General features: G+C 36.5%; 1 protein-coding gene across 4 annotated transcripts; it reads left to right on the plus strand.

Annotated features, from left to right (window-relative positions):
• Positions 1 to 15775: 15775 nt before the first annotated feature.
• On the plus strand, positions 15776 to 54747 carry ITPRID2 (ITPR interacting domain containing 2). Of its 4 annotated transcripts, XM_079924490.1 has the most exons (18): positions 15776 to 16280; positions 16635 to 16680; positions 19638 to 19687; positions 20538 to 20594; positions 23229 to 23268; positions 23354 to 23452; positions 24687 to 24895; positions 25774 to 26474; positions 32150 to 32222; positions 35862 to 35950; positions 37293 to 38501; positions 40930 to 41007; positions 41086 to 41213; positions 41603 to 41753; positions 42828 to 42893; positions 43798 to 44259; positions 52902 to 53019; positions 53607 to 54747. In XM_079924490.1, the coding sequence occupies exons 1-17, from the start codon at positions 16070 to 16072 to the stop codon at positions 53004 to 53006; spliced, it is 3774 nt and encodes a 1257-aa protein (XP_079780616.1). In that variant the 5' UTR covers positions 15776 to 16069; the 3' UTR covers positions 53007 to 53019; positions 53607 to 54747. The 4 variants fall into 4 exon arrangements, with proteins under 4 accessions (XP_079780616.1, XP_079780617.1, XP_079780614.1 ...); XM_079924491.1 differs by lacking the exon at positions 52902 to 53019 and having other exon boundaries at positions 15937 to 16280; XM_079924488.1 differs by lacking the exon at positions 42828 to 42893 and having other exon boundaries at positions 15937 to 16280.
• The last annotated feature ends 17342 nt before the right edge of the window (positions 54748 to 72089 follow it).

The following is a 72089-nucleotide window of genomic DNA, read 5'->3' on the forward strand; positions in this document are numbered from 1 at the left end:
CTTTAATAAGGGTTATTCTGCTGCACCTCTTTTACATATTTGAAATTCTAGGTAAGAATGAGTTTGAAGAAAAAACTCTGTCCCTAAAAAACAAATCTGAAAACCACTGTATTACCTTGTGCACCATAAGGAAGAGGGGGAATATCAGACCCAAATTTGAAATGACGTCCCTGTTAGTAGCCAGCATGAGAAACACTTAGAAATTGCATTCCAAAATAAGGGAAAAGGGATCCTGAATGTAGTTTTTTTGTACAAGTAAAGCCCTATTTTATTATTTTTTTTCTTGTACATCGGTTGTTGACTTAGTGTTTCTAGAAATTTGAATTGTACAAAAATGAACAATGAATAAACAAAGTTTGGTAGAGAAACTTCCAATGTGTTTCAGAATGCAAGAAAAAGTGAGGCTTACAGAAAAGCATAAGAATAAACTAGTTAACAGAAATCAGAACAATGGAAAGTTAAATGACAGTAAGAGCACCATATGGACTAAAAGACTCAGGAAGAGCTTTCTGGAAAAGAGGCACTCAAGTAAGAGTAGAAGATAAGGGAGATGGCATTCCTGGTGGCAAGAACAACAGAGATGAAGGGGGGGAAAATCATGTTTATTGAAGAGAAAGAAGATACAACCAAACGGAGAGGACTGTTTGTGTCAGTGGGATATGAGCTTGAATTGGTAAAATGGGGTTTTATTGAAGAAGCCCCTGGAAGGTAATTGAGGACTGTACATTTAAAGTATGCATAAGGGCAATATGGTACTACCTTTGGTACTCAACAGAAGATGTGCTTTGGTGCTAGCAGGCTGGCAGTGCATTTTGAACATTCAAGGAAGTTTCTTTTATTGTGTTAAATTACAGGTGGTGGAAAAAATGTAGGTGGTACTTCAAAAGATGCTAGATTGTTTTTAGAGATTTAAAATCACATACGCAATAGGAGACACACATGGACATTTTATACTGCTCTCACAACTCTGTTGTCTGGGAAAAAAAAGCTTAGGAAGTGTACACCATGACCTAATCCATATCTTTCATGTCATATTTATGTAATATGCATAATTTAAAATTTTTGTCATCCCTTTTAAATAATTTGTAAAATAAATTAAGAAATTTTGCTTAATGGTAAGCGCTATGTGTTTGAGAAATGATATTCGAAATAAACTTGTTTCTCGTAGAGTAGAAATACTATTGGATATAGTAGAAAAACAAGATAATTACTATTAGTAGATAATTAAAACTGAAGATAATTAAAACTGAAGAAACAACTTCCCTTAAAAAGATTTGAATTAAATGACCCTGGAGAAGTGTTCTTTTCCATTTATAGCTTTTATTTCTGTTTCTTCATTATGCAAGACATGGAGACAAAATTTTACCTAGCATAAATGAATAATATAAAGGAAGAATCAATGGACTAGAAATATCCTTCCAAGGTCAATCCAATGAATGGTCCCTATATTGTATGACTATTAATTTTTAGGCAGAAGCAGATAAACCATCATTTTTTATAAGCAACACATCTGTTATATAGGTTAAAATCAATCTCAAATGAAAATTATCCTACAAAAATATTTTTAACTTCTAAATATATTTCTTCAATCTCCAGTGTCTTTGGACCACCCAACTGAATGTTAAATGTTTCCATTCTTCTTTTCTTTTTCTTTTACCAAGTCCACTATGGAGGTGTGTGGCTATGCATGCATGTGCCATGGTTCTCCTTTGCTAAAGTCTGATATGGAGAAAATTATTTTTCTAAGGAGAAAAAAATTTTCCTTCTTGGGAATTACCTGGTTTTGCTGGATACTTTGATATTCTTATTGAGGGGTGTGCATGGGAAGTCCATCAAAGGGTATGTTTGAGTGAGAATAGTGGTAACTGGACAGTTTTCTAAAATGAGTGGCTTCTATAATGCAGTGTTTTAGTTTTTCTTAGAAGGCAAGCTTGGAAAGAGAGCGGAATTGCATTTAAATAAAACCGTGTTAAGAAAGGGAGGGGAGAAGAGTGATGAGATGGCTAGTTTCAGATAAGAGCATAATTTTGAAGAGTACTGATACGCCAGATAACAATGTTGATTATAATCTTCTCCTTGGTAGTCCTCCTCCATTTTCCAGACTTGTAAATCTTAGTAAAATTGACTTCACCCGCTCTGGTATTGTGTGGGTGGACCTGCCTTGAGGATGGGTGTTGGGGAAAGAGCAGAGGCTTCTTGATGTAATAACCTCTGGATGGCTCACAAGCATAAGGACACATACACATTCACAGACATGCACACACGCAGACCTGTGCATACATGCACACAAATGTATATCGCCATGTAAAAAGCACCTGTCAGCTTAAGCCATTTCCACACTGACCGGGCAAGGTTGGTTCAGGTAAAACTTACACTGGTTTTGAATCACTGTGATTGTACTCATGGTAGAAAATAGAACTTTAAGAGCATTCATAAACTAATTTGGCCCTTTGATAAATCTTTGGAAATGGATAGAAAATTCAGAACTTTTGGTACTTCCAGGGCCACACAGCCTGTGATTATAATCATTCAGAAATTTTCCATCATTTATCTTGTTTTCTTTTGCTGGAGGTTATTTTGTACTTTGGGGATATTAAGAATCAAAACTATGCATTTATATGGATAAAGGACTTCATTCTAATTCGTATTCATAACTCAAGAAACTCCATGTCAGAGTTGTTGAATTATTGCTTTTCACCATGTCTCCCTCTGCACAGTTTAGTGGATTGGATGTTCTCTAAGACCTATTCTAGTTCAGAAAATATTAGTTATTATAGGACCTCTTAGTATTATGTGTAGATGCTAATATCCAGTGGCATAAAAAGGATTCTGCTGGTAAGGAAGAAGATGGAGCAGTGATGGTTTGGCAGGTAACCAACAGTATAGGTTACCAAGGCAAATCTGAATTTTTGTTGACTAAAACATAATTTCCTCTAATATTAAGTAGTTAGTTCTATAACAGTATGTAATTTAGCCTGCCTTCTGATTCAGGGATAGGATTTTTTTCTATAAACATTTATTTTTTGTTTCTGAGGCTCTTAACATTGTTAGAACAGGGAAAGCACACATCAATGCATATGAAATTATTAACATAATTTTTACTAAGTATTCTGAACTAAGAGAAGGAGATAGCTCGTTTGCACATTTCCCCTTTTCTACATCATTCTTAGGGCACATGTTAGAGGTTCTCCATGTACATGGTTGCTGGCTCCTTCTCCTTTATATTAGCTGTTCACATTACCCATGGCCAAAACCTCAATTTCCTGTGTTCCCTTCCTCCTTCCAGTTTCCCACCTTTTAAAACATATCCATATCCTTGGAGCCCTATTTGTACTTATGTGATAATGGTTTTATATGGGCTAGATTAACTGTGCTAATATTTACTTTGCTAATGTGTTGGACCTCTAAGGTAATTTAAGGCTTTAATTGTTTCAAAAGTTCAACCCCTTTAAAAATCTCTTCAGGAATGCTGCCAGTTTACACATCTTGATGGAATGGCCATTTTGGCTTCCCTATCACACTCACAGAAGCAGGTGGCTACAAGAAACGTTGGTTGGCCTGTATGACTCCACTGTCTGGAGTCTGTTCATTATGTCAGCCTGATCTCTCATCTTACGCCATCTCTCATTCCCTCATCAAACTCACATTGCAAATTGCTGGTTTCTGCAGCCATTTTCTCCACCCTGTTTCCTGTGTCATCTTGAGTGATTCATATGTGACTTCAATATTTATAGAGATGCCCCACCCAACACCCTGAACTCATTATTTCTTGACCTCCTCTGCTGCTCAGGCCTTTTAACTCCTTTGGATCTCAGTGATCTACTACCAGTGCTATACCCCAGTGCTACCTTGTCTTCCCCAGAAACTCATCTCTCTTAATTACATTTCATAATCATACTGTCTTAATCTGTGTTCCTGCTTCTTCCAACTATCCCTATTCTTTACTTCTAGCAAACTAACTCTTTGGCTCATAAAGAATCTAAAACCTTAGGAAAACAGCAAAGATTCAAGTCTCTGAGCCCCTCTATGACCCTGCTTCTTTATCCTCTGCCCTACCTCTTCCATCCAGTCTGCATTCTGTGGTTTATCTCACCAACTAATGTCTCTACTATCATCACACTCAAGCTCTGAGCTCCTCTCCTGGAGGAATCTAAACTTTTGTCTCTTGAAATTCCACACCTACGTACCTAAGCCTGCCAAATAAAGTTATATCATTGCCATCAGCATTGTAAAGTGGTTAAGAGCATGGACTCTGGAGCCTGACCACCAAAGCTCAGTTCCTGGCTCCTCCACTTACTAGCTGGGTGCCCTTAGCAAAACAGCGTGACCACTTTGTGCCTCATTTTCTTCATCTGTAAGAAGGTAATAATAACTGAACACATCTCATAGAGATGCTATGATGAATAAATGAGCTAATATTTATAAGGTGCTTAGAGAGGTATGTAACTGTTAAATAAACAAGTATTCTACTTCTCCCTTGTAGTTTTTATTCCATTTTTAATAACAGCTATTTCAAAACTTCACTCTCTTTAATTCTCCTAAAAGCTCACTCTCCATCACTTCAACAGATGATCTGTCCTCATTCTCAGAGTACATATAGGACAGTAGGTGTGAATTCCTTTAAATTATCTTACCCTAGAAATTTAACTACATTGGTGCATTTATATCTCTTTCCAATCTAAAAGAAAGAAATCACCTGCTAAAATTAAGTTTCCTCCCTTCAAATACCTAACCTTTTCTGTGTATATTTAACCTTTCTCTGTCTACTTGTTCCTTTCTTTAACCAGTAAACATGTTTTAATTCCCATGCATTCCCCTCAAAAAATAACCAAAAATCCTTCTTCAACTCTACATTTCCTTTTAGCTATTTTCCTATCTTCGTCTTTCTCTTCATCAGATGCCTACATTTCCTGTTTCTACCTTTACCTCTTTCATGACTATGTTACTCAGAAATGATAGTAATTGTAAGAAGGTCTAATATTAAAATCAAGTGGGAATAAACTTCAAGGGATCAAAACTTTAGAACTTGGCTTTTTCCCAACCTTAACCAGACATAGATATTCATGATCTTGAATGCTCGTATATTTATATAACGGCTTTCCTGCTCTTTTGTTCTACCATAACGAATTAATTGTTATCATTTGACTACCCCTGCTATTTCCTGTTTCCCTCTTCTAAAAAGAATTAGCCCTACAGACTCCCACTACAATCAAGGCTTCACTCTTCACCATTCCACCACAATTACTGTCAAGGTCGGCAATAACATCTCGATTTCCAAATCCAGAGGTCAATTCTCAGTGTTCATCTTAATCAACTTCTCAGGAAGTTGGTAGAATTTACCATTTCCTCTTCTTTAAAACCTTTTTTTTTCAGTTGCCTTCTGGATACCACTTTCAGTTCTCTTCCTACCTTGCTAGTTGATCTTTCTTAGCCTCCTCTGATGGATGCTTCTCAATTATCTGCCTCTAAAATGTGAAGTACCCCCAAGACACTATCCTTAGATAGCTCTTCTTAACATTCTTCACCAATTCCCCCATGGTGGCCCCAGCTAATTTCTGAGCTTTAGATACCACCTATATGCTGATGACTCCTAAACTTATGTGCTAGTCCACATTTTCCCCTTGAACTCTATACTCGTATCTCCAAATGCTTACTCAATATATCCACTTAGATGTCTAACAGGCTTTTCAAACTTAACACACTGAACAAACTTTTATTTCTCCCAGAACTCCTCCACCTTTAATCTTCTTCATTTCAGTCAGAGAGAGTGTATGAACTTAATAGTTTATACTGGTAAAAGAACGAAAGCCGGTGAAGGAGACTGGGAAGTAGTAAAATGTAAGATCAAGAAAGAAATGTGAGGCATAATCAATCCTGACAAGAGCTATAAAGATACCTATAAAATTAGGGCTGAAAGGATCCACTAGACTTGACATTTTATAAGTCATGATGACTACTGCCTTAATAGGCTTAGAATAGCTTACTTGGGAAATAGGAAGAAAGCTGACCAGAATCATATAGAAAAAATGGCTGTCTGATATTAATGATGCCAAACACACACACACACACGCACACACACTCACCCTTACAATATTTAAGCCAAACTTTCATTCAGAGTTCCACACCTTTGTACTGTAATTTTTTTTTTTTTTTTTTTTTGATGTGGACCATTTTAAAAGTCTTTTTTGAATTTGTTACAATATTGCTTCTGTTTTACGTTTTGGTTTTTCAGCCATGAGGCACGTGGGATCTTAGCTCCCCGACCGGGGATTGAACCCATACCCCCTGCACTGGAAGGCAAAGTCTTAACCACTGGACCGCCAGGGAAGTCCCTGTATTGTATTTCTGACTGCTTGGGGCTACATCTCTTATATGTATTATAAGTACCTCATATCTAATATGTCCAATAATGAACTCATTTCCTTTCTTCTCTGTTCTCCTTACTCTCAAACAAATTAATGCCTAATCATTCTAAATTCTCTATCATGTTGAATGACACCAATACCTATCCATTACCTAAAGTACAAAGCAAACCTGGGGATCATTCTATTTCTTCCTCCCCACCCACTTCTAATCTGTCAAATCTGATTGCAGCCCTTATCTCCACTGGTCTAACTCAAGTCTTTATAAACCTCCGTCCTCCAACCCCTGCCACCAAACTAATAAGCCTCCTACCTGGTTCCCTTGCCTGAGGCTTTCCCATGCCCTATTCTTTCAACTGTATAGTTACAGTTATCTTTCAGTAAAGCACTTTAGTTAAAAACCGAAAGCTGCTTCTAACTTCACACTGGCAGTAATACACTCCCTTAAAATAGCACACCAAGGCCTTTAAAATTTGGCTCTCACCTACCATTTCAACCTCAGTCTATGACAGTTCCTCACTTGCCTTAACGTAATCAAACTGAAAAATACACTGCATGGGGTCAGACACATACTTCCCACACTTCTATCTCTGGAATACCTAGAGCTTTCAAAGTTCAAATAAGTTTTTATCCTTAAATTGTAAATACAATTTTTAAAAGTTTGAAAAATAAAAGAAAAAAATTTAGCCATAATATTGTCATTTAACAGAACATGTTTGTTTCCCTCCTAACGTTCCTCTCTGAAAGTACATATTTGTAAACATATAATTTTGCTTAAGATTCTCACATATTTTATTTAGCTATTCCTTGTTATGTTGCAGAAAAGAAATATCAAAAATTATAAAATTTATTTTGATAAAAAGAAATAAATGGGGCTTCCCTGGTGGCGCAGTGGTTGAGAGTCCGCCTGCCGATGCAGGGGACACGGGTTTGTGCCCCGATCCGCGAAGATCCCACATGCCGCGGAGCGGCTAGTCCCGTGAGCCATGGCCGCTGAGCCTGCGCGTTTAGAGCCTGTGCTCCGCAACGGGAGAGGCCACAACAGTGAGAGGCCCGCATACCACACACACAAAAAAGAAATGAAAGAAAAAAGAGGAAAAAAAACAAGGATGGGGACAGAATCGAGCCATGAATAAAGTTTAAGATGCATTCCATGATGACCTACTCATCTACCATGAGTGAGCCACACATTTGGCTTTCAATTTTCTAGCTGCCAATGTGAAAAGAGAAACTCTGTCAGTTATCTAACTCCCAGTGCCCGTGAGATTAACCAAAAATGTCCTGGTAATTTTAACTCTTCTTGGAACAAATATTGTGAAAAGATATTTCTCCTGAAGGGAATACAGGGTGATATACTTAACAGCCTGTGGGAAGATTCTTTATTGGAGATGGTACATCTCATTTCATGTCACTGCTCAAATCAAGAATCAGTATAGGCAGATGCCATTGCACAAATCATAGAGTAATTCTGTAAAAACCATCTTCTTGGAAATCATTTGATACTATCAAGGCACCCAGCTCTTTGCTGGTCTGCTTTAAATCATGAGTAAATATAATATATTGAAATACTCACATATCATATATGTTAGTCACAGTAGTGACTGACATTTATCCTTTAGAAAAACTTTCTGAATATTGTTTCTCTTCAAGATAGAGTTTAAAATAGTTCTTAGGTGAAATCTTAAAACGTCATGTCCCATACCGGGCAGTTGAAGCTTGCTTGGAAGATCAGATTTTAGGTTGAGAAGCAAAAACTCCCTCTTTTTGATCAGGAACGTTGTTCCCTTTGAGAAAGTCCTCTGAGTGCAAGAATGTGGCTGGGCCAGGGATGTTACAGTCTTGGGCTTTTGCATCTAATAAAGAACAGAATGTTATCCTAGAAGGACTCAAACATAACCTGAATAACATACTTGTTTGCAGAGATTCTCACTGTCTCCAACCTTGAGTCCTCTCCAGAAATATGCATAGGTGGAGCTACAGATTTTGGGCCAGAAGTATCAACTTTACTTCTGTAATATTACATGCTAGTAAGAAACCTGAATACTCAAATCTTTGTTTTTACATTCTCTGAGTTTTTCAGAAGATTTGGTGAGATAAAAACAATTTTTCTACCTTTGCCTTTGTGTTTGCAGGATTGTTGAGTTATGGATTCTCGTCCCTCAATAATTCTGTCACTAAGATGGCCGACCTTAGGCAGGCTTCTTAAAATTTCTGAGCTTAGTTCTCCTCCCTTGTGAAATGAGGGAGTCTTAGTAGGTAATCGCCTCCCTTGAATTCCCTCTGCCCATCAGCTGTAAGTGAAGAATCCCCTCAGTTTGATAACAGTAAGTGGTTGCTAATGTTTCCCTAACAGCGGACCTGGAGTATCTAAGACAGTCACACATCTTGGCTAAGAGCATGGGCTTTGCAGGGGAAAAGTCCTGGTTCCACTCTGCCCCTTACTAGTATGTGGCCTGGGGCAAGTATTAACCTCTCTGAAGCTCAGTTTCCCTTCTGTAAAGTGAAAGTAATATAAGCTCTTATAGAGTTGTACTAAATGAGACAGTATAAATCCAGGTATAAATACTGTGTCTGGAACAAAGCAAGTGCTCAATCGAAACTATCCATTTTTATTATTACCCTGGGTCCACTGAAATAATCGCTCTTCTAACAGCATTTCTCCAAGTTGAATATCAGCACTAGTGTAATTACAGTGTTTAAAGGTTTTAATTACAGTGTTTAAAGGTTTTAAGGTGCCAACTTGAGTTGACTTGTTTTAGAAAAAAATTGGAAAGACGTAGGCTCAGGGAAATTTTTAAAAATTAAGCAAAACAACCTGTGTGCTGACCTTTACCCTGTAGTTCTTTTATTTAATAACCGTCTGTTAGCAAAATCACTTTAAGCTGTTTGATTAGTCCTAATGTAATCCAGGCCAAATATGCTACCTAACAGCAATAATAAACTTTTTCGCCTCAAAGAAATTTTAATGGCATTTGCTTTACTTTTCTGTTTGTTTTGAAACAAGATTGTGAAGAAGTTCTTAGTTTGGGGTTCCCATCAATAGATGTTTAGTCCTTTTAACTTTTGATCATATGTAGATTATATTTCAATACAACTAAGTACAATAAAATCATTCTTAGATAGCAGAGATAAGCTTTGAAGGCTAAGTATTTATTTTATAATTTTAAAGCAATTGTTTACCCACAAAAGAAAAGGAAAAAAATTCCCCCAAATGTGGGAAACCAGAGTTCTTTGCTGTGCTCTTAACTACAGCAGGAAATACGTGTTTGTTTATTATGACCCTAGTGCTTCCATAGCCAGATTAACATTCAAACACAGAGTTTTTATTCCTCTTAACCAACAATTGTCACCCTGACTGTGGAAACTGATAATTTGCAGGGAGTTCGAGAAGAATACTTGTATAATTACATCCACTAGAGCCTGGCTTGTACCCACAACTTGGCGATAAATTCTTTGTGAACAGAGAACACTTCTAAGAGTAGGTCCCCCTACAGGGTGTATTAATTAACACGCGGTAATGTGCTGGGTCAACCTTTGTCAAACATGACTTTCAAGGACTATCAAATTTTATAGCAAAAGAGTTCAGAATTGCCATTATATGTTAAGGAAGTCTCCTTGTTGATTCTAGGTTTTTCCTCATTCATGAGATGTGAGCCTCAACTGATTTGTAACCGGTTGTGAAAGAGTAATCACTTGTATTGCTGCTAGAAAGTTCTCTGCAGGATAAAAGGTGAGTAATATATTTTATAGATAGATAAATAAGACTCTACACTGATGCTTAAGTCCTGAATACCTGCATGTTAAAACCCCAAATTTATCAAGCCATTGTAGAGACATATTAATTCAATTTTAAAAGTTCTTAGGGGGCTTCCCTGGTGGCGCAGTGGTTGAGAGTCCGCCTGCCGATGCAGGGGACAAGGGTTCGTGCCCCAGTCTGGGAGGATCCCACATGCCGTGGAGCGGCTGGGCCCGTGAGCCATGGCCGCTGGGCCTGCGCGTCCGGAGTCTATGCCCCGCAACAGGAGAGGCCACAACAGTGAGAGGCCCGTGTACCGCAAAAAAAAAAAAAAAAAAGTTCTTAGGAACTAGCTTATTATTTTCTGTCTCTATAGCTGTTATTTCCTTCAATATTTTATTATTGGATTAACTCTCATAGAACTTCACTTATTTTAAAAGCAATTTTAAAGGATTGCTTACTGAATTTATACACAACTTTATTTTCTTAATACACAACTTTCTAAAAATTGCTTATAATCATTATTTGTTTGCCAAAATGATTTAATCAGAGGAAAGAGATTATTAAGTGGATACATCTTATAGCTTCTGAATTAAGGGAGACACAAAGGGGGATTTAAAACTGTCACTAAGCTCTAAGGGATCTACTGGCCCTGCCCACCAATACAGTGCTGGTGGAAATTGAGTGTCCTTGTTTTGACGGCCTACCTGCTCAATCTTGTACTTTTTGGTTAGTGATGGTAAGGAAAGTTGGTGGAGCTGAATGTAAAGAATAGCCAAAAATGGTTTAGCAGAATCCTGTCTGAATCTGGCAGAAACCCTGCTTTCTCCCCATTTTGTCCACCCTCAAACTTGCCAAGCCTTGTTCACTTTGGCTTTATTTTAAAAATGCATTTCTGGTGAGTGAGGAAAGGTTTTGTACTGTGTTTTCAATGACTCACCCAAAATAACTCCATTGAACTTTTAAACGGTCCTGTTCTGAATGCAGATTGTGTTTGTTCTGAGATGGGCATGAAGGGGCTGCAGAATGGAGATTAGAGAGGGGAAATGTGGTGGGATAGGCCAGTGCAGTTTATATTTATTCAGGTTCAGGAACACATCAGAATTACTTTTTAAAAAGACATTGTGTGTGTGTGTGTGTGTGTGTGTGTGTGTGTGTGTGTGTGTGTGGTGTGTTTTAAAAAAACATTTATGAGGTCTGTACCCTTTAAAGCTTTTAAAGATACATCGTATTACATAGATACGTGGTTCATCTAGTTACCAACCTTTTTTCTGATCCTCATAAAATGTGGAAGGGGAGATTTACATGTAAATATATAATTCCAAATATATGCATAGTGAAATCATTTTTTTACAGTTCTAAATGCCTTCAAATAGGAAGAATCATATAGGCAACATAAGAGCTAGAAATTAATCTTAAATTAGGAAAAAAAAGTGTATCAATAAATTGATCATATGAAAGTAGTGTTAAAACTCGAAAATGCAATAATGACTCCCTCTTGTTTTGTTGTGTACCGCAGAAAAACGTTTTATATCAAGTGGCATAGATTGAGCATCTGATATCAATAAATATACCTTTTCCAAAGCTTTTATGATTCAAAATATCAGAGACCTTTAAAAACAATATTTTAGGGCAGGACTGAAAAGAAAATGAAGAAAAGGACTGATCTAAACATGAGCATTAAAGCTTCACAGATGAATTAAAAACATTTTGGCTTCCCCATGTGTTACTATGTCCAGTTATAAGGATTTCAAAACCTCCTTTGAGTTGTTTCATGAATTTATGAAACAGACCAAATAAAGCTTATTCTGTTATATAATCTTGCTTCACCCATTGTTGATGAAGAATAGATGAGCCATTCTCACCTGTTGCTCAGAAACACCAGAGAATTGAGCCACTGAAAAGAAAACAAGCAGTCTAACAACGTTTTACCATGGAGAGGGTAAATTTAGCACTATGTGGCAAACTGAAGAAATTGTGATCTGGGAACGGTGAAATGAATGATAAACGACAAATTTTAGCATGCACAAAATCAGAAAGTATATAAACTTACCCAGATTATGTAAATAATTTGCAAGGCAAAGTTCCAGTGGTATTAACACCTGCTTCTTCCCATGTGTACCTGGGAGAATGAAGGAGATCAAAATAGATGGTTTTGCTATGTTAATGCTTACTTATGAGGACAATGAACTAGTATAATAAGAGTTTTTGCTAATGTGGAAAAACCCAAAAGTATAGGTAATAGGTTTATAGACCTTAAATATTTAATTTTATTACTTTAAAATATACACAATAACCAGAAATATTTTAATGGTTAATAATGACAAAGAAATATATCAAAAAATCAGTCTAAGTCAGACTAACCACCTTTCCTCATAGTTCAATTACATGATTTGTAAATAAACCTTTGAAAGTTTTTGAAGAATTCATTCATTCAGTAACATTTCCCTTTTATCATCTTTTATCCTATTGTAAATCATCCCACTGGTATCCCTGGAAATGTTAACAGTTATGTTGAGGGGGCCCAAAACATTACATGTCGAAATGAATTTTAGAAATGCTGGGTTAAGCAAAGTTAAACAGTTTTATTTTAAAAAAATAAATCTTGAAAACTTCGCAAGTCTTTAACATTCACTGCGACTGGGATGGGCTTGGGGGAGGTGAAAATATGCAGAGTTTACCAAACTTACTTTATACAGAATTCTTTCCTCCAGGCAATTCTATTATTAAGACAAAAGGGATCTGGGAGGTGTAAGGTAAATAGAATGGCAGATTAAATAAAAAGTGTAGCATTTTATATTTCAATTTGGTAAACTGCAGCACTATACCACTCTCTGATCAGATTCCTAATTACTAAGATTTTGATGCACAAAATAAAATTTTTAATTATGTAAAGACTAAAGAAACAATACCTTAACTAGAACCAAAATGCCTTAGCTTACCTAGTAGTAAATCTTGTTTTGTAATTTGGAGGCATGTGTTAAGGCCTAGAAAAGCAAAAAATAAGTAATTAATTAAACTGAGCATAATGTTTCACTTTTGATATATGCTTTTACCATTTAAAATTGCCTAATTTAACTAGTCTGTTTTCTGTCCTAGCCTGAATTTATGCCATTTAAAAAATTCAGCTGCATAAGCATGAAGACAGATGCCATTTACTATAAGAATAATCCCCCCATATAAAATTAACTGATTTTTGTCTGCTGCGATATAATAATGCCTAGAGCTATACTGAGCAACCACTTTATTTCATATAATCCTCACATCACCTTGGGAAGGTAGTTATCATGATTGCAACTTCACAGATGAGGAATGTGATATCCAGAGATATTAGCTGTCTTACCCTAGGCCATACAACTAGAAAGAGACAGAAACTGATTTCAAACTTCAGTCTGACACCAAAGACCCTACTGTTCCCACTACATCATGCTGGATGGGATTATCCACGTCTAACATAAATGTATTTCTTCCTCCACCTTGTAGGCTTTAGTAACTCAGACATTATTCTTTATGTAGAACTTCTGCAACGTTGATTGGCAGTAGGTCTACAATACAGTACTTGTTTAGAAAAATAATCCTTGCAGAAGCAAGCAAACAACTAGACTCTCCTCAGGTGTAGTATGGCATTCACTTCTGAATAAATTAAATACCTTGGGCAGTTTTCTAAAATCTCAAAGTTGAGAATACAATTAAAACCCCTTACTTTTCAAAATAGCTTACTGTTTCAAGGATTTCCTTCTTTATTAGTTCTGTATCCTCAACATTTTACATTAAAATTATCATGTAGAAGAAAACATATGATTGTGCTATTGGTGATTCAAGAATTGCTGTACTCTATTCTAATGTTACCTGCTGGCAATTTTTCCCACTTTCTTTATCATTTGACTTGGTGGTTTGGTTTTTAAATATAAAATGTGGTTCATTATTCTCAAAAATTCTTTATTGTCTTAAAGTATTTAAACAACAAAACTAAGTAAAAGGTTAATAGGCCATAGAGAAACAACATAAAGCAAGTAAATATTTTATCCATTTGACAGTCCATTCTGAAGAATGTAAAGCATAGAAAATTTACCTCAAGAGAACTCAATGTTCCTTGTGGGATTAGCACTGTACTAAAAGTGTAAGGTGTGCAAGAAGAATATAGAATAACATTCTTTAGTCTCCATTTACAGTCTGCCTAGGAAGTCAAACATACCCTCAGAAGCCAGTCATATTATTTACTGCACAGTTCAGTCCCAAAATAAATGAGACAGACATTCAGTTATATACCAGGGAATTGTGGAAAAGATGTGACCAGAGGTGGTGGAAAGATGTAGTCCAGGAAAAGTTCTGGATCAGCTGGATCTTGAAGATCATTAAGGTATTGGACAGAAAGAACAGGAATGAAATGAGAGGCTAGGATAGAGAGTTAGCAACAGCATGTGGAAATGATGGAACTGGGTAGGGTGGGGTCCATCAGGGCCCTGAATGAAACTGAAGACAGCATACTTTGTTCTGTGTGGCTTCTGACCAGCCCTTTCAGTGCCTTCTCTCCAGGTATCTACCTCACTTGCTTTCCTGCTCATCTTTCCTACAGGCAGCTAGACACTGGCCTATTTTGAAGGACCATTAAACTGTTAGCTGCATTTTGCTATTGGACTCTTGAAGGCTGGAAAGCTTTTCAGATTCAAAGAAAAAATTTTTTAAGATTCAAAGAAAAAATAGTGAAATGGCAAGGCAATGAGATACCAGTATCCCTGTTCTAGCTCCCCCTCATATTTCACAGTATAAGGCCCAGAATGATATTATGATGGTTCTGGGAAGTTTGTCTGGATCTTGGATATGATGTTGAATAGGATTTTATAGTCTTTCTGCTAATAAGATTTTAAAAATAACAAAAGGGACTGCTCAAACTCATTTTTAAAATGTTCTAAACCTTTACATCATTTGTATCTTGTAGCACCAAAATCCAAGCAAGTATTTCTACTTTTTCCCAGCTGTTCTTGCTCTATTTTCCTTCACCTCTCTATGTCTAATTTCAATGTGGAATTTCCAAATTAAATCTTTCATACATAACATGACCACAATAAATAACTTTCTTAAGCGTGAAAGGAGCACTCCACGAAGCTTAGTCTTTTCCAGTTTTGATATTTTGACAAGAAATACCAATTACGCGCCTCTTTCTCCCATCTTTCTCCACCATTTCTTGGACAGAATTCTTTGGACTCCTCGAAGAATAACTTCCAGCGAGCCCAAGCAGACACTCAGTTTGGACGCAGTGAAGAAGGGCGTTGAGTGAAACTTGGCCTTTCCACATTCCTTCTGTTTTTGGGGTGAGAGGAGAAGTTAATAAGCAAAGATTACTAACCAACAAGGAACCAAATTTCGCCTGCTCCGCCGGCCGCGGCGGGGTACCGGGGATAGGGGACAGAGGGCGGGTGGCAGGGGACAGAGGGCGGGGGACAGGGGTCGGGCCTTTCCACTCTGCGCTCGCCGCGCCCCGCCCCGCGCGCCCCCGGCCGGAAGGGGGCGTGGAACGCCGCTGAGGGAGGGGCGCGCTGACGCGCGGCGGCCGGCCAGGCCCCTGGCGCGTCAGGCTGAGGCGGGAGGAGGGGCGGGGGCCGAGGGGAGGGCGGGGCGGGGCGGGGGCCGAGGGGAGGGCGGGGCGGGGGCCGAGGGGAGGGCGGGGCGGGGAACCGGGACTGGGGCTGTCCGGCGCTCGGCTCCCAGCCGCGCTAGCTCGAGCCGCTCGCGCTCCCGCGCCGACGCCCGGCCGGCTTCATGTGAAACGCTGGCCCTCCGCCCCCTCCCTCCCCTTCCTTCCCTCCCTTCCTCCCTCCCGTCCCCTCCTCCTCCTCCTCCTCCCCCCGCGCCTGCTCCAGCTCCCCGGGGCCCCCAGCCCGGCCGGGCGCTGACCGCAGGGGCTGGGGTCCCAACCGCCGCCTTGTCTCTCACAGGCTCCGGTTGGGGTTGCGGAGCCCCCGGTGCAGCCATGGACCGGCCCCTGGTGGCGTCGGCGGAGGCGGAGGAGGAACTGGAGTGGCAAGTGGCGAGTCGCAGGAGGAAGGCCTGGGCCAAGTGCCGCGGCTCCTGGCAGGCGTCGGAGACGGAGGACCTGTCCACAGAAGCTACGACGCAGGACGAGGACGAGGACGACGAGGAAGACCTCTCTGGAGCGAAGCTGCCGGCGGCCGCGGGGAGAGGTCCGTGCGCCCCGCGGGGCAGCGGCGGGCGGGGAGCTCGGGGAAGTTCGGGCGGGCGGGGAAAAGTCTCGTGCGCTTTGGGCGACTGCTGTGAGTTCTGGAAGATCGTCCTGGGCTCGAGAGGCCGAGGGGAGAGGGGACACTTCCGACCTTTAAACGTGCGTGCTTGGTAAGGCGTCTCCAGCGTCGAGACACCCAGGTGCTATCATTTCCCTTCAGATGGTCTCTAAGCCGCGTTGCTTAGGCTGCATTTTGCCCCCAGTAGATTTTCCTACCTGGGGGTATCCAGGGTGACCCCACGGTCGGAGTCCTCCTGGGGTCGGTAACGAGCTGTCCCCTCGCTCTGCCCCGCAGGAAACGTGCCCAACGAGAAGATCGCGATATGGCTCAAGGACTGCCGGTGAGTCCTCGGTTGCGCCGCTCGCGTCCCGGGGAAAGATCAGCGCTGATGGGACGCCTGGGCGGAGTGTCTCGGGCCGCCGTCCTTGCGGGTCCCTTGGACCTCGTAAGCCATAAACCGGAAAGTGAGCCGGCGGATAGCTTCCTCCTTTAAGCGATTAGAAATGGAAGTGCTGTGACCGCCGATTATTTGGTGACCATGTTGACTTCACAGTTATTAGGACTTCAGCTCCGGTGCGTGATGTTAGCATCAGAGATCAGAAACCTGAAACAGATAATCATGCCATGTTATTATGCTTGCCCTGTTTCTATTTGAAAGGATTGTCACATTTCACACAGTATTTTATTTTGCTTTTGTTTTGACATGTGTATATCTGGCAGAAGAGTCATTTCCCTTTCAAATGTGTTTTAGATGAATATAATTTACTTAACTACACTAACCGGGCTTTAACTTTATGTTGGTGCCTTAATTCTGTTTGGAGAGCTGTTAAAACTAGCTAACTACTTTGTTCTAGCTTACTTCTTGGACATGCATTTGTCAGATGGCCCTGGAATTCACAGAAGGGAAATAGAGCTTTGAAGACATTCAGGCTGCATAAATCTGTTTAATTACATGCTTTGGTAGCTGGTACAGAAATGTTTGATAAAGTACAGAGGAGATTAATCGTATCTTACTACAGTAAAATGTACTTATTTCATATTTTAATGATTTTTTTCCAACTTATTTGCTACTTATAAAATCTCACATGAAGAATGTTGGCTTTTTAACTTTTGTTAAGGTGTTTGCTTCTGTACATATTTTTTGCCATCTCAGTTTGGGCTTTTCTTAATCTTTTGTCCAAGTACCAGAGTTTGAGAAGTCTTTTCTGGTGGGGAGAGAGAAATGATTCTTATATATGCCAGTTTATTTTTCTTTCTTAAAGACATAAAATATTGGCCATTACTCTGTTGCTATCCTGTTTTGGTGAATTGCCTGGAGCCTTACTGAACACTCTTTATTATAGAGCTCTTTAACCTTTATTGAGGATGTCATAGACCCTTCTGAGATATGATGAAATATATGGACCTTTTCTCTAAAGATGCACAAAAAAATGTTTAAGAGTAAGAGAAGAATCATGTTATGTTTATTTTATGGTGTACGGGAGTTAAGATTATATAAGAGTTATATCAAGTTATCAGTAAATAAGTGCATCTTTTAAGATAAATGCAGTGGGCAAATGTTAACATTCACCAAGACACAAGATCTCTGAAAATTCCAGGAGTTTTGTTGCTAATCTTGATTTATGTAGGCAGATTCTATAGTCTGTTGCGGATTTCCTACATAGGTTTCTTTCTTGTTCCCTACAGCTTCACCTATTCTGTACGAAAGGGACATTCATTTGTACTCTGGAGAGCTAGAACAAAGTCTTTTATTGTTAGCTTTATTATCACAGATTTGACTGCTAGGATATATGCAAGTTTTTTTTTTTCTATAACAATTTAGGGTCCTTCCCAGAGTCAGGCATCTGTCTACTTTGTATATTATGTACAAATGATCTGAAGACAGCATCCGCCCCCAACCCCCCGATAAGTTCTCAAATATTCTTTGTTTTCTTATTGCTTTCCATATCCTGAATAAAGATACCATGTTGTTTTTCCTTAAAGGGAGTCTTTATTTTGGCAATTTTTTTTTTTTTTTTTTGTGGCTAAGCTGAAACAAATTGCTTGAATAAGTAGCATCTAAGAAGGGATAGAGTTTTTGATAAGATTTGTAAGAGGGCAATTATAAGAGTGAGAGACTTGTTTTTGAAGGAGAATGCCAGTTATATTCTGCTCATTTGCCATTTTCTGTTGGTGCCCAGGCCAGTTGAGACATTTACAGAAGGAGTAATGCAATGTTTTGTCCTACGAAAGTAACCGCCAGGGAAGAGGAATGACTTTTTTGAGGGCATAAAGTATAGTTTTATTAAAATATATGCAAAAACTTCGAGGTTTTATTATCTTTATGGTCATGGCTTATTCTTTTTCATTTCAAAAGCACTTTTAAAGAACTGCCATTGCTTGTATATTTGTTTAAACATTTAACATTTAAGTGGCATTTCAGTAATATTTCTTTGAAACTGATATTTTTATGATTGATCCCATTTCTGATGTGAATTTATAACAGGTATAAATTGTTGCTGACGAAAGGCTTATAACACAAAGTAGAACTTTCATAATGAAACAACCTGTTTCTTTCTTAACTTAGTTTTGAGAAAGAAATGAAAAACATTTTGCATTAAAAAGATTTCTAAGTTATCTGTGTTTGAACAACAAGAACGTGAAAGAATTTTAGTAATGGCTAGTTCTTAAGGTTGATTCTCAAGCCAACTTTTTAGTAATTTTCTTTTCAGAGTTAAATGAAGAATACATGTATTTGTTTTAGTTTAAAAGCCTAAAATTCCAAACTTCTCCATTGTATCAGAAAAGATAATAGTTGGGGTAAGGGAGGCATTGAGTGGTGCTCTAAAATGCTTGATGGGATTTGAGAAAACTGTTGAGCCTTATTTCTAACTATACTCTGACTTTTTAATTTTATTGAGATAAAGATTTGTTTTTTCTTAATTCTCTTTCCTGTTTCTAGGGAAGGGATTGAGGGGAGCAGACATTTTCTTAAGGCCTGTTGTCATTCTCTTTTCTTTTTCTGTTTTTGTAAAGAAAATGCCAATTCATATCATTTGTAATTGCCATTCTTGCTCTTAATTGCTGGCAGATCAGACGTGTGATTAAATCATTCCTGGTGATCTGACTTGATGATAGGTATTTGCTTAGTAGGATATTACTTATGTAATTCACTTGCATTCCATGTGCATTTGGGAGGAAAATTCAACTGTGATTAGAAGCTTGCTTAGCTATAACCCTTTAAAGTGTAAGGCTGTGCAGTGACAGCTTTCCAGACAGCTTTTCAAGACTAAGGTTTATATGTTTGTGTGGTTTCAGTACCCCTTTGGGAGCCTCACTGGATGAGCAAAGCAGTAGTACACTCAAGGGTAAGAGAAAGTTGCCTTTCTAAATCTGTTCTTTATGAGGGTCCTACTTTATATGTCCTCTGAGTGAAAGAGTGTGTGTGTGTATAAATTACAAAAGTGATGTTCATGTTTATAAAGTATGGTGTTTTAAGATAAAAGCCTAAAGGGAGAAACCTTGTCATGAACCATAAAACAGTGATGAGTTTAAACAAATTACCAAACCTTTCCACAATATGAAACTCGTTTCTTTTTATTGTCCAATTAGATATTATAAAGACTAATTAAATACATAAATATGATATGTAAACATAGGGAAGATATATGTTGAGTGAATCAGGTGAGCTTTAGTGTAGCATTTAGTGTAGCATTTCTTTGCTTACATTAACCGAGATTGCCACACCTGTGCAAGGCAAAATTCTGAAGTTCAAAGTACAACAAGAATGTGCAGGTAGTGGCAAGGCATATGAAAAACATTTATAGTATCAGGAAAATCTAGCTTGGGCTCCTGACTTAATATAAGGGGGTAAAAGGAATGATTGTGCTGGGATCTGGTTTTCCATGAAACTGTTGGGTAAGATACATTATCTAACTGAACATCTTAGAGGCTTATTAAGTATAAAGTAGCCTGTAGATTGGGGCTTCTAATAACTTTACCTGGCTGCAAATCATGGTTTCCTTTACGATAAAGTGAAAACTTATATTTCCTTCCTGAAATTATATAATCAGAATAACCTGTGAGTACATTCAGGTCTGAAATGCTTTACTGTGTCTTATATTTTGCTTGGTCAGTTTGTTTTAATTAAAACAGTGATTTTCTGTGGGGGTCAGAAAGAACAGAATACCAGCATGAATCTTCTAATGTTTCTTTCAGGTGTGCTTGTGAGAAATGGAGGAAGTTTTGAGGATGATTTGTCCTTGGGAGCTGAAGGTATGTTTGGAAGAACTGTACCTTCATATAGTTTTAAAATTAAAAAAAATAAAAGAGAGAGAGAGAAAGTCATGTGTTTTCATGTTTATGATCCTCAAAGCTAAATTTAAAGTTCTTGAAAGTGGCTCAGACACATTTTACAGAACCTTTTATGTGTTAATAATCTAGTAAGAGCCTATAGGAGACCTGTAGGAATGGCTCTGGAAAACCATTGTGCAATGTCCAAAGGTCTTCCTTGGACTCTGTAGCTTACAGGAACTATTTGGGGGCAAACAATGGTCATATAACTGAGGGAAGAATTGTCTCTCAAAAGGAAGGAAACTTAAATATTTATACGTGAGAAAACTAAAGTGAAGCTTATTTTAGTGTGAGGTAGCCTTATGTCAGACTTAACAGCTGCAGCTTGTCTTTCTCTTTGCATTCAAGTGTCTCCTGTCTTTCCTGCTTCCTCTTTTTCCAGATTTTTAGAAGGACAAAGGACAAAGACAAAATAGAGTTACGAGAAGTTAATTAGAAAGCATTATGCTGATGTCTGTTCAAGGCTGCGTTAGGATTTTAAGTGTATTGTGCAATGTTTAAATTTTCACAGATTATATAATCTTTTCCTGTGGATTCATAATAAAGCTTTCCACAACATAAAATTAAGAATTTTTTTATTGTTTTACTGGTATTTTAAAATTATTGGTAACTGTATAGCTGGGTTATTAATGTGTGCTTTTTTAAAAAAATTAATTAATTTATTTTTGGCTGCGTTGGGTCTTCATTGCTGTGCGTGGGCTTTCTCTAGTTGCAGCAAGTAGGGGGTACCCTTCGTTGCGGAGCGCGGGCTTCTCATCGCGGTGGCTTCTCTTGTTGCAGAGCACAGGCTCTAGGCGCGTCGGCTTCAGTAGTTGTGCACACGGGCTCAGTAGTTGTGGCTCACAGGCTTTAGAGCACAGTCTCCGTAGTTGTGGCACACAGGCTTAGTTGCTTCACGGCATGTGGAATTTTCCTGGACCAGGGCTCAAACCCATGTCGCCTACAGTGGCAGGCAGATTCTTAACCACTGTGCCACCAGGGAAGTCCCAATGTGTGCTTTTTATTAAAAAAAAGAATTAAGGATTTTATTAAATCTTTTTGAATTGTAAGTTGATGAATAGTGAATTTATCCACTGAATTTAATATCCTTGGTCTTTTGCAGTTTGAAGTCAATCTGTATGATAAGAATACTTATTTAGAGCCTTCTAACATTGAAAACTCTAGAATGTGTATATGTTAGTTTTTTTATTTCTGTTAATATGCTTTTAAGGATTAAACTCTATAAAATAAACTCAAACTTACTGCTTCCCAATCAGGATAGTTGAACATACTGTTAACCCCTTATTAAAATTCATTTTATTGTTATTGTAAATAGCACTTTTGATATCTGCCTTAGTAGTTTCACAATATAGAATTCTTTTTAAAAACTTCATTTTTTTAGAGCAGTTTTGTTCACAGAAAAATTGAGGGGAAGGTACAGAGATTTCCAACATACTTTCTGCCCCACACGTGCACAGCCTCCCCCATTGTCAACATCCCTCACCAGAATAGTACATTTGTTACAATTGATGAAACTAGGATAAGGCATCATAGTTACCCAAAGTCCATAGTGTATGCTAGGGTTTACTCTTGGTCTTATACATTCTATGGGTTTAGACAAATGTGTAATGACACGTATCCATCATTATGCTATCATATAGCGTATTTTCACTGCCCTAAAAATCCTCCGTGCTCTGCCTGTTCATCCATAGTGAATGATTTTATTGGAAGCCAGACCCAAAAAGGAAGTCTCGGAGAAGAGTGGAGCTATTATGTTGTTTTACTGAAAATTGTTTCAAGATTATTTTCATTCATTCATTATTTTCATTTCATTCATTCATCAACCTTTCTGGTTGATAAGAAATTGCCATGACTCTGCAGATCAGAAATGAAAAAAGAAAAAAGTCTGTTGTGCTGAAAAAGATGTTTTTAATTGATTTCATTCTTTATGTTTGTCTATAAAATTTAAATGCAGTAAATTTAACCCACTGTAAACTTAACAACATTTATTTGTTTAGAACTTGTAAGTCTAGGATAAACTTGAAAGGCAACTTTTAAAAGAAAACTTATGTGAAATGAGTAGGAATTTTCAAAGTAGGTGCATGAAAAATTGGTTGTAACTGGAGTGAATTATCAGCCTTAAAAAAACCACGTTAGGAATAGATATTGCCAAACTTAAGTAATGCTAAATCATGTTTTTGCTTTTGAGGTATTCTTTATTAACAGTTTTTAAATTTAGTAATTAGAAGTACATATACCACGTATCTTCTTACTACTTATTTCAAACTGTTAAATTTAATTGGTTATTTATATATCTTTTTATATTAAACGTTCAGTGGAGGTAGTTTTACATTGCTAACAAACAAAACCTAAAACACCCTCCAAAAGCTGCTGAGTCTGTTCTTATCTATCTGTATATTACCTTTAATGGTGCAGATTTAATGAACCAGGACAAGAGTCTGGCATATTAGGCATTTAGCTATAATAATGTGGTTAATTTGCTTTCTTGTTGATTGTATCATAGTAGTTATTGTCCTACTAACAGTTGTGCTTTGCATATATTCTTTTTACCTTTAGCCAACCACCTCCATGAAACTGATGCTCAAATTGAAAACTGGTACGTAGCTGTTTGTTTTTTTCCTTTCTAAAAATGAAGAACAGTTATGGAAATAGAGTTTTATATAATCTAATTTTGTTTATAGCAATAATATCTTGGCCAAAGAGAGAAGACTACAGTTTCATCAGAAGGGGAGAAGTATGAATTCCACTGGATCCGGGAAAAGTAGTGGAACAGTCTCAAGGTAACTTATTCTGGATTTATACTGCAACTACATTGTGTTGTAGATGACCTACTCTTAACCCTTTTCAGCCTTGGATTTGGCTTGGTAGTATGAAGTCAAAAGGAATCCACAGTGTTTTGTGGGTCAACATAACTGAGAGAAGAGAAGCGTCTTCTTTTTTTTTTTTTTAATTAAGATTAAATAAAAATTAACAGATATGTTAAAAATGCTGCTGGAATCCATTAATGAGTATTTTGAGTCCTATCAACAGCTTGAAAGAGGAAATCCATAGTGGAATAATTTCTACTTCCCAAATTCTCCATTCTGCTAGGGTCTTGAGTTACTCTGATATAAAAATCAGAATAAACCTTTATAATTTAAAGCTTGATATTTAAGTGAGATTTATCTTCATATAAAACCAAAGATCTTTAAACTATATATTAAAATAAGCAAACACGTGTGCATAATGAACCAGTTTAAACTATTATCCAAATTATTGTTTTGGAATTTGAACATTTTCTCTGAAACAAATTGAAATTTCCTTCTGCTCAAATTCTATTTCTAACATTCCTATTTTCCCTGGTGAGTCTCAGCTTGGATTATCACTGGTATGAGAGATAAGGGTTAATAAATGTTCAATTCACAATAGAATTAGAGCAAGAATTTACCTTTGTGTAACCCATACTCTCATTACTTTACTCCTCCTACTTCCTGAGTGCAAGTGGTTCGAGAGAAGTTGAAAGTAAGCTCCTCCTTCACTTTTCTGAGATCAGTTGTTACCTATATTGCCTCTTCTAGGACAGCCAAAGAGCAGAAAAACTCAAGCTCTGCAGAATGTCCCTTGGTACCAAAGTTGTACCAACTTCCTAGTGCATTTTCCCTTTTCATTTTTTCCTAATCTGTTTACTCCTTATTCTCCCTTATCTGTCCTCAGATTGTTTAGCTGCTTTACTGGAAATCTCTTTAAAATGACAAAAAAAATAAGGTGAGGAATCAGAGCTTCTTACTGAGGATGTTCTTAGGGCTTAGCTCTTTTTCCCAAAACTAACAGCTTGAGAGAATGGACCCTTTTTAAGGGTTATTTATTGCATTTGGTACCCAATGTATAAAGATGCTGAAATAAATAATGGATTAAACAGCAGAAGCTGTAGAAGACTTTTTCACAGGAAAGCAGGAATATGAATTCATTTATATTGTGATATGTACTATTATAAACTTACATCTTGCTGTTTCTTTTTTTTTTTTTTCTTTTTAGTGTTTCAGAATTGTTGGAACTTTATGAGGAAGATCCTGAAGAAATCCTTTATAATCTTGGATTTGGACGAGATGAACCAGATATTGCTTCTAAAATTCCTTCCAGATTTTTTAATTCATCATCATTTGCCAGAGGAATAGATATTAAAGTATTTTTGAGTGCGCAAATGCAGCGGATGGAAGTAGAAAATCCAAATTATGCTTTAACAAGTAAGGTTTTTAAATGTTAGCATATTATTTTTAAAATTATGGCATCTACAGCAAGATGATCTTGTTTTTAAAGCCTTATTAATTTCTAGAAATAGCAGTGGCAATTTAATTATTGAGGTTAACACAACAGCTGTTTTGCATATTATAAATTTTTATTATTCTATTTATAGAAGTTAATTTACCTATTCCCCCACCCCCCCACCCCATTCTCCACATACTTAAGTGTTACATCCGTAGAATGTAACTTGTAGACCCTTATACTTATCGCCAAATTGCTTTTGTTCCAAAAGGAAAGAAGTAGAGGAGGGGCCTTGTTACTATTAGTTGAAGTCAGTCAATTTCAGATGCTTTCATGTAAATCTACAATGGCAAGGCTAATTTGATGATTTTTCAAGTTAAATCTTGCTTATTTTTCTCTGCTGACCAGAAATCCCCAAAATGGGATCCCTAGGTGGTCCTTGGATTAGCTTTAAGAGATCTATAAATCCAACCTCCCTCCCATTAGGTATAAAATATATACTTACATATACTTCACATTTGGAAGAGTTCAAGACCTAAAAACAGGGTCACAACTATAGATCAATAGCTAGTCCTTTCTGTTTTATTCAGTGTTGTCATTATGCTTTGTCCTTTTGATTTTTTAAAATGTAAATTCTAGTGCTTAAGAGTGAAAAATCTTTCTCCCTCTCCACAGTAAATGTAGAGAAGTTTTAAGTGATAGGAAAAAAATCTGGTTTCATAATCTTTGTGATTTAAGTAGTTCAGTTATTGAAATTCTGAACAGTAGTGATGGTTTAAGTAATATATGTGTGTGTATATGTGTGTATATACACATATAAATATAAATATATATAATTATTGTTTTTTTCCTTTTATAGGCCGTTTTCGTCAAATTGAAGTGCTTACTACTGTGGCCAATGCATTTTCTTCTTTATATTCCCAAGTCTCTGGGACTCCCCTGCAGAGAATTGGGAGTCTGTCCTCGGTGACCTCTAACAAGGAGACAGACTCGCCTCCACCTTTAACCCGAAGTAACACTGCAAATCGTTTAATGAAAACACTATCAAAACTAAATTTATGTGTTGATAAAACAGAGAAAGGAGAAGGTAGTACCCTTTCCCCAGCAGTTGACAAAGGAAAGACTCTAAATCTTTCAGTGATGGAAGAAATTGGCAATAAAAGTGATCAAAAGTCTCAAAAAATTGTGAAGAAGAAAGATTCATCTTCTATGTTGGCTACAGTTAAAGAAGAAGTATCAGGTAGTTCAGCAGCTGTTATGGAGAATGCTGACATTGATAGACTTTCTGATGAAGCAAACAGTAATTTTAACCAAGAAGCTGAAAGTGGACAAAGTAAAGAAACTCAAAGTCATGAGAATAAACTAGGTGAGGAAGCTGGTATTATAAAAACTCATTTAGATAGCGATTTCAACATGTCCAGCCACAGTGAGCTGGAAAATAGCAGGGAGCTGAAAAATGTCCCTTTGTCCACACCTGAAAAAGAGCCATGTGCACCGTTGACGATCCCATCCATAAGAAGTATAATGGCACAGCAGAAGGACTCCTTTGAAATGGAAGAGGTAGGTAAAAAATTACTGAGAACTGTTTTAAACAGTGAGTTAGGGAAAAAAGTGCCAAAAAATGTTTTTAAAATGAAAGGTGGTGAATAGATTTATACTAGAAAAAAGTCATCCTGATTTTGACTTTCCAGGTTTTTTGTTTTATGTTTCACAAACCAAGAAGTCCCAGGACTATGTGATGTCAAGATAATGGCCCCTCTAGATCTTCTGTAATCCATTGCTCATACTTGAACTTTAACCCCTTTTCTCTCTCAATTTAAGATTTTGATTCTCTGAGAAAGCCCTGAGAGAATATATCCAAACTCAGATCAATATTGCATAATAGTTAAAAATACAGGCTTTGAAATCAAACAGGTTTGAGTTCTGTTTGGGCCACTGAATTGCTGTGTGCCTTTGGGCAAGCTTTTCTTAATGTATCTCAGTGGAAGGTTAGGTGTGAAGAAGGCTTTGAGGGTAGGTCTGGGAACATGAACGTGAAGACATTTCCTGAAGGGGAGGATAGGGAATCTTGAGGAAGAAGGTTTGAAAGGCCACTGAAAGGATTTCTGCAACCCCAGAAGACCAGCGTTTGGCTACTTTTTTTTTTAACCTAGTGATATTCTTACTATTTTACATAAATTTCAAATTGGACAAGGTAAAAATATTTGTTTTGATGAGGTTCACCTAAAACTGCTTTTGAATAGTCAGAGGATAACTTATGCATTGGAGCTGTATACCTTGGGGCAGGAAACTGAACATTATCAAGCACCTACCTTGTGGCAGTCACTGTACTAGGCCCTTGAAGTACTTTTCTCTCTTCAATGTGTGAGGCCAGCAGTGCTGGTCTTATTTTACATATGAGGAAACAGGCACATATGTACTGCTAACGATTTGTGGCTATAAATTATACAATGTGCAATTTTTCTTTTTAAAATTTATTACAGAATAGTTTTAGTAATAGCTCACAGCTGTTTTAGAATCACTTGCCATTGTTTTAGGGAACTAGGAAACAGGATAATTGATTCTGCCCATAAAATGTCCTCTTAGGTGAGTGTGTCTCTCTCACATCAGTTAAGATTTTTCATTTATTGCAAAATTTCAATTGCTGATACAGCTTTTTTTGTGGTCTTTGAATGCACCTCTTAATACTTTAATTCTGACTAAAAAGTGAAATAAAAAGGGAGCAAGAGCAGCCCTTTGAAATATTTTACATTTTTTGTAAGCTTCTTTATTTCTCATTATAATGAGTTCAGAAAATGACAACTCTAATTAGAACCGTTTTGTTCCATTTCACTGTTCGATTCTTTTTTTGGCTTTGTTTTGGTCTAAACTTGTCCTAGCATTCATAATTGAAGTGTAACCTCTTGCCTTCCTTTAGGGCCCCTCTTCTGACAATTGGATAGAGTGCAGATACTTGTTAGATACTTGCAGACCTGATTTGGTGACTCAGATGAGGAGACACTCGTATTTTGCTTTTTAATTTCTAGAATTCCTGAAATCTAAGCCAGAGTTGTGTTTTTGTTTTTTAAATTACTGATGCCATACACGAAAGTTCTTTACAACATTTATAAAGTGCTAGACAGATGTACTTTGGCAGCAAGTGAACATTTAATAATAGGCTGGTGTTTTGGGTTTTTTTTTTCTTTTTTTTTTTTTTGCTCCCTCTGCTGGCAAAAGCAGTTAGTGAAGAAAGTAACAACATTGAAGTGAATATTTTTTTGAAGTACAAAATTATAGGCATTGGTGGCTTAAGGATAATGGAAGATTTTTGTTTTCAAAAAAATATATGGTCAACCATAGCTACATTGTAAATAACAGGGAATTTTAAGGATAATCCTTATTTTTCAGACATATTTCAAACATGGATAAAAACCTCCTAGAATTGTGTTTTTAATCCCTTTGGGAACTTTAAAGAAAGCTTGTAGAACAATGGATAAAGAAAGGAAATAATGTGTTTCTTTAATTTCCTCTTCTCCCAAGCTTGTTGAATCATACTGACAAATGAAGAGAACAATCTTATTAAAGCAGACTTTTAGATCCCATTCAAAGTAGGTCATTACTATTTTTCTTTTGCACTCCTTTCCCTTGAGGTTTGATTCCTATTGGGAACTTTCTTCCTTTTGTAAAAATAGCAAATAAATATAAGCTAGAGCACGCACACGCTGTCAGTAAGCCAGTTTTTAAACAGATTAACTGAATGCCCACTGCTTTGGGTGACTAGGTAGGAGAAAATGTTGCAGATGCGGCTCTGCGCATGAAGCTGCCTAGTCCCTCTGAAGCAGAAGGTAAGATCTGACAGTCACCAGGAGCAGAGAGAACTATTTAAATGTAGAAAGAGTTAAATAGATGACAAGACTGACCTAGGCCTTGGAGAGTGAAAGTGACTATCTCTTATGATAAGCAAAAAAGGCCAGACACTATTTTCAATTAAAAGTCAGTTTGCCATATAAAAAATATCTTGCAGACTGTTGTGGTGTATCTAAAAGTTGTAAAACCCCACTCTTGAGTTTTCTGATTCTTAGTGACTTGCTTGGATAATTCTTGTGTTCTTCTTGAAATGATTTATTTTGAATAAATACATCATGGTAACTCTCTAGAGCCATAAATTAGTAGCATGAATGATTCACAGTTAAACCAGAATGATTTTACTCAGTAAACAATTGTTCATCTTTTAGGCATAAAGGAAAATTTTCTCATGCTTAAACGCTAGAGGAAGGAGAACTTTTATCTGTGTGTTTCTGTAGATAGATTGTCCTGTGTCTCTTACTCTATAAATAAACATTTAAATAAAGATATTATTGGCAGCATATACAATTTTTTAAGCTACTGAAGTTTTAGTAAATGTTTCTAATCCTGTCTTCACACTGATTGTTGATTTAACTAATATACCTTATTACTTAGTTTTAGCCATTAAGTTTCAGGATTCTTTTTATTCTATTTACTGGCCTGAGTTAAAGTAATCCCAAATCAGTCAAATACCTGACAGGTAGTTAAGTTGTTCTGTTGGCCTTTCAGAATGAGACGTGAATTTGAGTCTTTGTACAAACCTGCTCCTTTTGAGTACACCGTAAAGCTTACTATGGTCCGGATGGTTGATAGGGTCAGACATAGGACAAGAACTCACGTCATCCCATGCCCAGCCCCCTGCCCCTTTTTGGAAAAATAATGCTTTCCTTTGAATTTTTTTGAGGTATCATTAAAAATTAGACAGAATTGTAATTTTTGAAGTTCCAGTTTTGGATTTCTGCTGTATAGGTCTCTTTAAACCTTAGAGGAAGGGTGATTTGAGTTAGAACATTCTACGGTGTTACTGCTCTATAAAACATAGTACAATAGTATTGTGCCTAGAAGATATGTCTTAGTCAAGATAAATGTGACAGATGTTGAAAAATCAAACTAGGTATCTGCGTGGTAGCAGGACATTGATTCAAAAAGATACAATCTTTGTTTGATTAAAATATTTTTAAAATGTAATAACTCAAATGTGTGAATTATTCTAAAGCTGTTGTCCTACAGCTTTAAATCCCAAAACACTGAGACCAAGTGATTTTATCATTTTGGTTTACTGGGTTGTTTTGGGTTTTTTTTTTGTAATTTTTATTATGAAAAGTTTCAAACTTACCCAGCGTTTAGAGAAAATAGTATAATGAACACCCATTATCCGTCACTCAATTCGGTTATCAATATTTAGCTATAGTTAATTTAATAAAAGACCAACTTGTAGCAAATGACCGGAATTCCACTGAGGATTTGAAACCATGGAATAGGAAAAATCCTGCCACATAAATCTAAGTTCTGTGTTTGCATTATAATTTTCTGTGGTGCACCCCATCTTGAATTTGACGGCTTTCCTCTGCACAACTGTAGCCAATAATGAAACCTAATAAGCTATGAAATTCAACCATTAACACTAGCAAGTCTATTTCTGTCTTCAGCAAGTGATTGATGATTTTGCTGAGTAAGTAGGAGGAAGGATCCTAACTTTAGTAACTTTATTAGTAAAATATGATCCTGTCAGCTCATTTTTAAGGGTCCTGTTCTTCTTTTCTTTCAGTTAATTATGGAGTTTGTAGTAGAGGGAGACAGGGAGTGTTTTTTGTTTTTTTATTGTCCATGGAGTAGCAGCATCTTGAAGGATAATATACTGAGGATACATATTCATTAAAGTCATGTTACCTTGTGACTAATTTTATAACTCTAAAGAATAGAATATGTGATAATTCTGCATTTAAAAATGAGAGATCATAATCTTTTGCTTAAGCTGAGATTCCTAGAATAAAATTAAAGAGACATTTAGATTTCTGTTATACTTTTTTTGGTCTGTTTGATATTTGGTTTACAGAAAACTCTTTGAAGTAGGCTAGTCCTGAATAGAGGCTAATAATAGACCTCCTGTTGACTACAAAGAGAAAATGCATTTTGTTTCTTTGCACACAAAACAATAGTTTTCCTCTTGAACTTATGTCTGCTGCTTTGAAGAATATGATTTTTCAATAAAAACAAAGATAGTAGAAACCATTTTATATATGATTTATAGGTGATGGTTTTAAATGACCAGTACGCGTTCAGTTTTCAAAAGATACATAAACTTGGATTCATGTTCAACTATGTAGAACAAAGATATCACAAATCAGAGCAATTTCTAAATTGGGTAATATCTTTAACCTTTGAAGTTTTTTCTCATGTTGACTATTCCACTTTTACTCCTATGGAATCTTTCTTACTCTAGAATGGAGTCATAGCTCAAAACTGCGAGGGTTCAATCTAAAACCTGTTTGCTATTTGCTCTCCAGCTTGTTCAAGGCTGAAAGCCCAAATGTTTGGCTAGTTTGCCCACTTTACTAGGATGTTATTTATTATTTTAAGTACTAATCATTATAGGGTAAAGAGTGGGGCGTTAGTAGCATACCCCCGCAAATATTTACTCTTAGTATAGGGTTAGTTATGTTAGGATAGATAGAGTATTTGGGGAGTGAGTGTGATGAGTAAAGAATCTGGAAATTCCTAAATTATGTAGTTGTTTAGGTAGGAAAAAAAAGACAGCATAAAAGGACAACTTCTGTGGGTTTGGTATCTTTTTGAGCATAATTTTCAGGGAGGATTTATGGCTAAGATCTTTCAACATTTTAGTCCTATAATGAAACCTGCTTTTCTACCTACAACTCCCAAGTTATGTCTTAAAAGAACATTTGTGTCAGGACAAAGCAGTCTTCCACATGAGTGGTTTTTGATACCTGAAAATTTGTGGACTTTTATAAGATTTTGCAGTGGGAGCATGATTGCCATTTTTCAAGATACAAGACTTGTGTAATTGCTTCAAGTGTGTGCCAGTGTGCTGCAGTGAGTGTATCAGTATTTCTCCTGGGATTGACCTTACACTTTGAAGTTTAACATTTAGAGAAGAACTTTTAATTTTGGATCTGTTTTTCATTTAATGGTAACTTTTTTTAATGAAGTAGTTTACACATGTAGTTATTTTTCGTTGCTAGCTATAAGCTTGCAATCCTGTTGTTAACTGAAAAATAGATCGTAAAATTGAGATGTGGGACATTATAGCGATTTTGAGATAGGATGCACTTTTTAAATATATAAAGCATTGGTACCTTCTTAGGTTGGTTGTTTAGTAAATGACTATTAAGAGGTGTTCTTCTTTGCCATAGATTCTTAAGTTTTAACTACTTAAAACTCTTCTTTAGGTTCAAAGTACAGAGGGAGAAGCTCCTCATGTTCCAACCACTTACCAGCTAGGTCTTAACAAGTCAAAAAGAGGTAAGTAAACCAGTACTTAGTAGTTCCCGAGCACATTACCAAAGCATCTTTGGGGGATTTGGAAAAGGTATTTTTTTTTAATCTATCAGTGTTTGTAGTACCTGTAAGTGTAAAAAGAAGATTAGGAACACAGCTGTGCCTGCTTCATTATGGTTTGGTTATAGAATTTTTTTTATCTTCCTGAAGACTTTTGTGCTCATAAAGTAATTTTAGTTTGCTTATCTTGTAATGACCTCCTTACACAATTCTGTGTATTCTGAATATTTTTTCAGTTCTACACAAGGGCTAGATGGGAAGTGATAGAGCAACAGAGTCAGGCCTACTTTTTACATGGTTGGGATTGAAATGTACACTTGTATTATCCACCTCTGGGTTTTTATTATTTAAATGCGACTCCTAGGTGTAATAAATGAATGTGCCTCTGGCAGAAACCACCAGTCAGTCTCTCAGCAGTAGGTAAAGCTAGTTAAATTCAAACTGTAAATCAAAGGTCAGTGGCTCAGACATTGTTCTTCTCTTGAATTATTATTGACCAAAGAACCTTTGAATCCATTTCTTTCACTTTTAACTTACAACAGAAAAACATGTCTGATCATCTTTAAAGTCACAAAGCTTTTGAGATTTAGAGAAAAGGAGAGAGGAAGTTAAAATGACCACTGAAGGTAGGAGTGTTTATTTTTAAAACTTTACACATGCTGAACCACCCTTTTTTTTTTAAGCAAAGATTCATATGTATGTTCCTAGAATAGGAAATTACATGTTTGTTCTCTTCTGATCTCTGAAGTGACTTCATATGAGACAATTTGCATATAATTTTTCTTTTATTGCAGTATGATACTGAGAAACAAGAGCTCCACTCTCACTAGGTCATCACAGTTCTGGTCAGACACAAAATGAACTTTCCTGCTTAATTTTCTTCCCTTTGTGAGTCCATAAATTTATGTATGTGTTCCTGAGCCATAGGCAGAGTTCACAGCCATCCAGGAATCTTTGCTTTAGATAGGTAGACAAGGGATGCATTGGAAAAAGCAGCTTGCCCTGTGTAAAAAAGAGGATAAAAACAGCATAATTACTTTAAGATCTTTGAAGAGTAAGCTTCCTGTGGTGGGAAAGATGGAATGTGGTTTTTATTCACATCTGGGTTTCTTCCTCTTATCTATGTAGGAGCACTTATTTCTGGTGGCATAAGTAAAAATGGTAACATTTTTTTTGAATCACATCTTTATAAAGTAACAGTAAAATGGTTTTGTGCGTGTGCATGAGAGAGAGGGAGTGAGAACAGTACAGTGTTTTAGTCATTTTTTGAAAGTAGCCTATCGAATTTTGATAATGTGATATGCAAATATCTTAAATTAATCATAGTGGCAGACTTAGAATCACTGGTATAATATATTCATTTCACAAAGTTAGTAAAAATGCATACAGTGCATGTATAAAAATACTTCACACTTTAGTAATAGAACTTTTGAAGTTACAGTGATCTTAATCTCAAATCCAGTCCTGGGATTTACATACTGAAGAAGAGAGGTTTAGTGACTCAACTCATGTCACAAGCTAACATTCAGTAGGTATATTAAGAGCAGTCCAACATTTTTCTAATTACTGAAGACATTCAATATTCTCTTTAGTCTAGCAGAGTATATGGGTGTCCTGTTTACGTTTCTCTGCAATACTGGATAAATAGAATTTCCACATCTGTTTTGTTCTCACTTTAATGTTTGCTCTAACTTCCTAGTTTTTAATTAGAAATAATGTCTTATCTCTTCAGTTAGGACAGAGGTCTATTTCTTTTTAATTGTACCTTTTTCTTTGGTGAACTGTGTTTTTTGTGAAACTGAAACATCTGACTAAAGAACCTCAGTTGTGATTTATAGTTTACAAAACAGTTTCACTTATGTTCTACTTAGTTTCTGAAGTAACCCTGTGAGGTAGAATGATTATCCCACTTTTTTGGAGGAGAGAAGTTATTGCTTATGATGATAAAGCCGAAACTTGAACCCAGGCTTCCTTGTTCTTTTCCACTGCCTCACACCTGCTCTGAAGCCTGAGCAGTCTACCCTCGACCTGATGTGTGTGAATTCAGGCAGGACTAACCGTGGAGAGGTGCACTCGGCACAGGCTGTAGTATGCTACGGATAAAACAGATCTTAGCAGAGAGAACCTGAACGGAGCTGGTCAGGGCTTCCTGGGCTCTTTTGCAACTGCCCTTTGCCCAAGCAAATGGGGCAGTTTCACTTCTAAATCCTTTAAGAAACTGTTTAATTCTGTTGTTGCTTTAAGGAGATAGTTATCATTGATTCATTCAGCAAACATTTTTTATTGTTGGCTTGGTCTAGGTACTTGGGATACAAAGAAGAATAAATAATGTTCCTGTCTTCAGAACGCTGACAATCTAGTTTTTTTAAAAAAAAGACATGCAAACACATAATTATGGTGATGACTCCTATGACATGTTAATCATCTTCTCAAATAATAAAATGCATAATCAGTACCTATGGTAACAGCTTATTCCAATTCACTTTCACAATTATTACAATTTACCTAGATTTATCAAGGATATGGATCAATTCCATATATTTCATTATGCAGTTTTGTTAATTTCAAAACAACATTACAGAATTATTTTAAATTTTTAATGGGAAAAAAATTATTCTGTTTCATGTTGCTCCAGATTGAACCTAAGGTTATTATAATATTTTTCAAAGTCAGGCAACCTGTAATTAATTTTGGATTTTATTGAAACATATTATTAAGTACTTTCTATCATTCAAGTCTTAAATGAATGTGGACTTGGTAAACACACTTTATTTAGCCTGTTGCTTTTTAAGTTCTGTGGAACTTGACTATCTCATGAAGTGTCTCCCTCAGTAAATGTAATAGCTGTAAAGTCTCCCCCACTGTGGTACTTGTAGTGTGGTTGGGCATGTGATCAGGCCAGCTGTGTTCAGTTGGTCATTTTAGTTACTTAAAAAAAAAATTTTCTAGGTTATACTAACCAGGAATTAGAGTTTTGAGGCCAAAAAATAAGCAAGTTTATTGTAAAATTAACAATATTACCTACTAGTTGAACCTATGTGATTGAGTTTCATTCAGTTGTTAAGAAATAACTTTCATAACTTACAAATGTTTGCATCATTTGAAACATCAGAGACATGTAAGTACTCTTGTGTACAACTTATTTAATTTGTTGGCCTTAATTGTATTTTTATTTTCTTATTAGTGAAGGTAATAGAAGTTTTTACACACTACATTTAAACTTCTGATTTCACCTACTACGTGTCTTCACATATTTACATAATGAAAATGGTTTACTTTGGGACTTTATTTTTATTAGAGCCATTTTTCATTTCAGGCTCTTGTCCTCCAAGGATAAGACATTAATTGGATTTACCAAAAAATACATTATAATTAGAGCTTAATTAGCAACTGAACACTGAGGATTTCTGATCTGATTCAGTTTTGTTTGAATTCAAGTTACTTCCTATGCTTTGAAGCCACAATTTTGCATAAGTGATGTATACTTTTCTAAGAAAGAATCACTGTTGTGTATCATATATCTTTTGGGAATCATATATCTGTAATACTGTACTCATTGAAGTCTTATTTAGCAGTTTTGTATAACTAAATTTCTTTTGGTAGATCAACTATTACGTACTGCAAGTCAGCACTCTGATAGCAGTGGTTTTGCTGAAGATTCGACAGACTGCCTCTCCCTTAATCATCTTCAGGTAAAATTGCCTATTGTAGTAGGCACTGTGATTAACTTCTGTATATTTAGGTGGTTTTTCACTGGCTGTATATTTCAAGACCATCTGTGTAATCTTTATTTTTCAAATGACGATAAGACTAAAATTCTAGGATACAGATGTTATCTGAGCATTTGACTGCAAATTTTAGGTTTCACTAATTCTTCATTTCTCTCTGAGAAACAACAAAAAAAGCTTCTCCTTTATTTTTGCACCACCAGTAAACAGAGTATTTTAATCCTTAACCTATTCTGTCTATTATTTAAAAAATTTTTTTCCCGTCATTGTGTTTCAGTATTTTACAATAATTATTTAATAACTAAAACTGTGGATCCATAGCTTGCTGAATATTATCTGACTGTTATGCTATAGTGTGTTAGATAACCCAGAAAATAGCCACATCTTTATCCCCATCGAGCTTATAGTTTATGTGTGCAGTACACAGAATGTACATGAAAAGTGTTTAAAACATCTGTAAGGAAATTTTAAAGAAAATTGGAATAAGAGAAAAAGAGAACCTAAAAAAGCCCTTTAGAAACATAGCATTTAAGGAGTAAGTTTCTAAGGAAACTCAGAATAATCCAGCAGGCATAAAAATTGGGAGATGGAGGAGAAACTTTTAAAAGGAAAGCTATGGCCAGTGGAGTGAAAAGGTGAGAATTTGTTTATTCTGAAATTGAGTAGTTGAGCAAATAGTTCTGATGTATTAAATGATGCAAAAGCATGAATGGAGAGTAGATCAGTGATGAAGAGAAGATATGAATGTTAACTGTTTTTTCATATAAGAATGATAGCTTAAGAGTTATAGGTCTTTTTGTCTTTTTCATACAGTAATGACTAAGGGAAAGGGCTCTAAGAGAAAGAGAGCTTGATGCAGAAAAATCTGGGATGAAACTGGAGAAATACCCTAGCCCTGGAGAGGATGTGATCAGAAGTACAGGTTGGAGGGATTAGCTTTAAAAAGAGATACAGTTTTCTTAATGGAGAGGAGGGAATGATGAGGAAAGGTATGGGGAAATTTGTAGGTGTTGGGAAAGAAGTTAAGAAATGTCTGTCCATTTTCTTTGTGTCAGTGTCATATGTTAGAAGAAAAGGAGTGGGTATTGAAAAGGGATTTAAGGAAAATAGTAAAGATCTGGAATAATCTTTGTGAGAAAGTGGAGGGGTTGTTGATCAGGGGCACTGAAAGCAGTTTAGAACAGCACCAGAGCCAAAACCAAGGTGGGAGACCCCAAAAGTATAGAAGCATCGTATCAGTTTGGTATTTTGTTAATGCTACTACTTATTTGAATTCTCCATCCTTCTACCTGTTTTCTTTTCACAGGTTCACGAGTCCTTGCAAGCCATGGGGAGTAGTGCTGATAGTTGTGACAGTGAGACAACAGTCACATCATTTGGTGAAGACCTTGTCACACCAACAGCACAAGACCAGCCTTATTTTAATGAATCAGAAGAGGAGTCTCTTACCTGTCCTCAGATGGGAAGAGAGAAGGCAGCAACAATTGCTGACAAACGGTCAGATGGCCAGGATTTCCCCCAGTGCGAGACTGTTGAGAATACAGGACATCAACAGTCCACCTGTAGTGCAGGGGATCACGTTACTGAAATTACTGAAAGGAAAGAGGTTGTGTCTCCAGCACAGCCAGTGGAACTACTGAGGGAAGCAAGTGCTGAAAGTGATGTGGATAAAAGCAGTGAATGTGAATTTGCCCAGTATACCACCCACCATATTCTTAAATCATTGGCTTCTATTGAAGCTAAATGCAATGAGAAGGGTGCTGAAAATACAACTGGGCCTCCCTCTTCTGTGGACAGAGTTAATACAGCTTTGCAAAGAGCGCAAATGAAGGTTTGCACTCTGTCTAATCAAAGAGTGGGGCGTAGCTTGATAAAGTCAAAAGATCTGTTAAAACAGAGGTACTTGTTTGCAAAAGCTGGTTATCCTCTAAGAAGGTCTCAGTCTTTACCAACCACCTTGCTGAGCCCAGTAAGGGTTGTATCCTCTGTCAATGTTCGGTTATCCCCTGGAAAAGAGACCAGATGCAGTCCACCTTCCTTCACTTACAAGTACACACCAGAAGAGGAACAGAAATTAGAAAGAGAGGCGATTGAGCATGATGGTCAGTCTTTAGTTAAGTCCACCATTTTCATCTCTCCATCATTTGTGAAGAAAGAAGCCGCCGCCCAGAGTGAGGTGAACCGGTTGGAGGAGTGCCATCAGCAAAGGACTCCGGCCTGTTCGCTGTATGCTCCGGCACCTGTATCTCAGTCCACCTGCTCCCTTCACTCTGTCCCCTCCGAGTGGCAGGAAGGGCCCCTGTGTGAGCACATGAGAACTCTGAGCACTCACAGCATTCCCAACATATCAGGCACCACCTGTAGTGCCTTCACTTCCCCTCTCGGGTGTCCTTACTCACATAGACATGCTGCCTACCCTCACCGAGTGTGCTCTGTGAACCCTCCTTCTGCCATCGAAATGCAGTTGCGAAGAGTGTTGCATGATATTAGAAACTCACTGCAGAATCTTTCACAGGTATGAGAAAAAGTTTATCCTTCTTACCTTTTTTTTCTTTTATTGGTCTGAGTACCTCTTAATTTTCAGGGAAGCTGGGACCCATCAGGCCTGAGCTACCTCAGCCTCATTTTCCTGCATGCCTCAGCTTATCTGTACCTGCCCCCTCCCAGCGTCTTCCCTCCTAGCTCAAGGGAACAGCTGTAACTAATTCTGAACAAGGTGAATTTCTCTGCTCACAATCTCCCTCCTTTCTAGAGAAGAGATTTTGCTCATTAGGTCTCCTCCCTTCTTTAGCCTCTCCTGCACTGTCGTTGTCTTAGTCAAGTTGTCTCTGTTATTAAAAGAACTTCCCTCTCAAGTACCGTCTGTCCTTTTCTTTTCCATCTGACAGTGTTCACCACCTCTTCTTTCTAAGTTTTCCTCCCCTTGGCTTCTGTGTCGCCGTATGTTCTCCTGGTTCCACTCGTTGCTCTCTGACTAAGCTTTCCCTTCATCTGCTGACTCCTGATGCTGGTCGCCTGGCACAGAATTAGTCTGCTTCCACTGAGTTAAAAGGCTGGGACCACCCCAGAAGAGAAAAAATCAGGTAAAGTGTGAATTTGAATAAAAACGGTCTATGTGTCTTGTCACTTTTAAAGTCATCGCTCTCAGATTTGTTAGTGGGCTGGAAATAATTTCCAAAATAAGCTTTGAAAAGAAGTAAATTGTCTCTTGGTTTGCCTCTCACGTTTCCTTTATTTTTTAAATTAATTAATTTATTCATTTATTTATTTTTGGCTGCGTTGGGTCTTCATTGCTGCGTGCGGGCTTTCTCTAGTTGCAGCAAGAGGGGGCTACTCTTCGTCGTAGTGCATGGGCTTCTTGTGTTGCGGAGCATGGGTTCTAGGCGCTTGGGCTTCAGTAGTTGTGATGTGTGGGCTCAGTAATTGTGGCTCGTGGGATCTAGAGCGCAGGCTTGGTAGTTGTGGCACACGGGCTTAATTGCTTCGCGGCATGTGGGATCTTCCTGGACCAGGGCTCAAACCCGTGTCCTCTGCATTGGCAGGCGGATTCTTAACCACTGCACCACCAGGGATGCCCTACATTTCCTTTCTAAATCTCTTTCTAAACTACTTATATTTAGACAGTTGAGGAAATGAAGAAAATGACAGTGTAATGTAATGATCGGGTTATTCAGTTAAGAGTCGAGAGGCATAGAGTGTATATAATAGATCCCTTATCATGGTGACATAGTAGACAGGAAGCCACTTGGACAGTAAAAATGAAAGTTGGAACTTTTCAAGTTATGTAGTAAAATACACCTTCTTTTAAGTATAGATTTTATCCTCATGATGATTGTCTCCTAATGATTTTCAGTCTAACCAGAAAGTGGGTGTTTCTTCTTCCTCCTTACAAAATGTAGTTCTATCTACATGTGAGACATTTAACCTTTCAGCTGCAATTATATGAAGCTGGGGATTCCCAGGGTCCTGTCCACCTGCATCCTCAAGTGCACCTGTCTAGGCCAACTTGTTCTGCTCTAAATGCGGTCTTCTCTTCAGTGTCCCATCAGTAACTCAGCTAACCCTCACACCACCCCACCTCAGTAGACAGATGCTCTTCATGACCTGGCCTCTGCCTCTCTCTCCAGGCCCATTCCCTGTGTGTGTGCTCCAGCCACACTGGACTCCATGCAAGCCTCTACACAGGCGTGTGTCCCTAGGTGTCTGTTTCTTTACACATTCTACTTTTTTTTTTTTTTTTACCTGGAACACCCCGCCCTTGCCTTTCTTCACCTGACCAAGTCCCTTTTACCGTTAAGGCTCAGCTCAGGGGTCACCACTGTCGGGAACACTTAACTAATCTGGATTTTTGCTTGTTCCTATCATAGCACTCCCCATGCTGCCCCCAGCCAATATTATATATATATATATTTTTTTTTACTTCTGTTTTCTCTTTTTTCTTACACTGTGAGAACACTTGAAGGCTGGAAGTGACTTTTACTTCCTTTTATCTTTTTCACTGCCTAAAATAGTGAAGCATAGTAGATACTCAGATGTCTAAGAATGAGTGTGATGATTGCTTGCTACTTTCTCCAGCCAAGTTAGTAATTTCTGTAATCTCAGAATGATATTTGCTATTGCTTCTACATTTCTGAGTTTTGTTTTTATTTTTCTGCTTTCTCAAGGCAAGAGAGAGGTCCTGTAAGACATAGGTTTGAACTATTTGTGTTCCTTTGCCTCTTTCCCGTTCCAATACACTGACTTATAACCTTCAACAGATAGGAGTAGTGGGTAGCATTGGGTACTGATTTATTTGGTTCCTGCTTATAACATGAAGTGGTTTTTGTTTTTTGCCTCAAAGAGAAAAATATGTAGACCCCAAATTCTGCCTTTTTAATACCTTAGATAATTTGGAAGCAGTCACTTTAACATTGATTCCTAATCATACTTCCACTCTTTTGAAGCACCCTGTGATGAGAGGGCCTGATCTTGCTGCTGCTCCCTATAGTACTCAGAAGTCATCTGTTCTACCTCTTTATGAAGTAAGTTCTTACTTAAATCTCTGTGTTACAAAATAATTTGTGTGATTTAGAAGTTAATGCTGTTGTATTGTATTTTAGAATACTTTTCAGGAGCTCCAAGTAATGAGGCGGAGCCTGAATTTGTTTAGAACGCAAATGATGGATTTAGAATTGGCAGTGCTGCGTCAGCAAACCATGGTTTATCATCATATGACTGAGGACGAAAGGTAAAAGTTCATTGGACTCAAAATATTTTTCTTTCTAAAAAGCATTGTTAACTTTTTTTTTGAAGCTGGGTTTTATTTCTACTGTTGTGTACCCTTTATGTAGTCTGTGAACCAGTATAAATAAAATTGGGCATAGTGTTCTGCTAGGTAAACTTCTCTGCCTTTGGTGGATTGAGGAAGATAGTGGTTGCAATCTGTTTTTATTGTTTGGGATATTTGTCATCGAGGAGAGAGGAAGAAAAACCAGTTCTCCCAGTGGTTATACCTATTGCAGTCTCTGTTGTGCTAATTTATAGAACTTGGAGTTCAGTGCCTTCTGAAAGCTTGTGAGAGAGTTGTGAACACTGAATCTCCAAACTGCTTTTTTCAAACTTTGTGCCTACTGATAGATACGAAGTTGATCAGCTCCAGAGCTTGAGAAATTCAGTCCGAATGGAACTTCAGGACCTGGAGATGCAGCTGGAGGAGCGTCTGCTGGGGCTGGAGGAGCAGCTTCACGCTGTGAGTGTGCCTTCGCCCTTCCGCTCCTCAGCACTCATGGTACGCTACCTTGGGTTGTGCATAGGTTTTTCACTCAGGACTTGTTTATAATGTTCCACACAATTTAGGACAGATGTCTCAATTTAAAAACACTTATTTTAATGGCATTAGAGACATGCAGAGTTTTTAAGGAGCCTTTCCCACAAATCAGTGGAATGTGCAAGTTGTAATTATTTTCTTAAATGTTTAGTATATTTAGAAATACATTGAAAAATCATAATTTTTAATAATAGAAAATAAGGAGCAATACAAAAGTTTAGGGATTTTAAAGGGAAAATGATAGTGGGTTAACATATGACTGATATAGATGTTAATCATTGCATGTAACTGTGAAGAACACAGATATATGTAATATATATATTTCACTTAGACTTCTTTTCCCCCTTTCTTGCCTTTGAAAAAAAAAACTGTTTCCTTTAAACATTCCCTTTATTTTGGATTCTTTTCCATTCTTTATGTTTTTTAAGGAATCAAATGATACCTTCGTAAAAGCAGAGAAACATGTATTCAACCAAGAGAATAGAAAGAAACACTGTTTCTCTTTATTTTGTACCACTGTTCTTACTCCTAAGGTTCCTTTCCATGCAATTTGAACTCCAACAGTTGTATTCTTATTTTTGCCAAAATCTTTCAGTCGTAGAATATACTGTTTTGAAATGTTGAAATACTGAATTTTCTCTTTGTTAATTGAACAACATACCTGATTTTGTTAAAAATAAATGCATGAATACACACACATATATATGCACACATATGGAGTAGAATAAGAATGTGTGTGTGTATACACATATATATGTATAGCATAGACTAAGAATATCCTGTATTGTCAATGAATATCTTTTTCCATAAAAGGCTTTGATCCATTATTCTGAGAAATGTGTGTTGGTGAGAGCAGAGAATCAGAACATCTTCTATACAAACTTCAGTCACAGTAACACATTTTATAGGATCCTGTGACAGTTTAGACTGACCTTTGTGACATAAAGGACTGCTTCAGAGCAATAATTAGTTCATTATAAAACACTTGCAATTTGAAAAAATACACACACACACATATTGTTCTTACTTTTTCAGGGAATGTGTGGCAGTAGAAGCGCTGATAACTTGTCATGCCCTTCTCCATTGAATGTAATGGAACCAGTAAGCCTCTTTCCTTTTAAATCACTGGGGAAGGGAATGATATAATATTTCATAAACACACAGTTTTCCTAATGTAGATGAATTTTTTTTAAAATACAGAATTTGATAAGTTAGTTAAATTGATTAGAAGTGACTCGGGCACTTCTGAAAGTCCACCGCCATCTTTGGCCACTGAAGAGCCAGTTAATTGCAAAAGTGATTTATCTTTGTGGTCTAAAGGAAATAATGCATCATATAAAGTAATTCATGCTCCAGGAAATGTGCTTTCACAGTCTGATTCCAGGTCCTTTTGGTAATTGGATCTGTAAGATGACTACTTTTTGAAGAAAAGTATGATTTTTATTATTTTTTAAGCAAGTCAGTTTATTTGGGGGGCATTATGAGTAGCTATTTTATTTTTTACAAGTTACTCTTCTTTTTATTTTTTTTCACGATATGCGGGCCTCTCACCGTTGTGGCCTCTCCCGTTGCGGAGCACAGGCTCCAGACGCGCAGGCCCAGCGGCCATGGCTCACGGGCCCAGCCGCTCCGCGGCATGTGGGATCCTCCCGGACTGGGGCACGAACCCGTGTCTCCTGTGTTGGCAGGCAGACTCTCAACCACTGCGCCACGAGGGAAGCCCAAGTTACTCTTCTTGATAAGTAATTTGGACCCCTGTGTGGGACCAAGTAAAATTTCATCCAGCTATAGTTTAGTTACACATTTCATGGCTTGATCTCTGTGAATTTAAATTTTCCTTGCTATTTTTGCAAATGAAATTGAGTAGTAACTAAATAAATGCATTAGAATCATGTCTTTACAAGTTAACTGATTTGGGGCAGTAATCACACCTAGGATTTTAATCTTCTTTTAACTACCAATCTTAATTTCAAGAGAGAAGAATTACAATTTTTCTCATCTCCAGGTCACTGAACTGATGCGGGAACAGTCATATCTGAAGTCTGAATTGGGCCTGGGCCTTGGAGAAATGGGATTTGAAATTCCTCCTGGAGAAAGCTTAGAATCTGTTTTCTCCCAAGCAACATCAGAGTCATCTTCTGTATGTTCTGGTCCCTCTCATGCCAATAGAACTGGAGTACCTTCTAGTGACTCAGTGGGCAGACCCAAAACCCATCTGGTACCAAGCAAGAAAGTATTCCGAGCGTCGGTGGCCTTAACACCAACTGCTCCTTCTAGAACAGGCTCTGTGCAGACACCTCCAGATATGGAAAGTTCTGAGGAAGTTTTTGCAGCTGAAGAAGCCTCAGAGGCTGTAGGACCTAAATCTGAAGTGGAGAAAGAGCATGGAAGAATCTCATTATTGCCAGCTGCTGAGGAAATGCATAAAAATGTGGAGCAAGATGAGTTACAGCAAGTCATAAGGGAGGTGAGTAAAATCTACGCTTAGTTTATTTGGAGTAGGTTTTGTTTGAACATTATTTATAAGCTATTCCTTTGATTCACTGTATTCAGTAATTTTCCCATTGATCCAATTTGTGTCTATTAAGTATCTATGAAGAAGGCATATGTAGGGTTCAAATAAGTGAACACATGACAAACTCTCTAGATCTCTGTTTCCACCTTTGTAAAATTAGGGATTATAATTTAGATCTCTTCCAGGATTAAAAGCTGTCATTTAATAATGTCAATTGACATAAAAAAATGGTGTTGAGATTTTAAGAAGTAAAAAAAATTTGAGCTGTTTGGCTCAGTGGGTGGAGAAATGTGGAAATTATGTAAGTTGTTCAAAGATAGAAATACAAAATGAAAAGAAGGTTTACCCTGTGTGATTAGCAGTATGCAGACCTGAAATATTTAACCATAGTTGTAGGTTACAAAAAAGACTGCAGAAACTTAGGAGGATTAGTAATCGAGGGCAAACATTAATTGAGAAAATTAGTAAAATAGTTGCTTTTGGCACTAGGATCAGGTGGTAAGGAATAGTATGTATGTCATTTAAAAAGGGAGACTGCTATAGATACATGTTTATGATGACTTTTTTTTCCTTTTCTTCTCAAATCACATTGTGTCTTTGGGTGCAAAATCCAATAGAGTGCATGGAATAAAAATTACACATGTTGAATTTATTTTTTTCATTCTGTTCCCTGTATTAAGAGTAACTCTAAGGAAGAACCATAATTACTCATAATTCTTTCCAAATGAGATACTAAAATCCATGATAAAAAAGGATCATTCATTCTTTCCAATAGTTGAAAAGAAGAATATCCTATAAGTTTAAAAAAAAAAAAAGTTTATAAGTATCTTAATGAGTACCTGCTCTGTAAGGGTAAAAGAAAGATATGAGACATGAATCCTTAAGCTTAAAATCCAGTAGGAAGGTAAATAAGACTAACTAACTCAGGAAACAATTGAAAAATCATACAGAAATCATTTGGTATAATGTATTGAGAACTAAGAATTTAGAACTGGAAAAAATCAAACTGAGCCAGAGAAATAATTAGTGTCAGTGACTCCCTCTTTTTAATCTGTGTATTTCCAATAAATTCAGTAAACGTGAACTTAACATATTTTTAGAATTAACTCATGAATAGCATAAAACAAATTTTTAGTGGTTATAGGTCAATAATGGTGGCAACAGACCAAAATATTCCTTCAAATGGGCCATTGATCCTCTGGGTCCAAAGATTAGTTCATGTGTATTAGTTGCCACTATTTATAGCTGCATGATAGTAGCTTGAGAAGTATACTGAAAATACTCAGTTTTGTTATATAGTATTATATATGCATTCCTAAAAATCGTTGTGCTATGCAAATTTGTATAATAAAAACACAGAGCTTATGGGGAAAATAGTATTAGAAGCATAACACTCAAAACTTGTGACATGTTTTTAAAAAGGTAAAAACCTAATAAAAACAGTAACACTATTTTATAAATGTTAAATGGTTAAGAAATACATAAATACTGCAATAATGTGACACTTTACCTTGAAAAAGACCTGAAACTTGCTTGTGGAATTGGACTTTGGAAGGGTTGCAGCTTGTGAGTTATTGTGGAGTGGTGGAGGAGGGTGACATGAAGTCCAGCAGAAAGTTTTAATGCCAGATGCAGATAGGTGCGCTTCATAACACAGTGAACTGACATAGCTGGTAGGTGTTTAATGTTCGTACAGTTTGGGTAATCTGTTCCCTGGTTCAACTGACATTCAGACAAATTCACATTTACAAAACAAGCATTCTAGCAGATGAGACTGCATGTATGTAATTTCTTTTCATGACATGAATTACCAACTTAAAAGGTCTTAATTCTATAAATTTATTTGTCCTACAAATGTAATTACTTTTGTAGGTTGATTGTGGCTGGCAGATATTTAGCAGGGTCTGTACATCTACCTTGCTCAGTTAGTTAGGTGTGACTGATTATAATTCATTCTTATTTATGTGTTTCACATCAAAGATCAATTTTTCAGTAGAATTGAGTTTTACTCAAAAAATTATTTTTCTCCACAATATATATGTTAACTGAGGAAATAAGTTTTAAGGTACTCTCCCCCCGCCCAGAAATGTGATATTTTTGTTCCCTTTAGCTTGTTTTGGTTTGAAAATTTTCCTTGGAAACTGGACTTTATGTACTCATTTAGCACAAATACTCCCTTAATGCACACTTGAATCCTCATTTTTAAAGTTGTTAATGGATGGCCTGATATGTGCTGTAAGTAATTTCCTGGGTGTAAAGCATCCCTAAGCCAGAACATTGATTTTTTTGGCTGATAGAAAATAGCGTACATGTAGAAAAGTTGGTTGTTTCCATCATAATGTGGTGGTGCTAGAGAATTAATCGTTTATAAGAACATCCCATCAAATATGGAAGATTTTATAATTTGAAGACTGATATGCAAGGCAAATGTTTGAAGAATTTTTCAGAATTTGTTATTAAACCTGTTAACTAGAAACTCCCTAATTCAGAATTTGGCATAGTTTGGACAAACTTTGGCTTAGTATCGACCCTTTTAACTGTCTACAAAGAAGGACTTTTAGCAAGCAAAATACGTAGTAGATCAAACAAGGCATAAGAAGGAATACTTAAAAAAAAAAAAAAAACAGACTAATATCACTGATGAACAGAGATGCAAAAATCCTCAACAAAATACTAGCAAACAAACAGCACATTAAAAGGATCATATACCATGATCAAGGGGGGTTTATCCCAGGAATGCAGGGATTCTTCAGTATATGGAAATCAGTCATCAATGTGATACACCATATTAACGATTGAAGGAGAAAAACCATATGATCATCTCAATAGATGCAGAAAAAGCTTTTGACTAAATTCAACATGGATTTATGATAAAAACTCTCCAGAAAGTGGGCATAGAGGGAACCTACCTCAACATAATAAAGGCCATATATGACAAACCCACAGCAAACATGATTCTCAATGGAGAAAAACTGAAACCATTTCCTCTAAGATCAGGAACAAGACAAGGATGTCCACTCTCACCACTATTATTCAACATAGTTTTGGTAGTTTTAGCCACAGCAAGCAGAGAATAAAAGAAATAAAAGGAATCCAAATTGGAAAAAAAGAAGTAAAGCTGTCACTTTTTGCAGATGACATGATACTATACATAGAGAATCCTAAAGATGCTACCAGAAAACTACTAGAGCTAATCAATGAATTTGGTAAAGTAGCAGGATACAAAATTAATGCACAGAAATCTCTTGCATTCCTGTACACTAATGATGAAAAATCTGAAAGAGAAATTAAGGAAACACTCCCATTTACCATTGCAACAAAAAGAATAAAATACCTAGGAATAAACCTACCTAAGGAGACAAAAGACCTGTATGCAGAAAACTATAAGACACTGATGAAAGTAATTAAAGATGATACAAATAGATGGAGAGATATACTGTGTTCTTGGATTGGAAGAATCAACATTGTGAAAATGACTCTACTACCCAAAGCAATCTACAGATTCAGTGCATTCTCTATCAAACTACCATTGGCATTTTTCACAGAACTAGAACAAAAAATTTCACAATCTGTATGGAAACACAAAAGACCCCAAATAGCCAAAGCAATCTTTTGAAACAAAAATGGAACTGGAGAAATCGGGCTCCCTGACTTCAGACTATACTACAAAGCTACAGTAATCAAGACAGTATGGTACTGGCACAAAAACAGAAATATAGATCAATGCAACAGGATAGAAAGCCCAGAGATAAACCCACGAACATATGGTCACCTTATCTTTGATAAAGGAGGCAAGAATACACAATGGAGAAAAGACAGCCTCTTCAATAAGTGGTGCTGGAAAAACTGGACAGCTACATATAAAAGAATGAAATTAGAACACTCCCTAATACCATACACAAAAATAAACTCAAAATGGGTTAAAGACCTAAATGTAAGGCCAGACACTATCAAACTCTTAGAGGAAAACATAGGAAGAACACTCTATGACATAAATCACAGCAAGATCCTTTTTGACCCAGCTCCTAGAGAAATGGAAATAAAAATAAACAAATGGGACCTAATGAAACTTCAAAGCCTTTGCACGGCAAAGGAAACCATAAACAAGACGAAAAGACAACCCTCAGAATGGGAGAAAATATTTGCAAATGAAGCAACTGACAAAGGATTAATCTCCAAAATTTCCAAGCAGCTCATGCAGCTCAATATCAGGAACACAAACAAACCAATCCAAAAATGGGCAGAAGACCTAAATAGACATTTCTCCAGAGAAGATATACAGATGGCCAACAAACACATGAAAGAATGCTCAACATCATTAATCATTAGAGAAATGCAAATCAAAACTACAATGAGATATCATCTCACACCAGTCAGAATGGCCATCATCAAAAAATCTAGAAACAATAAATGCTGGAGAGGGTGTGGAGCAAAGGGAACCCTCATACACTGTTGGTGGGAATGTAAATTGATACAGCCACTATGGAGAACAGTATGGAGGGTCCTTAAAAATCTAAAAATAGAATTACCATATGACCCAGCAATCCCACTACTGGGCATATATCCTGAGAAAACCATAATTCAAAGAGTCATGTACCACAATGTTCATTGCAGCTCTATTTAGCCAGGACATGGAAGCAACCTAAGTGTCCATCGACAGATGAATGGATAAAGAAGATGTGGCACATACATACAATGAAATATTACTCAGCCATAAAAAGAAATGAAACTGAGTTATTTGTAGTGATGTGTATGGACCTAGAGTCTGTCATACAGAGTGAAGTTAGTCAGAAAGAGAAATACAAATACCGTATGCTAACACGTATATATGGAATCTAAAAAAAAAAAAATTGGTCATGAAGAACCTAGGGGCAAGACAGGAATAAAGACACAGACCTACTAGAGAATGGACTTGAGGACACGGGGAGGGGGATGGGTAAGCTGGGACAAAGTGAGAGTGGTAGTGTCTATATGGACATATATACACTACCAAATGTAAAATAGCTAGCTAGTGGGAAGCAGTCGCATAGCACAGGGAGATCAGCTCGGTGCTATGTGACCAGCTAGAAGGGTGGGATAGGGAGGGTGGGAGGGAGGGAGATAGATGAGGGAAGAGATATGGGGATATATGTATATGTATATGTATAACTGGTTCACTTTGTTATAAAGCAGAAACTAACACACCATTGTAAAGCAATTATACTCCAATTAAAATGTTTAAAAAAATAAATAAGTATAGCATCAGAGAACCAGGTTAAAAAAAAAGGAATACTGATGTCCTTAAGAAAATAAACTCTTCTGAAGCAGTTTAAAAGCATGTGTTAATAGATAAGTTACTCTAATGCCATTTACAATTTAAACAAATAATTTGGGTTATCATCTTAGTTCAATTACAATGGTGTTCTGTTAAACTTTGTTTACAAAATATTTAAAATTCAGATTAGTCTTGATTCTGTTCATTTAAAATTGGTAATCTTTTTACTTAAATATACATGGTACTGAATTCCAATTTTTTTTAAGCTTATTGTATCAGCTACCAAGAAAATTAGATTGTCTTCCCAGTAAATTCCCAGTAAATTATGGGTCTCTAACCCCATTAACAAAGCTACTATTCATGAAGAAAAGATTTAAGCTTGGGTTGAACAGTTTTGTAGGTGAGGATTAAACATGTTTGGCAGACACTTTCAGGGAAGTTTTCTTATTGCAGTCTTGGATGCATGAAACGATGTCTATCAGGCCTTTGTTTCCATTATTTCACCATATGTGAACTTTTTTAAAAGAATCCTTTCATTATTTATAATGTGTTAATGCAGTAGTTTAATGCAGTAGAATTCTTTTGAAGGAACACACTGGAAGTTCTTGCAAATATTCAATACACTCATTTAATAACTAAGCTTTTTGCCAGATGAAAGATACCCCATTCCTGTGCAGATTGCATATGTTGTAGTGGGGACATGTACACACTCTTGGAATTTGCCCAGGTGGTCTGTGATGTATGTAATCAGTGGCCTGAAACTGTTTATAGTTACTTTAAAAAAAAAAAGTAAGAAAGAAGATTACTTAATAGAATAAATGAGCATCTGCCCACAGAAGCAAATGGAACAGAATTACATATCAAAGCATAAACATAGATTGCTCTGTGTAGAGAGTACTTTGTTTATTGAAGTTCCTAGGCTTGGTTCATGCCTTTTTGTATCTATTACACTTCATCTGGCAAGCTTTAACATGTATTTTGGTAAATACACAGCTTGCGTGTGTTCTTATTACAATTCTATTAGTGATCACTTGATATAATGGCTGCCACACAGGAAGCACTCAGTAACTCAGTAGATGCGTAGTAAATGGACGTGTTGCCCCACACTTCAGGCTTGCTGTCTGCCTGTTTATTTGCCAATGTGCATTCCTTCCTTAATCTCAAGTAGTCTGTCTTCAGCCTGTCTTACTTTTTGAAAGTTATAAAGGTGACTTCACCATCCATCCCACTGATTTTCTCACTACTAATCCTTCCCACCTCTCTGTAGCGTGGGAGACTTTGGAACTAATTTATTTGTTCATACATTTATTACTTCAATAAATTATCAAAGGCATTTTGTCATTTTCAGTGCTAGTCTGTAGTCCTTTGTTTTTCTACTTTCTGTTCCTTTTTGTGTCTGATACTGTCTCTCTCAGGCATGTGCTGTCTCACTCTCTCATTGATGCATTTATTCAGACATTCATTGAGCACTTACTGTGTGCCAGGATACATTGATTAATTTCCATTTGAGCTCCCCGTTTCTATTCTAATTCCCCTGTACTCTTTACCTAGTAGGAACTGTCTTGTTGGCTAGGCTTCTTTTTGCTGTGTCTCCAAGGTACTCTTGCTACATGTAGTTTTCATCCTCACTATTGTCTGAAATTTTCCTTACTTTTTCATTATTATGTTAAAGACTGCTATTCTCTGAGAATTTATTTTTTTCCTCTTCTAGCCCATACTAGTCTCTCATTTTTAAAAATTTGTTATGTCATTTATGAATTAATAAATAATTTTCTCCTTTCAATATTTCATGAAACAATATTCATTTTGTGCCCATCTAGATTATAACATCCTTGGTAGAGACTCTTTTATGCTTTACTCCAGTAATATCTGTACCCCACACCCCCCCAAATGTTGGCACACATTTTGGTTTGTAGAGAATACTTTCTAGCTAGTTTGTTTTTGAGTGATGTACGATGAGATGTGCATTGGACAACAGGACTGAAAGACTCTGCTACTCACTGTCTTTTGTAAATATAGATTTACAGAGGATCTGATTCAACACACGGCATTTGCACTTGTATACTGTGGCAAAGAGATTCTGGTTTTCATAATATTTGTATCCAATACATATTTGTTTAAAAAATGAATCTGTGGTACTATGAACTTAAACTTTTGATGTTTTGTTGTTTAAAGCTTAGAAATATTGGTAGAAGGTAAGATGAGAAGCTTCTATTTATTCAAATATGTTTCAGTACAGATGGCTGGTAGCTAAGGAGCATTTGTTTCTCTGAATACTTATGTATAAATATGTATTGTGTACCAATTTTGCATGACATTAATACAGAGCCATTTTTGGAAAGACTTCGATTGAGATGTGTTCAGGATGTACTTAGGAACATTTAAGGGAACGGAAACTGGAAATGTAGAATTTTTTAAAGCTGGTTGAGAGTGTCTCAAGTGCTAATTCGGGAAGGCATTATCAGCTTATTTCAGGAAATACACATTTAAAGGCTTCACAGAGGGCTATTCGGAGGTGATGCTATGTCATTAGAGAGAAAAAGGCTTAGATAGGCATGTGTAGTGTTTGGGCATCTGGAGAAGAAAATCTTGATGGAATTGTCATTGCCCCTAGGTCTGTTTGCCTTTTCCAACAATAAAATGATGTAACCCTTGTCCAAAGCAAAATTTTCAGACAGGTGACAAATGTACCATACAATTAAATAAATATTTATTTCTTTAGAGTTTATGGTTGATTAGAGGATTTTTTTTCATGTTTTAAATTAAATTGTACTAAATGATCATTTCTTCTTTTCACTTAAAATGCACATGTTAGGTTAGAATAATATGTAATAACTTCTTTAGATACTTTGCTTTCAGTTAGTATAAACAGGCAATACACCTGTATATTATTTTGCCACTAATAGGTTTTCTTAACAATGAGAATACTTGAGTATCCTGCTGGTTACCAAACAAAGATAGACATTAACAAAAAACATAAAAGTGAACCTAACATTTAATCAGTTCTTTCAGGTTATTTTGTGTCATGGGGCAAATTATCTAATGAAGTTTTTAAATCTAACGTTTGTTAATGTTCTCAACTTGAGAATTGTGATATTTTATAATGGAGCTATCTGAGTTGTGCTAGACAAGACCTCACAATGTGATCTGAGTTTGAGGATAGATGGATGTGATTCCCTACTTGCTCTCTGTATTTCATGAAGGGTTTACATGAAGGTTGTAGTTCTCTCTATAGTTTAGCTGACTGCAGGAATTAAATACTATTTATTTTTCTGAAACTAGAATAAAATGGATTATAGTCATATTGTTAAATTCTTATTTTCCTCTTCTTCCATTCTAGATTAAAGAGTCTATTGTTGGGGAAATCAGACGGGAAATTGTAAGTGGACTTCTGGCAGCAGTATCTTCAAGTAAAGCATCTAATTCTAAGCAAGATAGTCATTAAATGGAATTTATAGGTAAATTTTTCTGAATTTCTTTGTTTAGATAAATGTAAATTAGTACTTAGTTTTTAATACTTTTTTTTTTTTAGTATACAGGTCTGTTTCTCTAGCTAAATTTTGATTTATAGAAAGTATGTAATATGTTATCCTGCAGTGTGAAAACCTCTCACAACCTCATTTGAAGTGTAAGCAAGTCAAACCTCATAATCTCAAACCTCCAAGGAATTATTGATATTTTGTCATTTTATTGAAATTTCATTATAGTAAATAAATTCTGGAATTGGGGAAATTGGGACCTTCAAACCTGAGTTTTATCTTGATAGCACTGGTTTTAATGTTATTTCAAATGTACAATTTATGGATCAAGATTTCAAGCCTTAATCATAAATTTTTAGTATCTTTGTCTTTTAAAGAAACCTATCCCATAGGTCCCATATCTAATCATGTCATAATTTATAAAGGAGGATCATATATATATATATATACACACACATATATATTTATATATATTTTTTTTTACAGAATATTCTCATCCTTCCTTTTAAAGACCTTTCAGTAGTAATTGAAAAATGTGTAATGTTCACTTCTCTTTCTTTTTTAAGATTGGCATGGGTCCTATTAGCTGTGTGATATTGGAGTTATCAATGATATACACTGGTGGAGGTGTCATTTGTGCTTCAGAAGATACTTGCTGCTGAGCTGGGCTACTGTATACAGTGTACAATGTTTATTTCTTCTGTGCATATCTTTTTAAAAAACATAGAAACTTAGGCACTTTGCTGACTTTCTTTTCTAAACTATCAAAACTGTAGGCATTTGAAAAGCCTAATATTTATTTGTATGTCAATATTTTCCAATTGATTCCCTAGGAAGAATTAATTTTAAAACTTGAAAACTTCCAGACTTAACCAACTTATAAATAACATATTTCTTCAGACTAGCTTCTTAAAACACTGACCTCTATGAGGTATTTACTGTGCAATAACTGATTCATTTTTTGAGAGCTTGAAACAACCAATGATTTTTCCCTCCACTGCTGTTAATTAGTGTCACTTCCAAGAAGAAAAATTGTTCTCTTGTAAAAATTGCTCTTAATTCTTGAGGAGGTTACTAATAGCAGTAGGATAGAATTTATATGTTACCTAAAACTACTTAATGTTCTTACACTGTAAAGCATTGTTACTTTACCCAAGACAATTGCAATTTTATTATAGCTTATGTAGTTTTTTTATTTTATTTTGGAAACATGCCTTAGGTTAAACACTATGTACTTATTGCATTTTCCAGACTTCTTTATTATAAGGAGATGTTTCTTCTTTTAGACTAAATAGTGGAGTATTGCCAAAATAATGGGGCCTGTGACTTGAATGGATAGAAATGAATAAGCTGGTTTTGTTTTTTCAAAATGGAAGTAATTTAGATTTGTTTTTCTCATAATAGATGGTTTTAATTCATTTTTAACCAGTGAGAACTGTTTATGGGGAAAAAAGGAAGGTAGTTTCCTATTTGGTTTCATATATGTTAAATAAATGTGTAAAGTAACAACCAAATGTTATTAGAATTATTCTTTAGCATTTATAATTTTCAACTCCTATCATATTTCTTTGTGTGAAGTTTTAATCAAAAGTGGTTGAGATGTTAACAGTATACTTTGAAAGAATATCTAAAAGGTTTTTAAATGTCTGAATTATCACACAAAGGCTGATTTCTAAAAAAAAAAAAATTAATAAAGTATTTATTTTGCCTAACATGTTTTTAGTGATTTCTTTTCTTGAACCACAACATGAAGAATTTGGATTAGCTATGAAGAGTAACAAATAAGGTCCAAAAGAATTGGAGCATATAACCTAATAGGCTAAAATTCTCTTTTCCTCAAGAGGCCTCTATGATGCTTTCAAAAATGGTTAAGACTAGACCACCCTGGAGAAGGAGTGCACACTGATGCCTCTTGGTCTTATCCAGTTCTGTGGTCCTAATGATTACCATCTGAGGCAAAATAAAACTTTTCTTTAAAATGCACTGTTAAACTACAAAGAACAGACATTAAAATATTACCTTAGTCTTTGGCCAAATTATTCAGCAATTTGACTACTTGATTCTCATAATTGCAATGACACATATAAGCCAAACACCCAACGTTAATAGTTATACAGATATCAGTGATTTTTAACTAATCAGCTTTGTAGCCACTTATAGTTCATTTCTGACAATACAAGATACCCAGAATTTGACAATCAAAATGAAAGGTAATACAACTGGAATAACAGCCTGAGTCAATGGGCAAATCCCTTACACAGTTTATAAGTCAAATAAAATGAACTTCATCTCCTCTTTCCATTCTAAATCTTTGTGTACTTGAACATTTGAAAGCTACTATATTCACGCCACCATGCAAGCTGCTGAAATGAATGAGAGTGGGTCTAGATGGAAGGACAGGACATTTTTTTTTTCTTAATGGTAAGTATCAAATGAAAAATATGAAGATCATAAAAAGAATCTGCAAAAGTGTAGCCTGGGGTGGTTGGAGAAGTAAGTCTTCACCAAGAAGATTTGGTTTGAGTAAAGTCTTGAAGAATGGGAAGTGGAAAGGATAGGGTTTAAGTTATCAAGAATATTAGCAAAGGTTATAAATTGAGTTTGAATTACTATATGATTGGCAAAGGCATGTTTTTAAGAGCCCAAGCTGTGTATAGCTTGTACCTATTGTGCTTAAGAGCCTGAATGAAGAAGGCATAGAAGGAAAACAAAACTTGAAATGGTGATATGGAAGTTGGGAGCCATTGTGAATGATGTACCATTGACAAAAATGGGCAGCTTCTCAGACTTGAAGTAAGTACTGTTCCTCTAAGAACATTAGGTTGAATTTCTGTAACATTTAAAATAATTGTCTTAGGGCTTCCCTGGTGGCGCAGTGGTTGAGAGTCTGCCTGCCAATGCAGGGGACACAGGTTCGTGCCCCGGTCCGGGAAGATCCCACATGCCGCAGAGCAGCTGGCCCCGTGAGCCATGGCCGCTGAGCCTGCGCGTCCAGAGGCTGTGCTCCACAATGGGAGAGGCCACAACAGTGAGAGGCCCACGTACCACAAAAAAAAAAAAAAAAAAAAAAAAAAAAAAAAAATGTCTTACACCAATTAAGACAATTAAGCTCAGCTGGATGTCTCACCTCTTTTTTTTTTTTTTTTATTTATTATTTTTAAAGACATTACTTTTAGAGCAGTTTTAGGTTTACAACATTTAACTTGTTGTAGAGGAAAATAAGAATGCAGTAAAGTGCATGTAAAATAATGTAAAAAAAAAAGTATGTTTCGGGGATTCCTGAAGAGATGGTATATTGTCCATTCTCCTGACCTGTCCAAATGAGAGTGTAGTTCTAGCTGGGAGAGTAAAGCAGAACTGAAGCACAGTTTCTTGTTTTTGTTTTTCTTACCTTTTCCTGGAAAGGAAGAATTGATAGCACTTAGGAAGTCGGAAGACAAAGCATTCTATCTTATAATTAAATTAAGGATCTAAGTTGTAGTAGGTTATGTATGGCTGTTAGAATCATTTATGAATATTGAAAGCATTTAGTTAACACTCTAGCTGCATTCTAAATGTACAAAGTTAAGATGTCTTACCTAATTAATAGCTCTCTCCTATACAGTTTTTTATTTCCATTTATTACTGTTAGGTGAGGCCCTTCACCTTTTTTTGTTCTCATTTTCACAACTGATGCTCTGTTTCTCCTAATGAATAAGTAATGGCTTGTGTACAGAATGTTGGTGTGCCCAGCAACAAATCAGAAATGTACTCAAAGAAACATGTCAAACAAATGCCAGGGGCCATTTCCTCCAGTAGGATATCCCAACGGAGGCTAAATCTTTTGTGTACAACAATTAACTAGTTTACGTGTTCACTCAAAAGGTTGCTGGATACCCAAACTTTTTAAGGTTCTGAGTTTGGGAAAATGGAAATATAAAGAATGAGTTAAGAGCATGTTTTAAGGAAAGTTAATAAAGTACATTGTTTAGACCTTTGAAAGGATGAATACATTTAGGAATTATATTGTCTCTTTTTGTCCATTTTTTAAAAAATCTAAAGCGTTCTTTAATGGATAGAAAAGCATATTAAATGTAGGTAACATGAAGTTGGAATGAATAGGAAAGCAATTTGAAGAGCAGACTTCAGAATGACTTAGAAGTGGAACTGAGCAAAGAATGTTGCTTTATTTTAGAAATAAAAATATTTGAAGTGATGACAAAATATCTTAAATAAACTGATTAACCTCTAGGCTTAGAAGAAAAAAACTGAAGGAAACTTGAGAAGTTACCTTATATATACTACTTAAGAGGAGATCACACAACTATAGATAAAACATGCATTTTGTAAATATTTCTATGTTGTTGTGGTTTTATACATTCTATACTTTTGATGCCCCTATTGATCTAGATGTACAAAAATGTCCCTTGAATCAGCCTTGATGTCATAAATACACTTTCATGGAATTAATAAAAGTAGTATTGAATGACAAGTGTACTTAATTTGAACATTCAAATGATATGCAACAATATAATATTTTAAAACAGAGATTCACGTTTTATACTAAATTATTTTTGGTTCTTGATTCTAATATGCATAAATCTCTTAATTTTCCTAAGAGAGCAACTTGACAGTGTAACACACTTTACAAAATATACTTTATAATTTTATGCCTTTAAAAATATTGGGACTTTCCTGGTGGTGCAGTGGTTAAGAATCCACCTGCCAATGCAGGGGACATGGGTTCAATCCCTGGTCCGAGAAGATCCCACATGCCACAGAGGAACTATGCCCATGCGCCACAACTACTGAGCCTGTGCTCTATAGAGCCCTCAAGACACAACTACTGAGCCCACATGTCACAACTACTGAAGCCTGCTCGCCTAGATCTCGTGCTCCACAACAAGAGAAGCCACCGCAATGAAAAGCCCGCGCACCACAACAAAGAGTAGCCCCCACTTGCCGCAACTAGAGAAAGCCCGCGCCCAGCAACCAAGACCCAACGCAGCCAAAAATAAATAAATAATTTATTAAAAATATTATTAAATGTCATATGTTTGGCTTCATGAAATATAGAAATGTAAATGCTACTTTTTGTTCATAAATACATGCACATTTTAATAGAATACCTATTTTTTCCAGTGTAATTACGCTTATAGCTAGTAATAGTAGTGTTTTTGTTAAATAAAAGTGGTTAAGTATCACTCTATTTCTACAGGTACTTTCTCAGACTCCACACACAAACTACTAGAAAGCAACGTACTAGATCACTAGAAAGGGTAACAAAATATTTAAAGAGGGCTAGTATATATGAGATTCATGCAGTCATTGACTTGACAAGGTTGTACATGTTTCTAGTGGTTAAGGCTCAAGCTGGGTTCAGATGTCTGCTATGTAGAACTGGGATGGTGATAATAGTACCTCTTTCATAGAGTTGTTAGTATGAATATAAATGCACTTGGCACAGCTCAATAAGATTTGTGGTGGTGGTGGTAGTAATGATGATGGGTAGAAACAGGGTAACATGTAGATGAGGTATGGCAAATTAGGCATTATGTGGAAGAGAGAACCTGAACTTCTAGATACAGGTCTGAACCATTTGTCTTCATTGTGGTCTTTCAAGCAGTAGAACTAGGGACTGGCAAAGGACCCTGACTCTCCTGTTACATGAAAGGTGGACATTACTGAGTTTCAATTTTCAACAAAGAAATTTTGTTCTTTGGAACAAAAAAATTTTCTAATGGAATACCACTTAGAGTAATGCTTCTCAAACTTTAATATACATAGAAATCAAATCACCTGAGATTTTGTGGAAATGAAGATTCTGATTGAGTAGGTCTGGGTCCTACTTTCTGGGGTCCAAATTTCTGCATTTCTAGAAGCACTCAGGTGAAATTGATGCTTCTAGTCCATGAACTGTACTTTTAGTAGCAAGGATTTAGATTAGTAGGTCTTACTACCTGTCTGCCAGTTACTTCAAAGGGAGAAATTTGGTAAGCAGGAAAAGGAATTTTTATCTTCAAGCAGATGTCATCTAGAGGCCCCCTTCAGGAAACTTTTCATTACAGCCCAAAGTTAAAAATTAAGAACAAATGTATATGAAAGCCAGAGAAAGATACTACCAAAAAAGAAAATTACAGGCTAGTATCTTTGATGAATATAGATGCAGAAATTCTCAACAAAACATTGGCAAACCAAATCCAACAACACATAAAAAAGATCATACACCACGACCAAGTTGGATTCATCCCAGGATCACAAGGATGGTTCAACATACACAAATTAATGTGATGCACCACATCAACAAAAGAAAAGACAAACACCACATGATCATCTCAATAGATAAGAAAAGGCATTTGATAAAATTCAATATCCATTCATGATAACTTACCAAAGTGGGTATAGAGGGAACATATCTCAACATAATAAAAACTATTTATGACAAACACACAGCCAATATAATACTCAACGGTGAAAAGCTAAAAGCCTTCCTGCTAAAATCTGGAACACGACAAGGCTGCCCACTCTCACCACTTCTATTCAGCATAGTATTGGAAGTCCTAGACATAGCAATCAGGCAAGAAAAAGAAATAAAAGGTATCCAAATTGGAAGGGAACAGGTAAAATTGTCATTATATGCAGAAGACATGATACTCTATATAGAAAACTCTAAAGACTCCACACACAAACTACTAGAACTGATAAACGGATTAGGCAAAGTAGCAGGATACAAGATTAACATACAGAAATCTGTTGCATTTCTTTACACTAACAACAAAATATCAGAAAGGGAATGAACAAAAATAATCCCTTTTTAAGTCGCACCCAAAAAAATAAAATACTTAGGAATAAATCTGACCAAGGAGGTGAAAGACTTAATGCTGAGAACTATAAAACATTAAAAAGGAAACTGAAGATGATTCAAAGAAATGGAAAGATATCCCATGTTCTTGGATTGGAAGAATTAATGTTGTTAAAATGGCCATACTACCCAGAGCAATCTACAGATTTAATGCAATCCCAATCAAATTACCCATGACATTTTTCACAGAAGTAGAACAAATAATCCTAAAATTCATATGGAACCATAAAAGACCCAGAATTGCCAAAGCAATCCTGAGGAAAATGAACAAATCAGGAGGCATAACCCTCCCAGACTCTAGACTACCACAAAGCTACAGTAATCACATCAGCATGGTATTGGCACAAAAACAGACATATAGGTCAATGGAACAGAACAGACAGCCCAGAAATAAACCCACACACCTACGGTCAATTAACCTTTGACAAAGGAGGCAAGAATATAAAATGGGAAAAAGAGAGTCTCTTCAGCAAGTGGTGTTGGGAAAGTTGGACAGCCACATGTATATCAGTGAAGTTAGAACACACTCTCGTACCACACACAGAAATAAACTCAAAATGGCTTAAAGACTTAAATATAAGACATGACATCATAAAACTCCTAGAAGAGATCACAGGCAAAACATTCTCTGACATAAATCATACAAATGTTTTCTCATGTCAGTCTCCCAAAGCAATAGAAATAAAAACAAAAATAAACAAATGGGGCCTAATCAAAAGCTTTTGTACAGCAAAGGAAACCATAAACAAAAAGACAACTTAGAGAATGGGAGAAAATATTTGCAAATGATGAGACTGACAAGGGCTTAATTTCCAAAATATAAAAACATCTCATACAACTCAACCTCCCAAAATAAACAACTCAATTGAAAAATGGGCAGGGGCTTCCCTAGTGGCACAGTGGTTAAGAATCCACCAGCCAACGCAGGGGACACGGGTTTGAGCCCTGGTTTGGGGAGATCCCACATGCCACGGAGCAACTAAGCATGCACGCCACAACTACTGAAGCCTGAGCACCTAGAGCCCGTGCTCTGCAACGAGAGAAGCCACCACAATGAGAAGCCTGCACACCGCGACAAAGAGTAGCCCCCACTCACTGCAACTAGAGAAAGCTTGCGTGCAGCAAGAAAGACCCAATGCAGCCAAAAATAAAATAAATTAAAAAAAAGAAAAATGGGCAGAAGACCTAAATAGACATTTCTCCAAAGAAGACATAAAGATGGCCAACAGGCACAAGAAAAGATGCTCAACATCGCTAATTACTACAGAAATGCAAATCAAAATTACAATGAGGTACCACCTCACACCAGTCAGAATGGCCATCATTAAAAAAATCTACAAATAACAAATTCTAGAGAGAGTGTGGAGAAAAGGGAACCCTCCTACACTGTTGATGGGAATGCAAATTTTTACAGCCACTAAGGAACACAGTATGGAGGTTCCTCAGAAAACTAAAACTAGAATTACCATATGATCCAGCAATCCCACTTCTGGGCATATATCCAGACAAAACTATAATTCAAAAAGATGCATGCACCCCTATGTTCATAGCAGCACTATTCACAATAATCAAGACATGGAAACAACCTAAATGTCCATCGACAGATGAATGGATAAAGAAGATATGGTGCATCTATACATTGTAATACTACTCAGCCATAAAAAGAATGAAATAATGCCATTTGCAGAAACATGGATGCAACTAGAGATTATCATACTGAGTGAAGTAAGTCAGAAAGAGATAGACAAATACCACATGATAACACTTATATGTGGAATCTAAAATATGACACAAATGAACCTATCTATGAAACAGAGACAGAATCACAGACATAGAGAACAGACCGGTGGTTGTCAAGGGCTGAGGGAGAGATGGAGTGGGAGGTTGCGGTTAGCAGATGTAAGTGTTTATATGTAGAATGGATAAACAACAGGGTCCTACTCTATAGCACAGGAAAGTATATTCAATATCCTATGATAAACCATAATGGAAAAGAATATAAAAAAGAATATGTATATGAAACTGAATCACTTTGCTGTACAGAAGTAATTAACACAACATTGTAAATCAACTATACTTCAATACAATACATTTTAAAAAATTGAGAACAAATGTAAGCAGAGCACATAGGAAGGGAACCCACCAAAGGACTCATAGAAATGTACAATGTTCAAGAGAGTCTTATGTGGCAGCAATCGCAGCATGAGCTAGGAGCTATTTTACTGTTAATGATAGCAGCTAATAAGTCTATGTACTGTGTTGAGTGTACAATGAGAAAACGCAAAGATAGTCTGAGTCCTTCTAGAGTCAACCAGTCAAGAAACAGAATGAGACTCAAAAAGGAAAGAACTAGTTCTGGAGATGCTTCAGAAAGAGGAGATGAGCTCTAGTGTGGAGTTTGTTCCAGTAATTGGTGTTTGGAGGAGTTTACCATTGCTTTGGGGAAGGGATTAGTGATTTAAAACAATTACACCTATGTTGAACACATTGTAATATGTTGTGTTCTTGAATAAATTGTTTAGTAAACCCATCCACAGATGATCCATGGTTTTATTTTGGTATATGTCATATAACTCCTTTTATTATTTTTCCAGTCCCAAGATTAAAAACCCCTGAGGTCTTGCGAAGTAGGTATTATGTGATGAGTTGATTCTGTAACATCTATCACACTCCTGTGCCTGGGCAGAGGTTGCTCTTGATTGAATCACAGGCTCATCAGATAAATCTCAGCTGTGAATGTTCTGTGTTTGGTTAGAAAGTATTCATACCATTTTTAACCTATTGAGATATATAAAATAAACTTATTCATATAAGCATTTGAAGAAAAAATGTAATGTGCTTACCGGGGCCTCATCAGACTGTGAGGACAAATAGGATTGCATTAATGGTGATAGACATTTTAAAAAGTCTTTTTTCCATCACCTGCTGAGGCATATCCTCTTCCAAATCTCATTCATTTATACTGAGAGTCTGAAGAGTTATTCATATATCTTCACAATAGTCCTTATCAATCAATTCCAGCTAACTTCCTCTTCTCTTGCTTCCCTGCTCTTCCACTGGGCCCTCAATAGGCCAAAGTTGTGATGGTATCATGCTGTTTGGAAGTGGAGAGCTTCTCGTGCCGTTATTACCACTTACTACATTGGCAGAAAAGCAGCACTTCTTAAAATCCAGGCTTCTTCCCCCTTGTGAACACAACTTTGTTCCTTTATGCTTTTACTACCATCTCCTTGGGGCTTAGCCACGGGTGAAAAGCACTTGAGATAAACACTTTGCTGTCCTTCCCATCCCGTTCTCCAGGGCTGGCAAGCACTCTTGCTCTCTGCCAAAACACCGTCCTGCAAATCAACTAATTCAAATCAACAGCGGCTGAATATTTAGCAGGAGCACAATGTAGGTACAAATTCGTTCCCTCTTACTCTTAGGAACAGACAAGCATTTTAATGACAAATGTTAAGCATTCATATTTTTATTATTTTTTCACTCTGAAATATCATCACAATTAGATTCATCTAATACACAGCTAATGAACAACTGTTGAGTACAAAGCACTAATTACGAAGTTAATTTTTTGTGCTCTTATTTTGCTATTGGCTAAAATGTTAATTTTGCTGGCATTTGGATCAAGTTTCTCAAGATTCACAAAAGAGAGTTTTTATTTTGGTACAATTTATTATTGTTGTTGTCATTACCTTTCAACTGCAGTACAAGAAGCCAAAAGCAGAATACAAATTACACCACCAATTCTGTCAGGTATAATCCTAAACCATTTTTTAGAGAAGATATTAATTTCCTAGAAGAGTCTTTGCTTGGTCCATTCTGCCTGTAATGCCCATGATGGAAAGGGAAGTGAGAGAAACAGCCCATCTCTTGTGAGATGTTCTACTTCTTTAGACTCCAGATCCACATTTGACAGAACTTATTTGTAAAAAGGCACAGTAGCAGTGAAGGAAACTTCATCCATGATCAGAAATTATGTGAGTATAGAACACAGCTGTACTTATCACTCCTGATTTTGGGGACAGTTTCCCAAAAACAGGCTTACCTTCCAAAGATTTTAGATTGTGTCTATTCTAGATAAATTATCATTTTTTAGAAATCCAAGTGACAGAATGCTTGGCTTTATAAGTAATATCTGGAACTCAACATGGACCATCAGTGAAACTGATAACCGTTCATTTACAACATGTCTTGGTTTATGGATTTGCTGAATTATAGCAAAGTTGGCAGCAAACCAAATTCTTCAAAGTACTCTATACTTTCCAATTAATAACAAGAATAAAGGAAGCACAGGAGGCAGCTGGGGCAATCAGTAATAGCCTGAACTTAAATTGTTTGGTGAGGAAATACTTCTATGACTGAAAAACCGTAACCACAGGTACCGTAGAGTAATATGTGTTTCTTTTATAGTGTGTTCTCAACTTCAGCATTTCTTTTCTGCTCTTTTCTTTTCTTACCTCTTGCCCTTCAAGACCTAGAAATTACTTCCTCGCCGAGGGATTTCTTTTTTTTCTTTTTTTAAAAATTTATTTATTTATTTTTGGCTGCATTGGGTCTTAGTTGCAGCACGTGGGAGCTTCGTCGAGGCACGTGGGATCTTTTGTTGCAGCGCGCGGGCTTCTCTCTAGTTGTGGCATGTGGGTTTTCTCTCTCTAGTTGTGGTGCGCAGGCTCCAGGGCATGTGGGCTCTAGCTGAGGTGTGTGAGCTCAGAAGTTGTGGCACACAGGCTTAGTTGCCCCGCAGCATGTGGGATCTTAGTTCCCTAACCATGGATCGAACCCGCGTCTCCTGCATTGTAAGGTGGATTCTTTACCACTGGACAACCAGGAAAGTCCCACCGAGGGATTTCTTGAACCTCACTTTTCTGCTCTGAGACATGTTTTCTTTTTCAAATCTGTGCATTAGCATATCTGGTTATGGATTTAAATATCATAACTGGATTAAAATATAACACTTTGTCAACAAATGTTCCTTTCAATGTCGTTCTAGCCTGAACACTGAGTTTGAGACTTCAGGTTATGTAAAACAAATTAGTTCTTCATGTGATCTGGCCTACATGTTTGAGTCTGTACTGAGTTTGCTAAAAAACAAAGACATCTATGTTCTCTTTTCTTTTTACAAGAAAATATTGTTGAAAATATATATAACTGAAGGGAGTAGATGAATGTAAGCATTAAGAGGCCCAATCCAGAGGCAGAGAGACCTCAGTTCCAGGCTTAGCTCTGCCACTTTCTTACTCGATCTCCTGGAAATAACAATAACCCCTTCCTCTTTGGTTTATTGGGAGAGATTAATAAGGTGTAATAACATAAGGACATTTAGGATACTGTCTAGCATATGATAAGAGCTCAGTAAATATTAGCTATCAGCAAGAAGTAGTAATAACAACAGTAGAAGAGAAAGCAAAACTACACAGCACTGTATTAAATATCAAGATGATACACTGTATTGATTATGTGAGTCAAATCTGAGTAAAAATACAGTTGACATCATCCCAATTTTATGTTAAATGAACCACAATCAAAATTGTGTGATTTGTCCTGCTTAAGCTTTATTTAATTCAGGAAAAGCTCAACATTAGGTACATTTGTCAGAAGTATATCTTTTCTGTTATTTATAATACACTTAATTGGCACCACAGTAAATGATTTGGATAATTGCCAATGCTGAGGTGCTTTACTCTGTATCATCTATTCAAAGGCTTTGGGGTTTCAGAAAACTGGAATCCTTAGTTGTGGCTATTTGCAACCATTTATTGTTTTTTCTAAGAACGCGCTTGACAACAACATTCTTAGCATAATCCTCCTGTTTCTTTTCTTTTTCTCATTAAAAAAAAATGAATTAATGAACCACCGAGTTGAGCTTTTAAAAATCCTCTAAGCACAGAGATTCTCAGTTGGGCAAAGGCAATTATGAGAATACATGTTTGTGTGTGTGTGTGCATATGTGTGTGTATTTATGCACATATGCATGGGTATGTTTTTATTCAGTTTTATAATTTTGTATTTGAAGAAATATTCCTTTGAAATACAAGCCTTTAAAACACAGCCTTTCAAAATCTCAACTGGTGAGGTGTGGGTTTTAAAAAGTTGAGAAAAACTAACAAATTAAGCCAATTTATTATCAACATAGAAATACTGCAAATAATATAGTACAAATACTCTGTACTATATCCAGAGTGTTTACTTAATTGATATGCAACTGTCAAATGATCTTCAAGCTGATATAATTCTGAAAGACAATCTAAAGTTGAATAAATATTCAACTGGTAGAAATTGCAAATAATTTCAACAACAAATGTTTAAGTCACTACAATGGAGCAGTCAGCATCTTCTCTCTAGAGGGAAGAATTTACAGCTCTGGGTGATAAAGTTTGCTAAGGGAGTAATACTTACCTAACCATGACTTCTGTATCTTAGAGACTGATAATCAGGAAGTGTGGACATCAGTCTTTCATGACCTTGACATCTCATTACAGGCGAGAAAAAAAAGAGGCCCTTTTGAGAAGTGATGTTCACTGCCAACTTCCTGGTTTCTTCTTCAAACAAGGAACATTTAGACCTCTCCAAAGTCCTCTGGCACAATGCTAGAGAAACATCCCATATCAGCAGGTGCTTCTGCCCAGTCCACCAATTTTTATGGTTGCTGGTACAAAACTTCACAGTTATTCTCAAACATTATGGGACTTCTAATTAATGATGACACTAATTTGCAAAAATAACTCTAAAAAGAACTTCCCAATATCTAAAATAAGCCTCTGGTTTAGTGGTTATGCAGTTATTAAAATATATATTTGACTTCTTCTTGAGGAGCATGTGTGAACAATTTTATATATTTGAGCCCACCTTTACAGATTCCAAGCATATAAAAATACACTTCTAGGCTGTGCCATGTATCATTTCTTTCCCTTCAAGGAAACATTACAGGCAAAGATTAAGTCATGTGAAGCATTAGCCATTTCAGATTACTTTTTACATTTTTCCCTCATTGAAATAGCAAGTAAAAGCCCCACCAAGTTCTGGTTTTGCTTAGCAAATATTGTCTTTTTTTGCTAGGTACCTTGCTTCTTTACAAGTCCTGCGAGTCTAACTCCTTCATATCTAATCATTTCCACTGCTAATATCTTAGTTCAGATCCTCTTACTTCTTGCCTGCGTTATGGCACTATATACCACGTAGGCCATTCTGCTTATAGTAATTCATCTACAGTCCATATTCCTCCATATTGTTTGAGTTACTACTCTGAATGCAAATATGATCCTATTGCCTTTGTCCATTTGCTCAAAGCCTTCCAATGACTCCCCATTGTTTTGGAGTTAAAGTCCAAATGCATCCCTTTTTACATCTCCAAGCCTCATTCCTTGCAAGCCCTCAGCATGCGGCCGTGCTTCAGCTACACTCAACCATGCTGCTCCATCCTTCCCTGTAATTGCATGTTCTATTCTCTCTGCTTGGAAGTCCTTTCCTTTTTCTCCAGTGCCACACACTTTAAGCATATCTTCCTCCAAGAAGCCCTCTGGGATCCACCAAGTTGAGATCACTACTTTGCCTTTGACTCTACTTTACATAGTACATACTTTTATGTGTGTGTGTATCAGCTTTATTAAAATATAATTCACATACCATACAGTTTACCTATTTAATGTGTACAATTCCATGGTTTTTAGTAGATTCACAGAGTTGTGCAATCATCATCACAATTAACTTCAGAACATTTTCATTACCTCCCCAAATATCCAGTACCACTTAGCAGTCACTCTCCATTTCTCCCCAACCCACTCCCATCCTCTACAACTACTAATCTACTTTCTGTCTCTATAGATTTGCCTATTCTGGACACTTCAGATAAACAGAATAATACAATATGTAAACTTGTGTGACTGGCTTCTTTCATTTAGTGTAATGTTTTCAAAGTTCATCCATGTGTATCATGTATCAATTCATCATTTCTTTTTATTGTTGAATAATATTCCATTGTATGGATATACCACATTTTGTTTATCCATCATTATTTGATAGACATCTGGACTGTTTTCACTTTTTGTCTATTATTAATAATGCTGTTAAGAACTTTCATGTGCAAGTTTTTGTACGGACATATATTTTTATTTCTTTTGGGTAGTATCTAGAAGTGGATTTTATGTTTAACCTTTTGAAGAACTGCCAGACTGTTTTCCATAGTGACTGGTTAGACAGAGTTAACAAAGGTTGAATAGAGTTACCTTGTGAACCATTTTACATTTCTACGAGCAGTGTATGAGGGTTACAATTTCTCCACATCCTTGACAAAATTCTCTGTTGCTTTTTTTTTTAATTCTAGCCTCCTAATGGGTGAGTGGTCATATCTCATTGTGGTTTTGATGGACATTTCCCTGAATGATATTGAATCACTTTTCATGTGCTTATTAGCCATTTGTATATCTTCTTTGGAGAAATGTCTATTTGGATCCTTTTTCCAATTAAAAAAATTGAGTTATTTCTCCTTTATTCTAGATATGAGTCCCTTATCATATGTATGATTTGAAAACCTTTCCTCCTATTCTGTGTGCTGTCTTCTCACTTTCTTGATGGTGTCCTTGAAGCATAAAAGTTTTTAATTTGAATGAAGTCCCATCGATCTATTTTTTCTTTCATTGCTTGTGTTTTTGGTGTCACATCCAAGAAACCATTGTCTGACCCGAGGTCACGAAGATTTACTCTTACATCGTCTTCCAAGAGTTTTATAGTTTAAGCTCTCACATTTAGATCTTTATGGATCTTGAGTTTTAATTTTTACATATAATGTGATGTAGAGGTCCAACTTCATTAATTTTTATGTGGATATAGTACATACCTTTAATATTTTTACACTTATCTTACTATGGTACAATTAACTAGTGTATGCCTTTCAAACTACACAAAGAGAGGAACATATCTTATTTACCGTAGTATACCTAGCACAGTACTTGGCATCTAATGTTCAAAATATACTTGTTAAATAGAACTTAACTGGATTGTAAATATAGACCATTTTTTTCTTGATACTAAAAAACAATAAGTTATTTTGATTGAAACATGCAGTATTTTACTTGATTTTTAGGACAGTTATATTTTATGAGGATATGTCCATTTTAGATGGGCATAAAAAGATTCCGAAACTGGGTTAGATCTATAATCCATCTAGACAGATTTTATTTACTTGCAAAGGAACAAGAGCTATATTATAAAGTGTTTAATTCTTCTTCATAGTTTTGGCATCAGTGATAAGAAATAGGCCCCCCAAATATTAACTTTTTATGCAAATTTTTAAAACTTAATGTAGCAGATTATATTTTCTAAAGATGGGTCCAGCAATATCTCCTGTCCCACCCACATACTCTTCTAAAACCTTGCCACTTCCCCATCAAGAGCTGTAGTCTATATCCTTTCCCCTTGCAATTGGTTGAAACTTTATGACTGCTTCAAACAATAGAGTCTAGTAGAAACGATGATCGCTACTTTTAAGGCTAGAACATAAAAATGTTATGCATGTCATTCTGGTTCTTTGGGGATGCTTGGTTTTGGAACCCAGCCACCATTCTGTAAGGAAGGCCAAAACACCTTGGAAGAAGAGGTCTATGTGGAGAAAAACAGAAGCTTCTGGCTTTTGGCTTTGGCTGAACTCCCAGCCAATGGATAGCACCAAATTGCCAAATATGTGAATGAGATGTCATGAATGTGGATTCTCCAGTTGCCAGGAAAGTCACCCCAGATGATGCCATGAAGAGCTGAGACAAGTTGTCCCTGCTAAATCCTGCCCAAATTACAGATTTATGAACAAAACAAATGATGGTTGTTGCTTTACGCCACTAAGTTTGGGGGATAGCTTGTATATCAATAGGTAACTACTACTAATTTTGGTACCTAAAAAAGGGATGTTGTCATAATGAAATCTACTACATGTGGCATTGGCTTTGGAACTGGACTGTGGGGAGAAGTTGCAATGGTATTGAGGAGACTGTTAGTGAAACCAAAGGGGTCTTAAGTAGAAGGGTTGTGGAAGACCTACAAGGCCTTGAGGAAGCTGTCAGCAAAGCCTTAAAAAAAGAGAGGAAAATATTATTGGAAGCTGAAAGAAAAGGAACCTTTGTTAGGTGACGGCAGAGAGCTTGCCAACACAGTCATCTAGAATAATGTGGCAAGGAGAAAATGTACCTAATAAACTCAATGATGTAGCTAAGGAGATTTCTAGGAATAATATTCAAAATGCCACCTGATTTTTTTTCTCATTGCCTAAGATGAAATGTGAGAGAGAAACGAGCTAAAGAATAGACCATTAAATATAAAAGAGTTCAAACTTGCTGTGTTTGAAATAGAACCATTTTTCATACCCACATTCTGTAAAACAATTACTAAATTCTAAAAAATGGCTCTGGAAAGATCAAATCCAATATGAGTCTGTAAGATCTTTGTTAATACCTCAGAAGGATTTAAGACAGTTGTTCATAAAACATTTCAAGAGAGGAAAGGTCCTTTAGGAATCTTAATACCTACCTGGCCACAACATTTCAGTTAAACAATAGAACTTCTAAGATTCTTTTATTTTTCTAAATAAATTAATTTTATTTATTTATTTTTGTCTGTGTTGGGTCTTCATTGCTGCGTGCGGGCTTTCTCTAGTTGCGGCGAGCAGGGGCTACTCTTCATTGCGGTGCATGGGCTTCTCATTGAGGTGGCTTCTCTTGTTGCAGAGCACGGGCTCTAGGCGCGCAGGCTTCAGTAGTTGTGGTGCACGGGCTTAGCTGCTCCGCAGCATGGTGGGATCTTCCTGGATCAGGGCTTGAACCCGTGTCCCCCGCATTGGCAGGTGGATTCTTAACCACTGCACCACCAGGGAAGCCCTAAGAGTCTTAAAAGAATTCTCCCACAGCAGTCTTAAAAGAATCCCAACTATACAAGTGTTTGTCTTCAAGAGTTTTGTGGATTTGTCTTTTGTTTAATGGAGTTGGTTATCAATTGATACACAAGAAACCCACAAGAATTTTTAACAAATTACACCTGTTCAGACTGAAAGCAGGAGATATAATATAAAATGAAGAGGACCCTGGATCCCCAGATTTTTAGAGGCAGGCCTTTTCAATCCACACATTTGTGCTAGATCAGATTATTTGCCTTGCTTGGCTGATGTATTTTACTTCATGTGTCTTAAATTTTCAGGTTTCTGTTTTTGAAGGGCATTTTCTTATTTCTAATATTACTGGAATTTTTAAAACAAGATGTTGTCCTCAATCCATTAATTTAGTAAGTTTTAGAGGCTTCAAATAAACTACGACACTGACTTTCAGATTGAGAAACACTAGAGTTATTTTTGCTTTTTTCTGTCAAAATGTAGTCTCCTCCCACCCACTACCCACCATCTACTTTCCTTCAATAGTTTATGATTTCCTTTTGTCAATTTTATGGATTTGCTCTTTCTTAAAGTCTATTGGCCAGAAATACACTAATATTTCAGGGCAGATATATGCAGTCTTTGTCAAAGATCAGAACAAGGTTATATCTTTTGTTTACTACAAAACTTTTCTTGATGATCATGGAGATGATATTTGTCTGACTAGATTTGGTGTGATTGAAAAACTACTTAAATATCTTTAGCTATAAATCCCAGAGCAAGGAGATTACATTGTTAACTGCCTCTATTAGGAACAGTTCATGGATTATGGAAAAAAAAGTAGGAAGCAAATATCACACTAAAATATTGTCAGTAGAAACATTAAATATTGGCAGGATCCTGTTTGAAAAGCAACAGAGGATTATTCCATGTGTTTCCTTTTATTCATTCAATTATGTTAAGTTTAAGGGGGTGAATTGAAGTTAGGTATATGTAAAATACTTCCCTTTGCATTAGGCATTTGGGGACTGGAAGTCAGTGTTACAGCAAGTACATATTTGGGATTGTCTCAGACCCTGTGTGAAGTATGTCTCTCCCTGAGCAGCATGTACTGGCAGTGTCAACAGTAACTAAGTAAGTACCAGCTGAGCTGCACTCCTTGTAAAACAATCCAGTTATGGTGAGCATGAAGACCTTAGCCCTGGTGATAATTTCCAGAATGAAATGTTCACAGGATGAAATGGAAAAACAGCAGCAGCTCATCCTTTTCTCTGTCATCCTTGTTTATGGAAAGCTAAAAATGTGAAGCAGCTTCCCTTGTTCGTGTTTCCCAAGCTTCAAAGAGACATATATGGAATTTGG

This window comes from Stenella coeruleoalba (assembly GCF_951394435.1).
Source record: "Stenella coeruleoalba genome assembly, chromosome: 6".
NCBI lineage: Eukaryota > Metazoa > Chordata > Mammalia > Artiodactyla > Delphinidae > Stenella > Stenella coeruleoalba.

What these genes read in the sequence shown, in the direction of transcription:
- ITPRID2 (XM_079924490.1), top strand. Translation starts at nt 16,070, where the DNA reads ATGGACCGGCCCCTGGTGGCGTCGGCGGAGGCGGAGGAGGAACTGGAG. An exon ending in GATGCTCAAATTGAAAACTG is followed by an intron (nt 23,269 to 23,353) that starts GTACGTAGCTGT and finishes TTTTGTTTATAG; the next exon opens with CAATAATATCTTGGCCAAAG. An exon ending in AGTAGTGGAACAGTCTCAAG is followed by an intron (nt 23,453 to 24,686) that starts GTAACTTATTCT and finishes TTTTCTTTTTAG; the next exon opens with TGTTTCAGAATTGTTGGAAC.